The sequence below is a fragment of the Hibiscus syriacus genome, unplaced genomic scaffold, assembly GCF_006381635.1.
Source record: "Hibiscus syriacus cultivar Baekdansim isolate YM2019G1 unplaced genomic scaffold, ASM638163v2 tig00111330_pilon, whole genome shotgun sequence".
NCBI lineage: Eukaryota > Viridiplantae > Streptophyta > Magnoliopsida > Malvales > Malvaceae > Hibiscus > Hibiscus syriacus.
Window position 1 is genome coordinate 10,782,508 of NW_024063059.1, and position 72,089 is coordinate 10,854,596.

Below are 72,089 nucleotides of genomic sequence, written 5' to 3' on the forward strand. Positions count from 1 at the left end.
CAACTTACTTAATCATGCATTCCACACATAAACTTATCAAGGTAATAATTATGAATTCATATTAATTATTTCATTATCCCATGATACAATACTGAGAACTTAAGGTATGTGAGTGGATTAAGGTTGTACACAAATGTTGTCACCACAGCTCGTATAAATGCACCGAAGTGCCACTTATAATTGCACCGAAGTGCCGTGTAGCAATGCACCGAAGTGCCATATAAAATGTCCATAAGGATCACATATAAATCTCCTTAAGAACCATATACATATTCCAAGGACCAAATATATGTCTCAAAGGACCCCATAAATATTCCAAAGGATACATATATTTCCCGAAGGACCACGTAGACCCTCGACTCTTGGCATGCCAATTATACCTATAGATCTCATCTACATAACATGGGTTTTTACATCTCACATAGTTTATATCTCATAGATATATAATTTCTTACCTTTTATCACATCACTTATGTAAACTTCTCATACATATTCACATAGATCATTGTCATATAATGCATATCATAGGAGTTCATGTAATGTATCATATCATGTAATGCAATCATGTATTACTTATGTTGGAACTAGACTTATCACAAGTCTAATTTCCATATCATAATATAATCATTCTACAAATATGCACTCACCTATAGTTCTTTGTCTTTCCCTCGTTCAATCTTACTCGTCATTTGTTCCAGAACTCGTTTAGGCTCGGTATCTACATAATTATGATTTCCAAAACAATCGTCAGAATCCTAAACATTATAGCTCGATCTTAATAACTTAACTATTTAATGAACATAATTCACATTTTCCCTATTAAGTAGTATCGGTACCCAATGTATAGTACTGATACTTTCTTTATAATGGTATCGATACCATACTTGGGTATCGGTACCCAAATTAGATTCGATGTTTTCATTCCAAAAATGGTATCAATACCTGCTTTTTGGTATCGATATCTATGGTATCGATACTACCCCTTTCAGTATCGATATCTTATGAAGATGTTGTCTAAAATGGTCTTATGGTATCGATATTGTTCATGCAATATCGATACCTACACAATAATATAACCTATAATAGTTGGGTAGTATCGGTACCCATTCATCTGATACCGATACCCCTTACCCAGAACATACTTCTTTTACTCGAAAATCATCAACTCTTTACTTAATTTCCACCCTTAAAGTTCCTTTATACCACCAAACTCAACCACAACCATTTTAACTATATTCTATCATATTAACACCGTATAAACTTCAACATCTTATTATAATTCTTGAAACTAAGAATTTTACTAAGTTTTCTATATAATCCAAACTTAGTTCTAACACTTATTACTTCTTATTCACACCTATGACAAGTCAAATCCAGCTTCTAAATTCGTTTAAGTCTTCTTATTCAAATTTTCACTTAAAACTTCATACCTTCAATCATCCATAACGCATCATTCTTTGAATTTCTATATCTATTTTTGTCTCTCTAATATTTCCTAAGGTTTCATCAATCAAAACCATACCTAATTCTCAAGAATTAACCAAATAAAAGACAACTCACCTTAGCTTATAGTGCTTCACGGCTGGAGAAGAAGAGTGAAGAAGAGTTCTCTGGAAGACTTTCTTTTATCCTCCACTTCCCACGTGTGTATATATATATGTCCTTACCATGTTAGATTTTAATTCATCGTTAGGTTAAATAACCATTTTGACCTTGTATTCATTCTTTTTTACAATTTGATCCTACATAAAATTTTCATATAAGTCCTTGAACTATTTTATTTATCTACTTTAGCTGATTAATTCTGAAGTTTTTCAATTTAGTCACTAACTCAATGTTTGGGATGTTACATGGGTTTTCAAAAATGCCCAAACACTTGTCATTTATGGCTCCAACTTTATTGTATCCATAAAGCCGGGGCATTTAACTAATTGCTCTATAGGGATAGCTCAAGCTTTATTGTATGCATATATAATTATATTATGGGTATACGGATTCAATTTCTTAAGCTTTTCAATAAGAACATGTTATAGTCTAGGTGCTGTTAAAAGTCATAAAATCTCATCCTTAGAGTTCAATTTCCAAGCAACTGACCTAAACTTGATTCATCTACTTGACTATTTCATCTGTGAAGATCGTGATCATCATTGAACGTCATCAACGGAAGTAGAAACCAATCAACTTTGCAATCTCATGTGCAAGATGCTCCATTTTGTTCATATCCTTACATACCTGAATGCCAAGCCCTTAACTGTCTCTTCATGCAAGGAGAAGGCTAGCTTAGTCCCTGCAAGAGAAGGGTATGTATTCTAGTATACCTTCTGGATTAAGGGTTCATGTTTTACAAAGATTAAATCTTGTCACTTTCCCAAAGGCCATAACCTTAATTCTCAAGAGAACTTTTAATTCAAATGATATTAAAAGAACTACAAGATTAAAACTTGCTCAATTGTTCACAGCCTTAGAAAGTACAAAAAGTTCAATTATCAAAAGATTTAAAAAATATTTAAGCAAATATTAAATAAAGAACAAAAACGAGTTCAAACAAAGCAATGCTCTTAATAAAAGTGGTTGATGCAATGACTTATTGATTAACATCAAAATGCTCCATCATTCTTTGAATGTCCATGCCCATGAATCAATCAGATTCTCAACCTTGCTTCAATGCCTCACAGTTCTCAATTGAATGTCCGGAACTTCATACGTGATAACTACATACGGCATCAATATCATAAACCTCAAGATATGGGGACTCTTTTGGATTGGATTGAATGAGAGTCACAAGATTCTTCTCAATCAGCGTTGGAAGTAATTCCTCATAGGTCATTGGAATTGGATCAAATTGACTATTTTATCGGATCATCCTATGAGGCTCAACCCTACGACCAGCTGAATAGGTTCCCACTATACTGATTTTAACTTCTTTATTTAATTGTTCGAATCTTGATTCTATTCTTAATCACATGATTAGGACCACTGACATCGAATTCTCCTTGAATTAATCCCCATGTTTCATGAATGATACATGTGAAAATGTTCAAATAAATGAAATGTAGGTGTGAAATGTAAAGATGCAGATGCAAAAAAAGTATTGATCCCAACGATGAATATCATAGAATAATTTTCATCAGAGATAAAAGTATTCACGTTACAAGATAGTCTATTTTACAGATATGTTTTCGCTTAGACATTGGCGTTGAACTATATTTTGATATAACAAATTAAGGAAAAATGTTTTTGGACTTGAATTGAATTTATTCAAAGTTTTCAAAAATAATTCAAAGTCCTTAAAACTTGGAATTGAGCACAAAACAATTTTATGGACAAGTAGTACCAATATTGTTCATACAGTATCGATACCAATTGAACAGGTATCAATATTGTTCATATAGTACCGATACCAAAGGTGAGGGAAGTATCGATACTCACTAGGTAGTACCGAAACTACCAGTTTTGCTCAAATTCCAGAATACAAAAATGGTACTGATACCAAAAGGGGTACCGATAATACTTTGTATAGTAGTATCGATACCATAGGCATAGTATCGATACCATAGGCATAGTATCGATACCATCAGGCCCCAATAGCTAGTAACGACTAGTTGATTTAAATATAACAAAGGTAGTATTGATACTCCCTTTATGTGTACTGATACCCTCTGTTCTGGGCATCTTTATTTTACACGAAAATTGATCCCCAACGGCTCCAAACATCCTCCAACAACTAGAAACAGCCACAACAACATTCCAACACATAAATAAAAGTTTAATACACCTAAATAAGGGTTAGAACACCTATCCAAGCAATCAAACACAAGAGAAGAGCTTTTCACTCTTTATTTCAATTCTCTTGTAAATATTTTGTTATTGTGAGCTTTTAATATGTAAACACCTTCCTTTTTAGAGGTTTTTTTATTTACATTATTTTTCCTTGTAAAAGGATTTTTGGTTTTATCTTAGTCAATTGAAAAGATAGGGAGTTGTAAAGGTTATCTCTTGATCCTTTAAAAAGAAAGAACAAATTAGTGAATTTGTTATAAAATCCTTGGTGAGGAGCTAAGGTAGTAGAGGTAGACTTGGTTGAGAAGTCGAACCACTATAAATCATTGTGTTCATTATCTTATCTTTTTGTTCTCCTTACTCCCTAAATTCAATTCTATCAATTAAAACCCTTAGCACTTTTTCGATTGTCAATTTAAGCATCTTCAATAATCCTAACAATTGATATTATAGCCTAACTTATTTAGAAGATTTAACCACCTTGAGACGTTCCTAGAAGAAGCTCTACCAATTCCTGACACAATCGAGAAGAAATGGCTTCAACCTCTAGTGCATACTACATTGAAGATTCACAACCGGTCAACAAGTCACCCTACTTTAATAGAGCAAATTATGCCTATTGGAAGAATAATATGATGCTCTTCATTCAAGCCAACAATCTAGGAGCTTGGAATTCAATCCTTAAAGGATACACTATTCCAACCGGTAAGATGGATGATTAGAGTGATGGAGAGAAAAAGAAGTTCCAACTCAATGCCAAGGCTATGCTCATCATCTTTTGTGCATTAGGCCCGGATGAATACGGAAGAGTCTCCTCTTGTTTCAATGCACATGAGATATAGAATAAGCTCCAAGCCACTCATGAGGGAACCGATGAAGTAAGGGAAACCAAGATAAGTCTTCTCAACCATAGCTACGAGAATTTCAAGATGAAACCCGATGAAGACATCAAAACTATGACGGATAAATTTTCCGTGATTGTCAACGGTCTCAAAGGATTTGGAGAAGTTATCTCCAATGAGAAGTTAGTGAGGAAGATGATCTACTCTCTTCCAAAGTCTTGACAATCGAAGAAGACGACGATTATCGAAGCTAGAGACCTAAAGTCTCTCACTCTCGACGAGCTAATTGGTTCTGTACTTACCCATGAGTTGATGGTGAATGAAGAGGAAGAATATGAAGATAAGCAAAACAAGAAGAAGAAAGACGCAGACATTGCCTTCAAGTCCACCAATGGGAGCTATCAAGAGTCAAGTGAAGAGGTGGATGAAGACGATGATGAAGAAGAAGAGATGACCAAGCTCTTCAAAAAGTTCAAAAGATTCATGTATTCCAAGGAAGTGAAGCATGAATCAACCAAAAAGAAGGGTCCCCCGGTGTGCTTCAATGTCAAAGAAAGGGGCATGTCAAGTATGAATGCCCTCTCCTAAATAAAAATGGATCATCAAAGAAAAAGGCATTTGTGGCAGCTTGGAGTGATGAAGATAACTCCAATGATGAAGATGAAGTAGATAACCTATGCCTCATGGCCATCGAAGAAGATTTTGAGGTATCTTCTAACTCAAATGATTTAAATTCACATTATTTTAATGAATTACAAGATGCTTATAATGAGTTGTATTTGGAATTTAAGACCATGAAATATAAATATAAGAAATTAATTTCAAAATTTAAAGTTGAAAATGATTTGATTTTGAAAGTCAAAGTTGATTTTGAAAATCAAAATGAAATTTTGAAAATTGATTTAGAGTTTTTAAAAGTCAAAATCAATGATTTAGAAAAAGAAAATTTTGATTTGAAAGTTAAGCTTGAGAGCTTAACAAAAGAAAAAGAATTAATTTCTCAAAATAACTCATTATGTTTAAAAATGGCAAAATGCTCGCATTGCCATTTCCATGGTCATATGGAACATACTTGTCACATAAAGAAAAGAAAATCTTTTAAAATTAGACAAGTATGTGTTCCTAAGGGAACAAGGGGCAATGAAACTAACGTCCAAGGATCCAAAGCAATTTGGATACCAAAATCCAAATAAATGTCTCTTGTAGGTGTGTGGGAGCAATGATGATGAAAATGAAGAAATTGAGATGCTCTAGCCACACTTGAAAAAGGATTGGGTAACCTCTAAGCTTAATGTTTTTTATTTTGATTATTTGGTTGCTCATTTTGATTTAAGCATGCATGAGTTTTGATTTTAAATGATTTGATGTTTTCATCTCATGTATGTTAAAAAGATGTTATGATGAACATTTTAAAGTTTTAATGATTTTTTTCATAATTTTTTGTTCATCATAATGAATTTTGGCCAAAATTTATTTTAATGCAAATGATATCTCTCTAACAATTGATATCAATTTTTCAAATGCTTTGATTTTACAAATTTTAAAATTTTTGATCTAAAATTAAATGTTTATGCATGTGTTTTAAAATATTACAAATATCTCTCTAACAATTGATATCAAATTCTTCAAATGCATAACATTTTTGAAAAGCTTTATGCATATGTACTTAATTTCAACTATTGGTATTGCATAAAGTATTTTAGACTTGGATATATTTAAATTCATGAGCTACTAACATTTTTGTTACAATTTGTTGAAATTCAATTTTGTTTAAGTGTCAAGATTTTAAAGCTAAATTTTGTTTGGAATGCACTTTTTGAGGGGGAGCTTTGATTTTTCAAATGGTTTTTAATGTAAAAATTACCACTTACTCTCCAAAGTTATTTTTGAACTTTAAAGTTGGATTCTTTTTTATTTAACAAAAAGGGGGAGAAGTAAGGATTTGAAAAATTCAATTTCTTAATGAAAAGGGGGAGCTGAACATTTTCACATATTTTCCAACAATTAGTACCTTTTTCATTAAACATTTTATTAAGGGGAAGTTTTGCCAAAAACAAATTTTCAAATGTTTTGTTATATCAAAAAGGGGGAGATTGTTGAACTATATTTTGATATAACAAATTAAGGCAAAAATGTTTTTGGACTCGAATTGAATTTATTCAAAGTTTTTCAAAGTTTTCAAAAATAATTCAAAGTCCTTAAAACTTGGAATTGAGCACAAAATAATTTTCTGGACAAGTAGTAATATTGTTCTTACAGTATCGATACCAATTGAACAAGTATTGATAATGTTCATATGGTACCGATACCAAAGGTAAGGGAATTATCGATACTCACTAGGTAGTACCGATACTACTAACTTTGCTCAAATTCCAAAATGTAAAAATGGTACCGATACCCAAAGGGATACTGATACTACTTTGTATAATAGTATCGATACCATAGGCATAGTTTCGATACCAACAAGCCCCGATGGCTAGTTGATTTAAATATAACAAAGGTAGTACCGATACTCCCTTTAGGAGTACCGATACCCTCTGTTTTGGGCATCTTTATTTTGCACGAAAATTGATCCCCAACAGCTCCAAACCTCCTCTAATGGCTAGAAACGGCCACAACAACATTCCAAAACATAAATACAACTTGACGACACTTGAAGAATAGTTAGAACACCTATCCAAGCAATCAAAAACAAGAGAAGAGCTTTTCACTCTTTATTTCAATTCTCTTGTAAATATTTTGTTCTTGTGAGCTTTTAATTTGTAAACACCTTGATTTTTAGAGGTTTTCTTGTTTGCATTCTTTTTCCTTGTAAAAGGGTTTTGGTTCTATCTTAGTCAATTGAAAAGATATGGAGTTGTAAAGGTTATATCTTGATCCTTTAAAAAGAAAGAACAAATTAGTGAATCTGTTAGAAAATCCTTGGTAAGGAGCTAAGGTAGTGGAGGTAGATTGGTTGAGAAGTCGAACCACTATAAATCATTTTGTTCATTGTCTTATCTTTTTGTTCTCCTTACTTTCTAAATTCAATTATATCAATTAAACCCCTTTGCACTTTTTTGGTTGTCAATTTGAGCCTCTTCAATAATCCTAACAATTGGGTCTAAAATGGGTCGATGCTTCATATCGTAGCTTCATCCTTGAAAATTATGCCCTCAAGCTCTCTATAACCTATCTCGGTTAATGCCCATGTAGTACTAGAATCGCGCGTCACTCCTTGGTTATTAACGATGGAAAAATCATAGATAAGACTCTACTATTGGATTACTTCTCGAACATATAGATCATCTTTCCAGTCTCGAATGTTGCACGATCTTTGAGCAAGTTTCCTTCTTGTACTCTCTGAACTTCTTTTATCCTTATGTGCATGTCTGTGTACGTGACTACTTGATTGAAAACTTTTAGGTCTTCTTGTGAAAATTTTCACTTAAATATCCCCTTGCGGATCAACACTTTCGCATTATGTCATGTCGATAAAATGAAATGGAAAAATGTGAAAATGACACAAAAAGAGAAGAAATGAGTTAGTACAGGCAAGATAATCAATAGAATTAAAAGATGCTATTTAAATATAATACCTACCCAATTATGGTATCTACCCGAGCATGCTTTCATTAAATAGAAATCCTACCCGGACATGTTTTCTGCCTAAAATGATTTATTTCAAGAAATTAATCCTATCCACATGGTATCTAAATCGAAACTTTCATTCAAAAAGAAATTTATTCTATGAATTAAAGCAAAATGTAAAGGTTTAGAGTTGTTCCTCCTTCGTGTACACCTATTTTTGGCACCTACTGACGGACAAAGGTTCGGTATGGCTATACCTAGGGTACCAGTTCTACGGTTCACTACATGCATGGTTTTGGCTCTATGGGAAAGGGTCCTCAAATTGTCCTTGATGTTGGTGCCCCCTTAGGTTGTCAAACCCTCGATCCCCAGCCATTACATGTTTCAAACGGAACGAGTTCAATTTGAGGGGATTCACTTCCCTATACCCATACGATGAATAAATCTCTACGAAGGTATAAGGCATGTGTACCCCAGAGGTTATTTGCTAAGGCTCATATGAAGAATAAATTCTTAAGAGAGCAAAGCATTCACCCCTACTTAATTGGGACGAAGCTCAGGTATAGATCCCATGTCATGTGAATGCATGTGATGTGTGTGAGGAGGAACTTACAAACCTTTGACCCAAAAAAGAAGAAAAAACTCTTGACAAAACTGAAAACATATATTAAAATGTTAGTATGATAAAAATAAAGAATTTAGAAAAAAATCAATAAATGGATCATAAGCTAACTATAGACTCGAACTTATAATCTCCACTAATACAACAATGTATAAGTGACTACCAGCCTAACTCTCTAAAGTGTCCCTAGTTGAGTCGCCAAGCTGTCATAACCATTTTTTAAACAAAAGTATTTAAAAACAATTATGACTTTATTTGAAAAAAAAGGGATTTTGAATTAATTTGAAAACTTTGAATTGGAGTCGCCATCGACCTTTAGGTTAGGTAGAATACCTAAAAACATCTTTTAAACAATTCAGAAAAATCATTTAAAAGACAAAAGTTGGTCTATGTTTACCAAAAATCCGATTTAACCGGTCTTGGAGTCGATTACGCTTGGAGAAGGATTAGCACCCCCACAGCGCCTAAATTGGTACTTAGTAGCTTATATATTGTCGTAAATGGTGGAAATTATAAATTTGAATATAAAAATTAAATTACGATCCATTTGTTAAAGTTTAATTAATTTGCTTTGAACTACTTATTAGGGAAAATTCTTTAATTCGAAAAGAAATATCTAGATTTGCTCATCTTTCGATGGGAAGGCTATGTCTTCTATTTCTTATCTAAGACAAATATTCCCTCCTCGATTTATAAAAAAATGCAAATTGAATATAAATTGAATATCAACGTTTGCACAAAATAAATTATTATTTAAAGAAAAAAGCATTGCATCATTTGAATTAAAATAAAAATAAATTAATTAGAACTTAAAAAAATAAACTTGATTTATTTCAAGTTCACATTTCGTTCGAATGTCGTATTGGATCGCACTACTTCGACCAAGCAGTGCTTTCCACTCTCATTCTACGCCGAGTGTTCTCGAAAATCTTCGGATAAAATATAAAAATATATGGTTTAGTGGATATTTCATAAATTAATTAAATGAGATAAGATAAAATATAGTACTATCACCTATATACAAGGGTTGAGAAAATTAGATGAATATATACATATATCTACATACATAAATAATACTAACAAGTATACAATGCCCATACATGATAAAAAATGTGAGGAAACAAAATCTAACTATACAAGAATTAAATTAATAGGGACTAAAAAAATAAACAGAAACACAATAATTAAAGGAACAAAATTAAAGTGCTGAAAAATAAAAAGACAAAAATAAAATATTAGAACATTAAAGCAAGTAAATTGAAAGGACTGAAATTAAATAAATAAAGTAAAAGAGATAAATTTAAAGGAGCATAAAATTAAATAATCTGAAATAAAAAGTGCAATAAAAATAAAAATTAGTATTAATTTTAGTTTTTAACCCAGACCGTAAATAATGCGAGTCGTATCCCTTGGCGGATCGTCGTAAGGTCATACGATATTTCAAACATAAAATAAATAAATAAATAAGTAAATAAATAAATAAAAATTAGCGGTTAGTGTTAGCAATTAGTGGTTAGAAGTTAGAAAAGTTAGTTGTTAATAATTAACAGAATTCGGACCATAATAATGTGGATCGTACCCCGGATCGGGTTACCACAAGATCGAAAAGTAATTCAAACAAATTAATAAAAATAATAAAAAATTGTTAAGGGTTAGTAGAGTCGGGACCATAATAATATGGATCGTACCCTGGATCGGGTCACCACAAGGTTGAAAAATAATTCAAACAAATTAATAAAAATAATAAAAAACATTTAAGAGTTAGTAGAGTCCGGACCATAATAATGTGGATCGTACCTCGGATCAGGTTACACAAGGTTGTATAAATATTCGAGTATTAATAACAAGCAATAATTATTAAAGAATCGGTGACCAAAATAAAATAAAATAAAATCAGCATATATATTCGAAATAGTAAAAAAAGTGACCAAAATAAAATAAAGCAAAGTAGGAGGTCAGAATCACAATAAACAGCACAAAAAAGATGCATGGTGACCATAATGCAAAATATGGCAGAAACAGAGGGACATATGAATGATTAACCCTTAAAACAAGTTACCAGAGTGTAAAACAAGTGGAAATGGGGAGGGCTTACACTCAATTTACCTAAAACTTTTAAAAGCAACGCCCTCTAAACCAGAAAACACGTGCCTCCTCTATTCTTCTTCAGTGTGCAGCACTCCTCCAAGCACCCAACACAAACGTTGCCGGTCCCGCTCAACCGCCGCTTAACCACCGTATTTCGGTGTAACTCGGCTCTCTGACCGCCGGGTAAGGAACTAAACCAAACCAAACCAAGTTCTTAACTTTCTCCTATCTTCAACAAAACTTCAACCCAAAGACACCCCGAACGCACCGACGCCGTAAATCGGCGGGGACCAACCCCCGACCACCACTATTGGTGGTCGGACCTTATACCTAAGCCATAATAAGGAACCCCTTTTTCTATTCACTAGACCGAGAGCTCCAAAAGGGCACGGTAACCGTCCGAACCAACCTAAACCGGCGACCAACAACCACTCACGCTCCTCCCCGACACACGGCGACCGACCACCGACCACCGACCAAGGTCATCATCCTCCCACATTATGCACATTAATGTTAAAATAGGGGGGGGAAAAGCAAGTACGAAAAAAAAACGTGAAGGAGAGAGAGAGAGCCCCCCCATTATTCTCTCTGACTTTTTTTATTACCTTCCAATTTTCATACAGAAAACCCAGGGTTCTGCTTTCTGATTGGTTTTAAAGCCCAAAATTACAAATGGTAAAAATAAAAGCTTGGTCCCTACATTTTGTTCTCTCTTTAATATTTGGACAAAATTAGGGTATTACTCAGATGTTATCTTCATTATGAGCAAGATGGAAGAAAGAAAAAGGAAAAGCAGATGAGTTACCATGATCAGTTAGCACAAGTAAGAGGTGGCAAATTGCATTGAGAAAGGACCGAGAGGCAATACTGAGAGTGCTGCAGAAGCAGTCAAGTTGAACAGATTGGCGTGCAGGACAGCAGTCGGGGCTAGGTTTGGTCTGGCCTTGCACCAGGGACCACAAACGGTGAGCACACGTTCAAGTTAGTCAGCTCAGTGGTGCAGCTTTGTGCCTGAGCCGTCTGGGTGTGCACCGCTGTTATAGTCAGCAACACAAGTATTGCTGTTGCTGCTGCTGCTGCTGCTTGGGACTTGAGAGATGAAACTGAATTGATAACTTCCATGGCTGGTTTTAGCTTTGTGAATCTTGTGTTAATTTTGTTTCTAGGTTTCTTGATCTGTTCGTTGGGATTTTAAGAGTATTTATAGTGGGAGTTTGGGTGCTCAGAGTATCACTGCATGAGTTACCTGTCTTGATTTTTTAACACATCTATGTTTAATGTTTTGTTGTGCTCAAAACAGTTGAAGGATTGCATTTCTCGTAGGACAAGAGTTTCAAGAGATAGTTTAAGGTAGGTGGGAGTAGAACTCAATCTTATTCGAAAATATTGAATTTTTTTATATGATTTGAATTTTTTTAAATAAAGTTTGAGTTAAAAAATAAGACTTCTCAACTTAATTAATTTGAAAATTTTCTATTCGAATTGATAGAATATTCACTACTAGGAGTTACATAATGATACAATAGATAGTTACATAGTGACACAAGAGATAGTTTACATAGTAGTACAATAGATAGTTTGTTGTTCTGACATAGTTAAAAATAAATACAACTCAGATAGCCAGTAATTTGAGCCATGTACTGATGGTTGGGAGTAAGGGTTATACGTGTGTGTATATATATATTACATTAATAATTTATTTTCATCTCTAGAATTTTATAAATGTATTTTTTTATTTTTTTTAAATTCTAGAATTTTATAAATGTAATTTTTTATTTTTTTTAAATTATCTTTAATATAAAATCTTGTTCCGTCTATTACGTGGTTAAGTGTATTGCGCCGCAAGCTCTTGATATTTGGAAATGAATCAGCAGCTAAAGGAGACGTGAGTGTGTCAATATGCAATAGTAAGAAGGATGAACCAAATGATGGAGGGCTCAATGGTTGAAAGTCATTCTTCAAATATTATTTTATAAATAATATATTTAACATGGTTAAATCAGAAATTCTTTTACCAGAATTTCAGGTTCAGATAAAATTATTTTATTAAAGAAATTGATATATAGTCATGTGGAGTCAGCTTTAGTTGACATGCAAGTACGTCACGTTAGTTGCTATTAATGGTTTAAAGTATAATAACCCAAAGGTGTCTAATTTCTGCCAATTTTCCAGTTTAGTACCTAACATTTATTTCGTTCCAGTTTGATTCCTAACGTTTCATTCTGTTACTCAAAATGGGTTAAGTCGAGACAGACCGTTAAGTTTAACTGTTAACCAATTAAAAATGTCACATGACATATTTTTAATATTAAAAAATGATTTCTAAAAATAAGAAATTATTGTTCCAGTTTTGTGCCTAATATTTATTTCGTTTCAGTTTGATGCCTAACGTTTCTTTCCCTCTCTTCACCTTCTTCACCATTGGTCTAGAATCAACGATGGCAGTTTGGAGTTCTCCTAGTGAGCTTTTCGATGGATTTTCGACTGCTCCGTCATTTGAACTCCCAATTACTACTGATATAAGTTAATATGTTGCGCTAATTAGTGACATTTTTATAATTGGAAAGGAAAAGATTCGCGACTTATTTTGATGGTTGTTTGGTTTTTATGTTGCAGTTTGATGAGTTTCAAAAGGAAGCTATTCAAATGGTGAAACTTGCTAAAGGAACCACCACACTTGCCTTCGTCTTCAAGGAATATGTCATGGTTGCCGTTGATTCTAGAGCTAGCATGGGTGGATATATATGTATGTGCAAGATTGATTTAGGGTTCTTGAATTTAATTTTAGACAAAAGGGTGGAGAAGGGGAGAAGAAGAAAATAAACGTTTGGCACCAAACTTGAACAAAATAATTTCTTATTTCAGAAATCATTTTTAAATATTAAAAAATGTGTCATGTGACATTTTTAATGGGTTAACGACCAAACTTAACAGTCCGTCACGACTTGATCCATTTTGAGTAATGAAATGAAACATTAAGCACCAAACTGGAACAAAATAAATGTTAGGTACTAAACTTGAAAAATAGGCATAGATTGGACACTTTTTGTATACTTAAGCCTAATCGAAATAACTTTTTTAGCAATAGTGATTTCAATAAAAAAAATAGATTAAATAACCGAAATGGAAGCATACTAAAAGTTCATTGATCAAGAGTGTAATTTACCCAAATATTAATTACCTTTTATTTCTAAAAACAAACCAGTAAAGAAAAACTTGTACCCAAATTAGATTTGTCTGAAGGAAACAAGAAAAAGGAAGACTATGATATTACCACCGACTAAAACCTTGCTTTTGAATCCGTTAATTCAGTTGAAAACCCCTGCCCCTCTTAAATTTAGCCCCAAGTTCGCATCAATCTCTGCTCGTCTGAACAACTCCGACCAACAACTGAATTTCAGTTTAAGCTTTTCTCGGGTATCAATTTTTTTTTCATTGATGTTTTTGGTGTAGAGAACGGAGGCTTTAGGTATATCGTTGGCTGCATTTTCCATTACACTTCCTTACCTTGGTAAATTTCTCAAGGTAATAAATTGTTTTTTTCAAATCTGTTGTTCAATTTGAAATCGAGTTTAGATCTAATGTTTGTAGTACATGATGCAGGGTGCAACTCCAATGGATCAAACGACTCTGCCTGAAGGTGCTGAGCAAATCTTTGTCATGTCACAAAATGTGTCGGCTGCTCAGAAGGAGGGTTTGGCCTGGGCGACATATGTTTTATTGCGAAATACCAGCACCACCTCCGTGGTAAAAATCCCCAAAAGTGAAAAAGAAGAGAGAACTTAATTTTGGAATTTATAGCTGCTTTTCTTTTGAGTTACTGACAATTTTGTTTGTTGTGTTTTATCATTTCAAATTTTTTAGTTAATATTAGCGCAAGGTGCATTATGTATACGTGGATATTGGAATTTGCCTGATGGTGTATCTAAAGATAATGTACTTGATTGGGTTAAAAGTAATATAGAAGAAACTGGTCTCTCTGAGTTGACAGATACCCTTTACTTCCCTCAAAGTGCAGGTATATATATATTTTTTAGCTTGTGCGTTAAAGGGTTATGATCTTGTTCAATGTGTGATATTTCAAATGATGAATAATTTAGCTTCTAAGAACATCTTAAGACTATGAAATAAATTGCTGATATCTATGCCTATGCCTGGTTTCTTGTTTCATTGGACCCATCAAGACTAGAAGCATCTTGATGACAGTAATCCTTGCTGATAAATTCTTTATGGTTATGCTATTTAATTGTGCAACATCCATGGGCTAACCTTGATCCTGTAACTCTCATTCATGATTTGGCTCTTTCTCCTAAATAATCTTTGGGTGTTTGCCTAATAAAATGAAAAAGGTAACTTACAGTGATCCTGGTAACTATAATGTTTTTGACAGCGAACATATGTTAAGTGAAGAAGGAAATAATGTAAGAGCTTTTAACTATACGTAGTATGCTTGGGTTTTGAAATTTGAATTAGTGAGCACATGAGTGCAATGTTTTCCTTTTCAGCTATGTTCTTTAAATTGCTCGGAGGTCTTCCACGGAAGCTGCTCTCAACCTGGCGTTGGGGGACAGCCTACTATCCTACCTCCCCCTTACCCCATTGCATATGGGAATAGGGTTTTGTTGTTGTTGTTGTTGTTGTTGTTGTCTTTAAATTGCTCACTCTTGTGTCTAATGCCTATATTTAATCATTATTTCAGATGCTGAATTCCAGAATATACTTCCTCAGGGGACCCGTTCTGTCTTGGTACAACCAATATTAGACCCAAATCTAAGCACCAATGACATGGAGAACATTGAAGGTTTTGTCCTGTTGGCTTCAAGCATGAGATATGCATATAGCGAAAAGGATAGAGCCTGGATAAGAGCAGTTTCAAACAAACTTAGAAGTAAGAACTGAAAATGTGGGTATACCTTGCCTTCATTCTGTTAATTTGCTTTATACTGTCTTTCTGAAGTCTGTTTTAATCTTCTCTCTGCATTTTTTTTTGCCATTTTCTGTTCTTGGGGGCCATTCTTTTTCATTTTGAAAACTGTGTCAGTATTTCTTTTTCACTTTTGACTTCATGATAAGTTTGATGCCTTCACGGAGACAACAACTATTGTTGCTTCTGGTCACCAATAGATTGCTGGCTCTTAAATGTAGAAGTCTATTCTCTGTTGAGTAGTTGTAGGATCAAAATTTTTCATAATACAAAGACTTTTTGTTTGTGCATTCTGATTGAATGGATCCTATTCTATACCAAATGCCAGTTGAATGAAGAACATTGCACTTCTATGACATTATTTTTCATAATACAAAGACTTTTTGTTTGTGCATTCTGATTGAATGGATCCTATTCTATACCAAATGCCAGGTGAATGAAGAACATTGCACTTCTATGACATTCTTTAAGCTGTATTCTTAAATTATGGAAGCCCTTGCATATTGAATCCAGATGCTGCAGAAATTTGGGTATAGCTTACCAAATTGTCTGAACATGTAGTGGCACCTTTCCTTTGACCCTTTGCATGTATTTAGAAAATATGAGGTCTATTCTGAATGATCTCTCTGAGATGAATAATCTAAACTTCATTTGCGAGAAACTGAAATGCCAGTTCTATCATTATTCTTTAAGGAGCAATTTGTATTAACATTGTAGTCCAACAGAAAATCTAGACTGTAAATAAATATTATCTTTTTCAGTTGAATCCTAAAATCCTTCGTTTTACTCACACAATTAATTATTTTATATCCTTTTTTTTCCTCATAATTGATGGTTCCATTGATTGAAGTTCACTTTCTATATGCAATCCCAAACTTAGGAATGAGCTAAGGTGTACGATGGTGAAATAATAGTCTATTCCTGAGCAGAGAGAAACAGACTATTCATGAATTTAAGATGTTTGGAAAAAAGTAAAGTTTAAGAGGGAATCAGCTCTATATCTCTTGGAGTTTTGTTCCATGATATCAGTAGTGTTCCAGGAAATGTGGCGGGGGAACAGACGATGCAAGACTGATAACGAGACAATATATTGAAGTATTTTACAGACAGTTCTATTCTAGAACATTCCTTTCTCCGAATTATGTTGTTTTCAGATGAAACAAAAATATGGTATTAAATTGGGTGTTTAGTTACTAAAATGACTTGGTCCAACTCAAGTTGAGATGTTATTCTTTTCCTTAATCCTCAAGTCAGAAACCTGAGCATATGAGAAAATTGGTGTGTCATCTATATATAGTACTTTGCTTAACTGCTTTTATGCCTCAATTTTGAAGTGAACATCCCAAATTCTTGAAGTTTTGATCCAATTACAATAATTTTGTGTAATGTAAATACATAACATTTTCTCCCTCCTCTTTTTACGTATTTTAGATGTAACTTTCAGAAGGAAATGCATTCCTTTCATAAATTATTTGTTTGCTGGATTAAAATGATTCTCTCTGGATTTGCCAAAAATCTAACTCATACAACAAGGAACTTGAAAAAAATGGAATTCTACAGAACTTTCTCCTGGTCATACACCACTCCTTTTGTAAAATGTCTGTATGTTGGATGGAAATGATTCTTCGCTGGATTTGCCATGCGTCTTGTTATACACCAAGGAACTCTACAGAAATTTCTCCAGGCCATACACTAGATGCTGCCATAATGGTAGAGACTACATAAGTTTACTTTCATGATGTGCTGAACAGAATGCTTGAAGGAAGATATAATATGTTTTCTACAATGCACTCTGTTACCTTTAGTCGGACAACACATCTGTGATATCATGTTTGATGGTGTAGACCTGTGTCCAGCAGAGAAGCTCTTTTGAATTGGAGAGGTAACAAATAAATTATCATAGCCACTGCTTTTTAATAAAATCAACAGGGGTGGCGGGGGGGGGGGGGCGCAATTCTAGAGAGCATACCTCTCCTGGCCCAGAGAAGTAAACTGTTGTGCTAGATGGAAGCCCGGGAAGGACCATGCTATGAACACGCACCCCGTCTTCACCTAGGACTTGACCCCTTGCCTTACAAAAGGGAAAAAGCAAAAGTGAGCTACCTTATCAGGTACCAAAAACTTAAGTGTAAGGTTTCTTTTTCTTCATTTGTTTAACTTTCACTCCGTTTTATGTCTTTCCCTACTCTCGACTTGCCACCAACTAGATAGAAGAAAGATGATAATAGAACTCCAATTCAATTTTTTTACATTCTAATTCTACCATCATTTACTGTATCTATGCTTTACCAAAACATCGGTTGAAAGGTCTTCTCTGTTGTAGATCTGACCGAGATTTGAGAGGTTGTTGGCGATCTGGACGGCATCTGGTGAAGGAAGATCCTGTGGTCAATGACAAGTTTAGCATCTCATCAGATCATCTACAAGGTACATGTATCTTGGAGTTATGTAGACTTAGTTGTCATTTGTCAAAGCATACATGCAAAATTACATTCACACATACTTTCATTGTACCACACATTCACATACTGACATGTGAACTGCATCTCAAACATTTTATAATATAAAAACCCAAATATAACTTGTAGCTTACTGTTGCATGTGCTCTTGATTCGACAATTTCTACATTATTGTAGTGGAAGGAAGCTGAAATGGCAGCTTGCTGGAGGAGAATGGATCCTATGGATAGAGTTGGTGCAACTAGGCAACCTTAAAATATTTCAATAGAATTTAGTAAGTTACTTGGTGGAGATACAACGATCATTCAATAACAGGTATAACTCTGCAAATTAAAGCAGTATAAAGGCATTTTGGGAATAAGTCCACACTGAAATATATCTCACCCTGCCCTCACCATGCTGGCTTTCTCGCAAAATGCAGATAATGCCGATATTGTGTCAGCCTTTATTCGAGGCACATAAACCACACTTTTCAGACCAAATGCTGTTGTCTATGGGAAGTGGAAAAGAAAAGCTGTTATTAGTTATTCAAGTTTAACATTTAGAATGGTCAACTTTCAGTTATTCAAGTATAATTTTCAGTGTAGAAACTAAACCTGTTTTACATTGTCGTAAAATGCTGAAGGTTGGGTAAAATCAATGACGACTCCAGTTTCTTTTGACTGATAGAATTCATTGATATCAAAATGGTATGGCATCAATGGTGAATGTTCTGTTAATGTCAACTTAGAAAGATATTGGAACTGAAATGTTACATGAGATATCGAACCTAAAACCATAGTGAGATCATTCATGATTGGAATCTCTAAAGGCTCTTTCATATCACACACCTAGTGTAGAAAACGAAACCCTTTCAAGTCTAATTTTATGGGCAAGTGATCATTGAGGGGGTTAGAAGTGCATGGAAAACAGGAATGAATATAAACTTTAAACCTTTCTTGTATCTTCTCCCACAAAATAGGAATCCACTGCACCAGCCACCTCCATTCCTCTAGCTTTGGTCACTGCAATTACTTCAGCCCTTCCTATTTCCTTTGCTGCTCCATTTATAACAACCTGTTTCCCGGAAATCGGGAATAAAATGCTTCTTTCTGTTCTTTGTTTATGTTTAGCTGCTGACCCTTATTAGCTGATAACGGCAAAACCTTCTTTTGGTTCCAGGGATAAGGTTTGTGTGGATTTTGATAGGCCTTGTTTGGCGGTATTGCATAATAGCGACATATGGTTGTCTCAGCAGTCTGGTAAGTAATGTTTTTTCTTTACTCTTTAGGAATCGTATGATGTGGTGACATAAAACTTCACTGGTTATTTGTAATTTTATCAAGAAATGAATATTTGATTAATCCAACCTCCAAACCCATGTCGTAAAAAATAATGACAGAAAATACATCTAGTGACCTTAGTAGTTAAAGAAAATGTTGTTCTCTCTAAAGGTTCTGAGTTTAAGCAGTCTACAGTTTTGGGTGCGTTGTCAATACATAATAAAAATTATGAACATATATTATATTGTAATCATTCTAGACTATTCAAAACCGAGAGAGTATCTCATTAAATTTTAGCATAATGTAAAAATTTAATTTAATGTGGGATAAAATAATCATTTTAAGTAAATTTTTTAATTTTTTTTAATTATTAACATTATTTTTTTTGTTAAAATAACCTTTTTCGGATTGAAATTCTTAAATTTCTGTGTTTAATTTATTATGTAATGAAAAAAAATCATTTTTTATTTAAAATGAAGAAATTATAAGTTACAATTGGGAGGACTCAAACTAGTCATCTCCGAATCACTAGGCCCAAATAAGACATTGCTACATTATTGAGAAAACTCGTGATGAAATTATATGTTAATACATTAATTATAATAAATTATAAAAATATATTTATAATATCAATTATAAGATAAATTAGAAAAGTATTATAAAAATATATTTATAACATCAATTATAGCCTAAATTAATTTTTTAATTATATTTATAATTATAAAAATATATTAATCATTAGATAAATTATAAAATATTTTAAAAACATATTCTTATAATTGTATTAATTATTATATTATACTTTTTTCCCCACAGCTACTCTCTTTCTTTCTTTTTTTTCTTTAAACTTTGTGTTGTTTTTTATATATTAGATGAATTTTTTCTTTGATTTTATTTAACAGGCGGTGGCATCATTTTTGATGTTGGTTGTCGATTGTCGGTTTTCTTTTTTCTTTGTTAGTTTTTAATAAGAATAATTTTGCATTTATTGCACATTTTCTATGCTTTTGTGGCAGGTTTTTCTATGCTTTGTGGCGCATATTTCATCTTTCTTTCCCAGTCGTTAGATCATTCTTTTTATTTTTATATTTTTTTCAGGGTTAGATTTAACGACATCATGACTGATCAAGATGATATTTATTTGAAATCTTGTTGATCTTCCATGACAGACTCTTAGATTGAATTTAGATACACAATTTTGCATTCGTGAATAGTTTCTCATGATGCTTGGTTATGTTTTGGTTCAATAGCTTAATTTCCTTTGGTGGTTCGTTTTATGATGGACTTAGATTTATTCGTGTATCTATTTTTCGTCTGAGTCTTTTGGTTGAGTTTTTAACTTTTTTTCTTATATGTCCTTGTATGATCTAAAGGGGCTAGTTTCAATGTTACAAAAAAATGTCCAAATCATGTATTTAGTTTACGATAATATCCAAATAATAGTTGAGATATCTTTTACAATTGAAAATCATTATTTTAATTAAATTATGTTATGATATGTTAATTAATATATTTATAATTTATATTATAATAAAAATTTAAATATATGTGTAATTAATTTTAATTTAACTTAAATATGATTTGTACCAACAATAAAATAAAATTTTAGTTTGATGTAGAGGTTAAACATTAAAACTTTCATCTTAGAGGCCTTAACGTAGTCACACTTGCAATTTAAAAATATATTTTTACTGACACATGCCATATGAAATTATATATATATATATTACCTCATCAATTAAATATATATAAAATATAAATTTAATAATTAAATATATATGAATATTAACAATGAGTTTAATCCTTAACTAACTGTTTATAAAAAAATATTTTGATTAAAATAAAATGTTTAGTATAAAATAACTTTTTAGAAAAAATAATAATAATTAAAGTAATTATTTTATCAAGCAATTAGAGTTCAAAAGTAAAATTTTGGGTTTGGAGGGAACTTGTAACCTTTTAAGGATAAATTTATAAAATTTTAGTGAACGAAAATGAATTATTAATAAAAAGAATAAAAAAATATATATAAATTGAAATTTTAAGGAGGCAATTATTCCATTATTATTTTCTGTGCATCACTAACTATAATCAATGACGATGTAAGATTTTACACTAAATTTTATGAGTGAAAATAGATTTTAATATAAGATAAAAAAATTGAAAATTTCCAAGAGGAGGCATTTACCCGTAATCCATCCCGATGATTGACGACGAATGGCGTGTCTTAGTTGGGCAGTAGAGGCCAAATGAGAATGTGGCTTTAATCGTAGAAGACAGGTAGCTAACAAAGCAAGAGCAAAGATTAACGAAGAAGACATGAAAAAGGAAATCAACGGAACACTTAATCCCTTTGTTAGAGAAACAAAATTGATCGACAGCTAAGTGTCGGAACCTTGTTTCTTCAATGAGTCTGAAAATCTATCTTCAAAGTTATAATTCTAGAAAACATCCCAATTTAATCTTCATTGTCCTTGAATTTGGATCCAAATGTTATCTTTTTAGCACTTTCCTTATGCTTATCGTCGCCTCTCATGTTATTAACTCACTTTTGTTTTGTTTTGGTCCATAGTTTAGCCTTTCAAGTGGTATTTTAGATTAGGACAAATAAAGGATAAGACTGAGATCAGGTAATTTAGTTAATTAAGCGGTTGAAACAAGAGCTTTTACTTTGCTATAGCTGTGAATTTACAACACTTTTATTTGACTTCTGCTTTGTTTTCCATACTTCTTGAGAATCTTTAATTTTATCGGTGATATTCAAGTTAGGTCCGAAAATATTAATTATGTGTAAATTAATCAACAGAATTTATATTTTATTCAGGGTAAACTACACAAACGGTTCATAATGTTTTAAAAGTAATGATTTGATCACTAACATTGTTATTTATTATAAACCGGTTACTCATTTGCTGTAAATTGTTGATATTGGGGGTAATAGAATATTGATGTGACGCTTTAAATCGACTGATGTAACATTGTTTAGTCGTTGTCTGGTTGTTTTAACTCCAATACTCTTTGATTTGTTCTAATCATCTTTTCTTTAGTTTCCGACAAAAGTTGCAACGAAAATTACGGTGCATGAGCTCCAATCTGGTCATCGATCAGCGCCCTTCTTTCTCTTCCTTCTCCTCCAACAATCCGACATTTTCTTTGGCGTTTGGTTCTATCTCATCAATGCACAGATCACTTTCTTATTCAGCACTTGGCTTTACTATACATTGAACTCGGTCCCTCTCTTTCGAGACAAATTTCCTCATGGGGGCCTAGGCTTGGCTTTAGTTCAAGTGGATGATTCAAATTGAAAACCCTTTGATTGTTTTGGCTTTGCTTACCGCTTATACGGTCTTTAGTTGGGCTACCATCTCTAATGTTGGTATCAACAATGCTGTTTACTATCTCATGCCTTTCAGTTACGTTTTCTATTGCTTTAAAATAGCCATACAAATCTCAAATAGGGGGGGCAAGTGATCTCTATGATAAATGAATTGTTGTTATTCTTTGAGGACATAGATCCAAGAACTATAGATTTCGAAGGGTTGAGTGTTCAATGTCAGTTTACTTCCACGTAAAAATCTCAAATCGGATATATAGCATCAAAGATTTAAATAACTGTTCATTATTTGAATAGCAATTATTACAATTGTGATAAAGGCAAAATAAAAAAATACTACCACAACCACGATTTAAATACATGATGGTAACTTTAACTTGAAATTCAAGAAGAAAACATTCTTTAAATATTTGGTAATTGGTAGGAAATAGATATGAGGCTAATCGAGACAGATGAAGAAATAGTGGTTTTAAACAAGTGACGCAATCGATAAGCGCAGCTGACAATTTAAGGGAGACAGACAGCAAAACCTTTACATTCCTCTTGCAGACAATACGAATGTTGTACATTGCAAACAGCGTTATCTATTAAACTCCAAATCTCCTCTTTTGTCTTCTTAATTATGTACCACCATAACCTTAGATTTAACCCTTTACAGGTTTATGTATATTCCCTAACTGGATAGAAATATTTAGTTGAACAACTTTACTAAACAAAAACACAGCCATTAGTCTCTTCACACGGTAAAATCCTTTTTCTGTCTGGCTGCTGCTTCAGTGTGCACCTAATGGCCGGTCGAATACGACATTTACGACCTTACAAAATAGTCCCGAAACCCACTATAAAACACCCTTTACTCCCCACTCTAAAACTCCCCCTCCCCTCAAAACCCTCTTTCTCTCTCTATCTGAGCATTTGAGTTATACAAAAAAGCATGTGTCAGCTTACATCCTCTCGTTGTCATAACTCCTGCAACTGTAATTCAAACGTTGTCTACCTTCGGGAAGGGTCAGACATTTACGAACCCTTGATCCTCAAAACCCCAACACTAGAACCTGTAGAAAGATGCAACTTTACGATCCCTCTCGTTGTGAAGGAAGCCATCTCCATTGGGAAGATAGCTCTTCCCATGATACTCACAGGCCTTATGTTATACTCCCGCTCATTGATTTCCATGCTCTTTCTCGGCCGCCTCGGCGAGCTCGCCCTGGCAGGTGGTTCACTCGCCATCGGCTTCGCTAACATCACCGGTTACTCTGTTCTTTCAGGCCTTGCCATGGGAATGGAATCCATTTGTGGACAAGCCTTTGGCGCTCGGAAGTTCACCCTTCTCGGAACCATGTTGCAGAGAACGGTGCTTCTGCTACTAGTTTCTTCGTTGCCCATTTCCCTTCTGTGGATAAACATGAGAAGAATACTCATACTTTGTGGCCAGGACGAAGCTATAGCCAAAGAAGCACAATTGTTTCTCATTCACTCCCTTCCCGATCTCTTCGCTCAGTCTCTTTTGCACCCATTAAGAATTTATCTCAGAACACAATCCATAACTTTGCCTTTAACATGTTGCGTCATTTTATCCATTCTTCTTCACGTACCGATCAATTACCTGCTTGTATCACACCTTAGGTTTGGGATCAAGGGTGTTGCTCTCAGCGGGGTATGGACCAACTTCAACCTCGTAGCCTCATTGATAATCTATATTCTCTACTTTGGAGTTCATAAAAAGACATGGGGAGGGTTTTCAATGGAGTGTTTTAAGGAATGGAAATCTCTGTTAGATTTGGCCATTCCGAGCTGCATTTCGGTCTGCCTCGAATGGTGGTGGTACGAGATCATGATTCTTCTTTGCGGATTGCTGTTGAACCCCAGAGCTACGGTGGCTTCCATGGGTATTCTTATTCAAACGACAGCGTTGATCTACATATTCCCGTCTTCTTTAAGCTTCAGTGTATCGACTAGAGTGGGGAACGAACTGGGTGCAAACCAGCCCAAGAAGGCGAAGCTGGCGGCCTTCGTAGGCCTTTATTGCGGCATCATGATGGGGTTTGCGGCACTTTTTTTCGCTGTGATGGTTGGGAACGTATGGGCTACCATGTTTACGGATGATAAAGATATCATAGCGTTAACGTCTGTTGTTTTGCCTATAATCGGATTATGTGAGCTTGGGAACTGCCCACAAACTACAGGGTGCGGTGTGCTGAGGGGTACGGCCAGGCCGAAGCAGGGGGCAAACATCAACCTCGGCTGCTTTTACCTAGTTGGTATGCCGGTGGCTGTGTGGTTGGGTTTTTTCGCAGGATTTGATTTCAAGGGGTTGTGGCTGGGAATGCTGGCGGCCCAAGGGTCGTGTATGGTGACCATGATGGTGGTTTTGATTACAACAGATTGGGATTTTGAGGCTCAAAGAGCCAAGGAGTTGACCGGACTACTTGTTGATGACAGCAAACAGGCTGAGCATGAGATCAAGCCACGTAAAGCACAAAACAAGGAGGATTCCTTTTCTTTATTAGGCGATTTAGATCATTATTGCCTCGTTTAATTAATCTTTTCTTCTTCTTCTTTTCTCTAGTTTTATCTAACCAGTTACTTGTATAGCTTAAGGCGGAGGGAGGGAGGAAGAGGGAAGTGAATCATTTTTTTTTCATTAAGAAAAGGTTTTAGACTTGCATTTAAATTCAAAATCCTCAATAAAAATAAAAATTTTATTATAAAATAATATATATTTATAATTTTCTTAAACTAAGATAATATATACCCTATTTTTTTAGGTATAATATTTTGAACTTAATTTTTTAAAAAAAATAATAATATTCACTCGTGAAATTGTTGAATGAATTTAATACCAAAAAGTTAAGGGGATGTAGCAAAAGTATCACTTAAAATCTATTGTGGCTCATTGTACCCTGCACACCAAACTAGTACCCAATTTAAATCAAAGTGTAATTTAGTTTTATTTGATTCTATGACTATGGACCCATTGTATGTTTTACAATATTTCATTAATTTTAAACAAAGTATAGACATTGACAATTGATGTATCACACTACCCATCAACATATTATGTATATAAATTGCCTAACCTAGGGAAGGAAAACAGCAAAACATTAATGAGATTTGTTGTTATGCATATATATTAATTCTCATTGTATTGTAGAAAGTCAAAGAAGTGCCCTTCTTGGACGGCTGACATGCATGAATCATGGGAGAAGCAGGACATATCAGTTAAATTAAATTATGGATTTAGCATCTAAATCATGTTGAATTTGATGTTTAGTCTTTCTCACATTTTAAATTTCATATATATATCATTAAATCATAATTTAACTATTGATATTTAAATAAACAAATACGGATACAGAGAACTCGACTAATAATAGATTTAAAAATGCATTTTAGATTAGACGTATATATATTCAAAGATGAAGTTATGTTTCGTCTTATGACAATTGTATAAAAATATATGAGGTAAATTTTAAATTAGATTTCTTAATTTTAGTTTATTTTGAATTTTTTTCTCTATTTTATATGATTAATTATATTTTGTCCCTTGTTTTTTTATATTTAATTACACTTTACTCTCTTTGAATTAAAATCTTAATTTTATCCTTACATATATTAATTATACAAAATTTTAGTTTTAAGATTAACACGTACCTATTGTAAATGCAGCAAGCATCCTCCATTGGACTCAACTTACATAATGGAATTGAGAGTGATGGTGAAGACTCTAAAGGCCGAAAGGAAAGTAACATCCCATTTATCTTAAATAATTTGAAAGTTTTTATGCCATTATTCCTTACGTCACGACAAGGGTTGACTACCGTTGATTTGTTTTTCCCTCATAAAACGAAGTCAACCACAAGGAGAACAAAACAAAGTTTGGATTCCATTTTCATCCACTTTGAGAATCGATTCTACTTTTCGTTTCTCTACCAACTTCCATCGTCAAAACCTCTACAAATTTATTCCCCTTACTAGTCATAAATATTCAGATTCAGGCTACTCAATTAACATTCATTTTTATTTAGAATTCATCGAATGATCTCAGGAGAAAGTTAATCTCTTCAAAGTTCATAGATTCGAGCAACAACATTTACAAGATATATGTACCTTGTTAATAGATTAACTTTTTTTAAACAAACATTACCTCATATTATCAGAGAAATTTAATTTTACTTATAAATCATGTTATAAATATACTAGAATTGAATTCAATTGAAAAGTTATATTATCTTTTAAATTTAAAATCCAACTCTAAAATCATTTACATCTAGAACTAGAATAACCTCACCACCAAGACATATTCCCATTGACCAGGTGGAATTATAACATGTTTTAGTCAAAGCTGTATCTCATGACGTAGATCAAAAACATCAAATCGAATTTTGAGTTAAAAATGTTAATAATTATATAATCCCATGAGATATAGTCGGCATTGTGGAAAGTAGACCTATATATTTTTTTTTCTGTAGATAATTCGGCCATTATTATATCATAAGTTCATAACTTTAACTGCTTCACTTGTCATCAAAAGTTAAATAATTACTTCTCTCAAAACAATAACTTAAATAATGAGGAACAAAGAAGACTTTTTTTTTATTTGTTAATAACTCTCAAACCACTTAATTAATTACAAATATTGTTACGCAATTGACTTTTTCCCTCCAATTTTACTATTATAATATATGATTCACGGGTAATACATATCTCAAGAAAGTTATTTTTTTCCGAGATGATTATTATTATTTAATTTCAAAACGAATCAATCTATGTTACCAAAAAAAAAAAACAAATCAATCTAAAAATACTATAATTATCAGCACCAACGACAAGGAGTACAAATTTAGAAGTTATATATACATATTTTTTTGTAATACCCCAAACATCGAGTCAGTGACTAATGTCTAAGGAATTAAAAGTTAGTGGTTTAATTTTGATAAATTGAAAAATTTAATTATTGGTTTGAATTTTTTTTGTTTAGGACCTATTATCAAAAATTGAAGGTTGGAAGGGCAAAGTAGTCTTTTGTCATGAAATGAATTAAAAATTCATTTTAAAAATCATTTTAAGCATGTGAGAAATGAGGAAAAAGGAAAGGAGAATTCTGGATACTCTCCATCTTCTCTTCTCCCTACCATATACACTATGGTTAAGGTAAGTAAATTGAAGTTGGTTAATTCTTTCATTTTTGGGTTAATTTTGAAGCCTTGAGTGGTATAGAAGCTTAACGATGAATAGAACTAAGAGTTTGTTGAATTAAGGATGAATTAGTAAAATGAGTTTTTAAGGAAAATGTTGAAAATGATTAATATTTGGATTCTAAAGGAATATTTGACTTGTCAAGGGTTTGAATAAGATGTTAGAAGTGGTAGAAAGGATTGAGAACATGTTTGAAGAATTGATATGATTTTTAGTTTCAAGAGTTCTATGGAAGATTTTAGATGTTAAAGGGGTTTTAATGGATATAAGTTAGTGGGAATAAGTGTAAATGAGTTTGAAGGCGATAATAGAGTTAAGGGTAAGAGATTTAAGTGAAATTTGGGTAAAATTCGAAATAAAATAAGTGAAATTTGGGTAAAATTCGAAATAAAATAAGTGAAATCTAGGTAAGGGTGTAGGTATTGGAAGAACAATATCGATACTATAAGATTAAATTGAAAGATAGTATATGAATTAGACGAAAAATATCGATACTGATTGAAGTAGTATCGATTCTGATGTCGAGGTATCGATACCAAGAGTAAGGTATCGATACTATAATTGAAATTTGATTTCCAGAATGCCAAAATGGTATCGGTGCCATAGAAGAGAAGTATCGGTACTGTGGGTATAGAACCGATACTATTCAGTCGAAAATTTTAAATTCGTTTTTCATTTCGTTTAAGTAAAGGTTAATTGGGTAGATGTTAATTGAGCTCTGATATTCATATTGATCATGTTAATGTGTAGATTCGATCGAAAACAAGTGCTGAACGAAGTGACGTATAAACATAGATTGAAAGAGAGAAGGAGAGTTGTTTAAGGCTTAAGTGAGGCAAAAGTGAGTGCATTTTATTTATGCATTTAAAATATGGAATGAGGAAGATTTGCGATGATTCAACCACGGATGATTTGAAAAGAAATTGTTTTCAAATTGTTCTATATTATATATATTTTACATTGTTTTGCTAAATCAATCTTTGAATAATTTTGGGTATGAATTACCCAATCTATTTTATATGATAAGTTCGTTTTAGTACATGTGAAATATTTTAATTATATTGATTATATGTATGATTTCTATAGAGAACAATAAATGATGTTGAATTAAGCCAATGTATGATTATATGTTATATGTGAATATATGTTATGTGAAATGAAATATTATGATGATAAGTTCTATGTGAATAAATGATAAATTTTGGATAATGCTATGTGAAAATGTTCTATGTGAATATGTGCTAAGTGACCTTAGTCTATGTGAATAAAATATACTTGAATAATAAATGTAAAATAATTATATGGAATAAGCCCAAAGTATATTTTATGAGAAGGGTATAGTTGGCATATTAAGAGTCGAGGGTTCTACGTAGTATTCCGTGATAATTCTATGTGGTCATTTGGGACAAATTCTATGCGGTCATTCGGGATAAACCTATATGACACTTCGGTGCATATTCTATATAGCACTTCGGTGATTACCTAGAAGCTTTTACTATTTACATTGGGATGTCGTGGGTCAATATGTTATTGAGTTATATTTACAACTCCTTCGGGGTACTCTGGACATGGCTACAGTAAATAAAACTATCTTGGTCTTGATTCCAAAAGTTGAGGAAATGGAACATATGAAGCAAATTAGACCCATTAGTCCATGTAATGTGCTTTATAAAGTTGTCTCTAAAGTCTTTGTTAACCGCCTCAAAGCGTTCATGTTCTTATGTATAAGTGATAATCAAACCACTTTTCTTCCTGGGCGTCAAATTACGGTCAATATTCTTCTCACTCATGAATTATTACACTACTTGAATTAATTCAATAATGGGATAAATAAGGGTGCAACACTTGAGTTAGATATAGAGAAAGCTTATGATGAGATTGAATGGAATTTTCTTTGGGCAGTTATGGTGAAACTTGGATTTGAAAATGACTTTGTGAATACGATCATGCGATGTGTGACATCAATAATGTTTTCAGCTCGTGTTAATGGATCACTTATTAGAGAATTTACATTGTCTTAGGGAATTCAGAAAAGGGACAATTTGTCGCCTTTTCTCTTTCTCTTTGTGATACAAGGATTAACGACCTTATTCCATAAAGCACAAAGGGAGGGCATGATTAAAGGAGTTCGTGCAAGTTGATTTGGCCCATGTGTTTTGCTTATTCTCTTTGCATATGATAGTCTTGTATTCATGAAAAACTCGTTGTATGAAGCTATTGAAATAAAGCGTATATTGAATTTCTATACTAATTCTTTTGGACAATGCGTGAATCTGGAAAAATCTACCATCTATTTTTGTCTGAAAACGATTACTGCTCATCGACAACAACTGACTAATGTGCTTGCTATTCAAGAGATTGATTCTATGTGACACTATTTGGTCCTTTCTTTATATATTGGTAAGAATAAAACACAAACTTTTGGATATTTGAGAGACATGTTCGCAACCAGAGTCACAGGATAGACTAAAAGGCTTCTATCTTATGGTGGACGAAAAGTGTTCCTTGAGTCGGTTGCTCAGGCTTTACCTTGGTATGCATTGTCTTACTATCTTCTCCCTGATCAGTTGCTTAATAAGATGACTTCAGTTGTGTGACGTTTTTGGTTGACTGGCAAGATCTTAGAATGTGGTTGGCCCTTTATATCTTGGTCGACTATTTGTAAACCAAAGAGACAAGGGGGTTAGGTTTATAGGACCTTCACTCTTTCAACTTGGCTATGCTCAGAAAGCAGGTCTAACAACTCATTATGAACCTTGATTGTTTATTATCAATAGTGCTACGTGCGAAATATTATCTTTCTGGCGATCTTGTCACTGCGCCTATCAGAAATAACATCTCATATGTATGGAAAGGTATCCATAAGACGATTTAAGCTTTAAACGGTGCATTCTAATGGTGGATAGGTATGGACAACAAGCTCAACTTACTAAATGACAAATGAGGAGGCCCTCAAATCGCAAATTTAACAGGTGCCTATGACTCTCGCCCCATTCAGCAATTCAAGGCATCTTTGTTTCAGCTTCCAAATCGTCTGAGTTGGGACGAATCAAAAGTCCATGCCACCTTTCAAAGTAATGATGTAAACACAATTCTTGCCACCTCTATTGTACCTAGTCAAGTGGCTTCGAATTCTGTTGTCCATCTTCTATAGTTTAGAAAATTATATCTAAATTGTAAGTTCTTCCGAAGATTCGTGTCTTCGTGTGGAGGTTGGCGCAAGAGAGGGTCTAACTGTTGAACCTTGCGTTAGGAAAGCTGGCATAGGTGACGGTATTTGCCTCAAGTGCCAATTAGAGAAGGAGATTGTTATCCACACGTTGTGAGACTATTATTTTTGCTCAGGAAGCCTTTGTTTTGATAGGTTTTCAGGGCACTTTCCTTTCTAATCATTTCGACAGTCCACTAAATTGGTTAGAGAATGTTATCTACTCACTTGATAGAGAAAGTCTTGCAGGTTTCATAGTGTTGCTATGGAATATTTGGAACGAACGTAATGTGGAGGTCCATGATGATAGGAAGAAATGTATTTTCAACGGTTTTTTAGTGGAATAGTCCAAACCAAACATAGAAGAGATGAGGGTTTAGTCGGTTTACCTGTTTCGTTCGAGTTCATCGTTGAGAACCATAGGTTGTCGATTACCGTGGAAGCAATGGGTCGAAGGTCTCGGCCTTTTGGGGAATTATTTGATCTCTTGAAGATTGGTTTTGGGTTTTGGATAAGGAAATAGAGGCACTAAGGTTCGTTGGGAGTTTCGATTGGGCTTCTTCGACCGTGGCTGCGGTGGTCGGAGCTAGGAGCAGCGGCGCCGACTGTGGAGAGTAGAGGGGAGAGATAAGAGAGAATATGATTTTTTTTGTTTAACAGAAGAAACAAATGAAATTTTTAGGTTTTTGAACCCTAAGGAGGGTTATATACCCTCGGAAAAATGTCGTCGTTTGGCCCTAGGGAGTTGTGTGTTTTAGCGTTTGGGTTATTCACATTTAGGCCATTTTACTTTAGCCATAGTTTTCTATTTGGTCCATTTTGGTGCTATTTTGAATTTACTTCAAATTTTATTGTCCCTATGTTGCTATTTTTCCTTTTCTTTTTTATTAAGGTTTAAACAAAGTGAAAAATATAATTTTGGGTCCTTAAAATTTCCCTTGTATTTATATTTCAGTCAATAGTGTCTCATTTGTTTCAATTTGGCTTTATTTTTTTATTTATTATAATTTGATCATCGTTTGCCATGTTTGTTTATTTATGATTTGGTCCTTGTTATTTTTTATTTCAGTTCATTTAGTCACTGAATTAAAATAATTATTTAATAAATAATAAAATATATTAATCATTATTGCATGAATTTTTTAATTCAGCTAATTTTTCAATTGTAAATTATTAGTTATTAGTTTTTAATTAATACTTGGTTGGTTCACATTTATCCCTTTAAATATTTTAATTATTTAAGTTTGTACTCTTAATTGGTTGCTCTTTATAATTTTATTTTTAACATTTTACGTTTTATTTTATTTAAATTTCAGAATGTATGAATAATTTTAATTTCGTGTTGATATGAATTTATCGCGTTTTAATTTATAATGTTAAGATTATTTTTTATCTAGCCTCTATTTAGTATTCAAGCTTTAGTTTTAAACTTTAGTTATTAGATTTTTGAATATAATTTTAAATTTTAAATCTAGCCCTTAGATTTAGATTTCTTAAGCTTTAGTCTTTGAACTTTTTAATTTAGGGAATAATTCAATTTGACCCTCGCATTAAAATGCCCGAGAGTCATAAATGATTGTTTGATTGCATTCTAATTTTAAAAGATGAGACAATTTTCATTTATTAGGGAGACCACATAAATGCTCAGGAGTGACTATTGGAAATTCCTGAAGTAAATCATCATCCTTTTCAAAACCTCATATCATGATTTCTTAAACTTCAAGGCAATGTTTGTTTACTAGGATCAATAACGAAACCTTCACATTAAATACCCAAGGGTGGTCGTTATTGGTTTTGATAAACCAACAACCTTTTCCAAAATTTGCATGCATAATGTGTAATACCCCAAAATTTTGGCTAGTGACCAAAATATAATTTTTGAGAGTTTAGTGACCAAAGTATAAACATAGGAAATGTTCATGGACTAAATTGTAATTTTAAAAATTTATATATTTTAGTCCAGTAAATGAGTATTTTACCTTGAAAATGACATTTTCATGTTGTTCAGATTTTTCGTACGGAGTTTGTATAAAAGACTATAAAACGAAAAAAGTTTGAGAAAAATTCGGCTAATTGGATCGAATCAGATTTTTGAGAAATGTTGAGGATGATTTGATAAGGTTAATACTTTCATTTCCATTTTTTAAAATGGTTGAATTTAACATGAACCATTGGATTTGAGATTGAGTTTCTATATTAAATCGGGATCGTTGGATGAAAATGGTAAGGTTGTAATTTTGGGAAAACTTCAAGGGAAAAGTTGGAAGTCATGAATTTTTTAATTCATTTTAATTAGTTAAAATCCAAGTGTATTAAGATATTTGTTTAGAAGTTTCATGATAATTTCTCTTATCTTCAAGCTTAAGTCGTAACCTCCATAAGCAAGGTAAGAATTGTTTTCTTCATTTTAAGCCAAATTACTTGGATTTTAGATGAAAACATGAAATAGAAAATTAATCTAAATGAAATTCTATATCATTTGCTACCATTTATTCATACTTTCCTTGATTGGAATCTTAGTTTCATAAATAGGGTGGATGAAATTGAGGTTTGATTTTCATGTTTTATGGATAGATTTTGATGTTGTTGATGTTGTAGAATCATTTCCATGCTTGTATGATGATTGAAAACACTTGAAAATGAGTATATAAGGTTCAATTAAAGCTAGGGTTTTTGTATAAAATTGAATTTGAATTGATTTTAATATGGGCATGATTGTAGAAGCTTGGAAATGACGTTTAAAGGTTGAATTCATGCTTGAATCAAGTTAAAAATCATGGAATTGAATACCTATGGTATTCTTTCATAGCAGAGAAATTAGGGAAAATTACGGAAAAATTTCCCTAAGGCTAGAAAATGATGTATGAATGATTCTACAAGCTTTAGAATGTTGCTTGGCCCAATTTGGAAGTTTGTACAACTTTAGGGGACCTATTCACATATTATGGAAATTTTAAGTTGAAACGGAAATTGTTCAAAAGTTGATGTACTAAGCTTGAATGCATTGTTGGAATTCTTGAATATGATGATAGATGCTTGAATTTAAAGTTAAATGGAAAGGGGGCCATTTTGAATAATTTGGAAATATTAAGATGAATTCTAAAAGAATTCATTTTAATGGTTGAAATGTGAGAATAAAAAATGTCATGTGAATTATTGATGGATACGAATAGTAAGGGATTTGAAGTGTCATTTTGAAGTATTAAGGTCAATATTGATGTCGTGAAATGGAGTTAGTATTGAATTGGTATTGAAAGAATTTTTAGGAATTTTATCCTACTATTCGCTTATGTTATAATGATACTAACATATGCTTTGAATTGTATGTGTTGGTAAATGATGCTTGTGTAGATAGTGATTGAGATCGAGATACAAGCAAACTTAAAGCAAAGGAAAAAAGTCCGAGAGTAAAGCTTATATTGATGGTAAGGTTTGTTAATGAGGTTTCGGGTCAGTGCGGTTATATATATATATATATATATATATATATATATATATATATCTTGTGATAAGTCAACCTCGAATGATTTGAAACGAAAAATATTTGAATCGCAATTTGATATATTTTTACAATGATTTTGAAATGGTTTATGAATGATATCGGGTATAAACTATGTAATGCACTTGCATATGGTATTTTAATATACTAGTATTTACCGATACTTTTGATAAATGATTTGATAAGAAAAGTGTTGAAAACATTTTTACGTTTCAATATAACAAAGGGGTTATTGAATTTTAAGATTTCACAATCATTTTTAAAGTATATTCGATTCAATTATTCAAATATCAAAATACTACTCCAAGTTTTTCAAAGATCAATTTCAAACCTTACTAAAGTGTAAAATTGTGTTTTAAACTTAAAATATTTTTGAAACAATTTTTACAAAGTATTTCGAACCTTAATCGAGCCAAAACTAATTTTTTAGATATAAGGGCTTCAAGAAAAGCAGATTGCCCAGAGGGTACCGATTCCCCTCCTAGGGTGCCGATACCCCTCCTTGGGTACCGATACCCCTAGGCTTTTAACAGTCGAAATATTTGAATTTTACACTGCATATACCGATACCCATGGAAGAGGTACTAATACCCCACGCTCCCAACAGACTTTTTCAAGAGTGTTTTCACACTACAATGGCTCTAACATCACTCAAATGATTCAAAATGGCTAGAATCAATCCAAAGTGTATTTAAACAAGTTCTGAAGCCATTGATCAACAATAATTCATTAAGAAACAAGAGAGAAAACATTAAACATCAAGTTTGTGCATTTTAAGCCAATTTTCCGTCAATATTCATTTTTCTTTCAACATTTTGTGCTCATTTGTAATCATCTTTGAGTGTTCTTTTCTTGTTCTAGAATTGTGCAAACATATTACCTTGTGAGGTTTTCTCTGTAAGTTTGCGAAATTTTTATTGTTCTATTTGGGATAGAGTGTTCTCAAGAATTTGGGGTATAATTCTTGAGGAATTTGTAAGGTTACTCTTTGTCCTCAAAAGAAAGAAAAATTAGTGAATTTGTGGGAAATCCTTAGTGTGGATAGCTAAGGTAGTGGACGTAGACTTTGGTTGAGAAAGTCGAACCACTCTAAATCGTTGTGCAAATATTTTAAATTTTCTGCAAAAGGTTCCACCAAAATTTTTATTGCCAATTCACCCCCTCTTGGCTATTTCGTCGATTGATTAACTCAACAATTGGTATCAGAGCTTCACTCATTTGAAGGTTTAATCACCTCTTGAGTCGATTCGGGAAGAGTTATATCGATATTCAAGTTATCAATGGCCTCCACTTCAAACTTCGACTTCGGTCTTGATTCTATGCCCGTCAACAAGCCTCCTTTCTTCAATAGAGCCAATTATGCTTATTGGAAGAATAAAATGAGGTACTTCATTCAAGCAAGTGATATGGGAGCATGGAATATCATAGAAGATGGATACTTCATTCCTTCAACTCATTTAAGATTGTGGAGTGAAGCAGAGACAAGAATGTTCCAGCTCAACTCAAAGGCTATCCATATTATTTTTTGTGCTCTTGGACCAGATGAATACGAGATAGTTTTATTTTGTACAACCACCAAGGATATATGGGATAAACTTCAAGTTACTCATAAAGGCACATATGAGGTAAAAGAATCTAAAATTAGTCTTCTAATTCATAACTATGAAAATTTCATGATGAAACAGAATGAAGATATCAAAACTGTGATGGATAGATTTTCCACGATTGTCAATGGTCTCAAATCATATGGAGAGATCATTCCAAACGAAAATCTTGTGAGGAAGTTAGTTTACTCTCTTCCAAAATCTTGGCAATCAAAGAAGACGACAATCATCGAGGCTAAAAACTTAAAGTCTTTAACTCTCGAAGAGTTAATTGGTTCTCTCCTCACTCATGAAATAATGCTTCAAGATGAGGTAGACCTCGAGAAGATTGACGAGACAAAGAATGATAAGGAGAAAAAGAAGAACGTGGGAGTTGCTCTCAAATCCACAAAAGATGAGAGTGATTTAGATGAAGATGACGATGACGAGGAAATGACATTATTTTCCAAATGATTCAGAAAATTAATGAAATCCAACCGAGGAAGAAAATTCAAACGAAATGAAGGCTTCAAAACTGAATCGAAGGAGAAAGACCCAATTATTTCCTACGAATGCAGAAAGTCGGGTTATGTCAAATACGATTGCCCACAATTGAAGAAGAAGGGTCAATCAAAGAAAAAACACAAGGCTCATGTGGCTACATGGATCGATGATGAAGGTCCCGATGAAGAGGAACAAGAAGTAGCAAACTTGTGCTTGATGGACATCAGGGAAAGCTCTCAGGGAAAGGAGCATTGCTACAAGGCACGAGAAACAAGTTTAAACTTATGGTACCTTGATAGTGGTTGCTTAAGACATATGACCGGAGACAAGAGCCGATTTATCGAGCTTAACGACAAAAATAGAGGAGAGTGACTTTTGGTGATAATTCAAAAGTTCACATTGAAGGTATAGGTACTATAGGTAATATCTCTTCCATACAAATTAAAGATGTTTTATATGTGAATGGGTTAAAGCATAATCTATTGAGTATTAGTCAATTTTGTGATAAAGGATACAATGTCTTATTTGAAACAAATGGTTGTAAAGTCATTAACATTCCATATAATCAGATTATGCTTGTTGGTCATAGAATAGGAAACATTTACATGGTACATTTAGATTCTATTAATATGCCTAATTTATGCCTAGTTGCTAAGGATGAGCATGATAGTTGGTTATGGCATAGGAGACTAGGACATACTAGCATGAGTGTTTTACAAAGACTTATTCAAGGAGATTTAGTAATAGGGTTGACAAAACTAAAATTTGATAAAGATAAAATCTGTGATGCTTGTGCTAAAGGAAAACGTCAAAGAGCTTTCTTTAAGTCCATTAATGATGTATCAACTAGTAGAGTATTACAATTGATCCATATAGATCTTTTTGGACCAATTAGGACTGTTAGTTTGGGTGGAAAACAATATTGCTTTGTATTGGTAGATGACTATTCTAGATATACTTGGGTTCTATTTTTAAGTACTAAAGATGAAGCATTAGAAAAATTCATCACGTTTTCAAAAGTAATCCAAAATGAAAAAGGTTACTCCATAACTAGTGTTAGGAGTGATCATGGTACTGAATTTGAAAATCTTGGATTTAATGATTTTTGTAATTCTAATGGTATTAGCCATAATTTTTCAGTTCAGAGAACCCCTCAACAAAATGGAGTTGTTGAGAGGAAAAATCAAACTTTAGAAGAAATGGTTAGAACCATGCTTTGTGAAAACAATTTGCCAAAATATTTTTGGGCAGAAGCCACAAATACTGCTTGTTATGTTATAAACCGAGTGCTGATTAGGCCAATTTTAAAGAAAACTCCATATGAACTTTTCAAAAATAAAAAGCCTAACATTAGTTATTTTCATCCTTTTGGATGTAAATGTTTTGTTTTAAACAACGGTAAAGAAAATCTTGGCAAATTTGGTGCTAAAATTGATGAAGGAATTTTTCTGGGTTATTCCTTAAATTGTAAAGCTTATCGAGTATTTAATAAAATAACTTTTGTATTAGAAGAGTTTATACATGTTTTCGATGATAATCCCTTTCCGAGGAAGGATTCTTGTGTAAATAATGATGTAGGTATTATAAACACAAATGACGTTAGACATGATGCTGGAGAACCATCATCAAAAGAAGAAACGAAAGATGAAGAAACTCATGATGTTCTCGAGAATCCAACCATTGAAGAAAGGGAAGTCTCTTACCTAGGAGAATACAACTCGATATTCTCTTAGAAATATATGTAATTATGTTGCATTTATCTCATGCATAGAGCCTAAGAATATTAAAGAAGCATTAAATGATGAACATTGGATTATGGCTATGCTAGAAGAGTTAAATCAATTTGAGAGAAGTAAAGTATGAACATTAGTTGAAAGTCCTAATAATAAATCTATTGTAGGTACTCGATGAGTATTTATGAATAAGCTTGATGAAAGTGGTAATATAGTGAGAAACAAGGCTAGACTTTTTGCTCAAGGCTATACTTGTTGCTCAAGGCTATACTCAAGAAGAGGGCATAGACTATGATGAAACATACGTTCCCATAACTAGGATGGAAGCAATTAGAATGTTATTAGCATTTACATGTTTCAATGAATTTAAATTATATCAAATGGATGTTAAAAGTGCATTTTTAAATGGTTTTATAAAAGAAGAAGTGTATGTGGAACAACCTCTTGGTTTTGAAGATTTAAAATTTCCAGATCATGTTTTTAAATTGAAAAAAGCGCTTTATGGTTTAAAACAAACTCCTAGAGCTTGGTATGAAAGATTGTCAAACTTTTTAATTGAAAAAGTTTTTCAAAAGGGAATGTTAACACTACATTGTTTTTAAAGCATAAAGGTAAAGATTTATTAGTAGTTCAAATTTATGTTGATGATATAATATTTGGTTCTACTAATGATGTTCTTTGCCAAGAATTTTCTAAGCTAATGCAGAGTGAATTCGAGATGAGCATGATGGGGGAGCTCTCATATTTCTTGGGACTCCAAATCAAGCAAAGAAAAGGTGGCATCTTCATCAATCAAGCTAAGTACGTCAAGGATATGGTCAAGAAGTTTGGACTGGAAAATGGGAAACCTTATGCCACTCCAATGAGTTCTTCTACAAAGCTTGACAAAGATGAAGGAGGTGAATGTGTGGATGTTAAATTGTATAGGTCAATGATTGGCTCCTTGCTTTATCTAACCACAAGTAGACCGGACATTATGTTTAGTGTTTTCTTATGTGCTAGATTTCAATCATGCCCTAAGGAATCACATTAATTAGCTCTTAAGAGAATCTTTAGATACCTTAAGGACACTCCTATTTTTAGGACTTTGGTATCCTACAGACTCTAGATTTAGTTTGCATGCCTTCTCTGATGCGGATTATGGAGGATACAAAATAGATAGGAAAAGCGCCTTCGGTACTTGCTAATTCCTAGGAAATATGATGATTTCATGGTTTTCAAAGAAACAAAATTGTGTTGCATTATCTACCACTGAAGCGAAATACATTTCAGCCGGTAGTTGTTGTGTACAAGTTTTATGGATGAAACAACAACTTTTAGATTATGGAATTGAAGTAGGTACCATACCTATCAAGTGTGACAATACTAGTGCTATTTGTCTCACTAAAAATCCCATCCAACACTCTAGAACTAAGCACATTGAAATTAGACATCATTTCATTAGAGATCATGTCGCTAAAGAAGATGTAGTTCTAGAATTTATTGATACTTTGCATCAATTAGCGGATATTTTTACTAAACCTTTAGATAAAGAAAGATTTTGGACACTTAGGAGAGAATTAGGTTTAACTGACCTATCTTCACTTAGTGCTTAAAATAAGTTTAGCATTTTTAATTATAAATGAAAAATGCTTATAAAAATAATATTTTTGATTGCATTATTTGTTATTAGTTGGGGGGGAGTTTATGATTCTTAGTGAAAATTAATTATATGTTCAAATTATGTTTAAGGATAGATTTGATTGATTGAACATAGTTAATTTTCGTAATATGAGTTTCCAATACCACAAGACCAAATTAATTTAGCATTTTGAGTGTTTAAATACATATTTTTATCTTTTCTGTGCTCTAGGTATCGACACCTCCTTTGAATGGGTACTGATACCCCTATGAGAGTACCGATACCCCCTTAGGGTTTTGATTTTTAATTCATCAAAACCCCCATTTCTGCAAAAACTCTCCTCTCTCTAAACACTCACCGTGCACCCCTCTCTCAAACCCCTAATCTCTACTTTGCTCAAAATCAACGTTTCAAGTCGGAATCTCTTCAGTTTTCAACTCCTAATCCTACTAGCATCATTAATTTTGTGCAAACAACATCAAAATCCACTCAATCTTCATCTTTCAAGGTATCTATTCTATTCCGATTTCTTGAACCATGTCTCATAAACATCATAGGTCATCATCTAGTCGTTCAAACCAACCACCAAACCCACCTCCAATTCCACCTCCTACCCAACGAAATCCTAATCCCGATGAACCCGAAATGACAATTCGGAACTCGTGCTTTAATGAACCTGGCCGTAGGGATAATCTTTACCATAGGTTTGGCTATCTCTTCGAGTCTTACAAAATTCGGAAAAAATGTATTCCTTTTCTTCGAGCTATGGAAGCAATGAACTTTAGATATCTTTCTACTCTTCAAGATTGGAAATTTGATAAACTTTTTCATCTCGAACCAGTAGTTTACCAACAACTTGTTCGAATTTTCTATTCAAATGCCGTTTGTATTCAAAACTGAGCTAGAACCGAAATAATAGGAATTCGATCATATCTTCTAGGTCAATTCATTTATATTGACTCAGCCTACATTGCAAACACATTTGGATTAGATAATGTCAGCTTAGATAATGAAAAGGAAACATTAAGTTGTCCTTACAAGGTCAAGTCTAGCGCGAGTGTGTTAGATCAACAAGATCTTTTTCTTCATCTGATGATCTTTTGGTGGTTTAGACTATCCGGAGGAAAATACTCCACTTATAGAGCCTTAGACCTTTGGTGGATACATTGTATCCAAAATAATAAGAAAGTAAACCTACATCAAATTATCTTTGCCGAACTCGTTGATACCGTAAACCTTGTCCCTAATAAGAAAGTTTGTAAAACTCTAGTTTAATGTTATCTTCTGAGTAATTTGTTTATCAAAGCCGAGCTTAGAGTAATACTTGATGTAGCCACCCCTCTCAAAAACTAAATCAACTTGACATCCTTAAAGAAATTGGGATGGTAGAAGGAAGGTGATCAATGGGTTCGAACCACCGAGCAAACTCCGGGAGCTAGTTCTTCACGAGCTCCACCTCCTCCGGCACCGACAGTGGACGATGATCCAGAACTTCAACAACTTATTCAAGATATTGACGATGAAGTTCCTGACGATGAGCCGACACAGCAAGAGGATCAAGTGCCTCCATACTTTCGTTCATTTATGGAGACATTTGATCTAAGGTTTGCATCCATAGAGTCTCATCTAACTGCTATGGGGGCTCATCACTTGTGTTAAAACATTTTGATGTTTATGGATTGATATGTTTGGATGTTTGAATGTTTAACTTTGTTTTGAATGTTTGAACTTAAATGCTTATATATATTTGGGTTGATTTGAATTTTTAATGTTTATTACATTTTTACATCATTTACATATTAGTTGCAATATGACCAATTTACCATTTCACATTGTTTATGAATATTGAATTATGGAACTAATGGTTAACATTTCTCTTGCTTGTGATCTTAGCAGCTTACGCTATATCAATTGGCTTAAATTTTAAATTCTTGTTTAAAATCGTTTTCTAGAGTCTTTTTGATTTAACAAAAAAGGGGATAAGTGTTATAGTAAGGGGGGTATTTTTTCAAAATTTCAAAATTGATTTCAAAAATAATTTTTGAAAGAAAATCTTAAAATTACTAAAATGTTTTGTTATATCAAAAAGAGGGAGATTGTTGAAAACATTTTGATGTTTCGATATAACAAATTAAGGGGTTATTGAATTTTAAGATTTCACAATCATTTTTAAAGCATATTCAATTCAATTATCCGAATATCAAAATATTACTCCAAGTTTTTCAAAGATCAATTTCAAACCTTTATAAAGTGTAAAATTGTGTTTTAAACTGAAAATATTTTTGAAACAATTTTTACAAATTATTTTGAACCTTAATCGAGCCAAAAATAATTTTATAGATATAAGGGCTTCAAGAAAAACAGATTGTCCCGAGGGTACCGATACCCCTCCTAGGGTACCGATACCCCCTTATGGGTACCGATACCCCTAACCTTTTAACGGTCGAAATATTTGAATTTTACACTGCAGGTATCGATACTCATGGAAGAGGTACCGATACCCCACGCTCCCAACATCCTTTTTCAAGAGCGTTTTCACACTACAACGACTCTAACATCACCGAAATGATTTATAACGACTAGAATCAATCCAAGGTGTATTTAAACAAGTTTTGAAGCCATTGATCAACAAGAATTCATTAAGAAACAAGAGAGAAAACATTAAACATCAAGTTTGTACATTTCAAGCCATTTTTCCTTCAATATTCATTTTTTTTCAAGAACACATTTTGTGCTCATTTGTAATCTTCTTTGAGTGTTATTTTCTTGTTCTAGAATTGTGCAAACACATTGCCTTGTGAATTTTTTTCTGTAAGTTTGTGAAATTTTTATTATTCTCTTTGGGAGAGAGTTTTCTCAAGAATTTGGGGTATAAATCTAGAGGGATTTGTAAGGTTACTCTTTGTCCTCAAAAGAAAGACAAATTAGTGAATTTGTGGAAAATCCTTAGTGTGGATAGCTAAGGTATTGGACGTAGACTTTGGTTGAGAAAGTCGAACCACTCTAAATCGTTGTGCAAATATTTTCAATATTCTGCAAAAGCTTCCACCAAAATATTTATTGCCAATTCACCCCCTCTTGGCTATTTCGTCAATCGATTAACTCAACAAAAAGCCACTTGTATGCATATTGAGATTCTTGATATAATTGGCATGCCATAAGGTGGAGTATTAGTATGTAGCATGAAATAGTATATGGTGCATAACATACTTTTAGGATACATTATATGGAATGAAATAGTACATGGTGCCTGCACAAGATAGTATATGATGCGATGTATTCCCTATTTTTGATACTGTGTTGTTGTCTTTAAAGTAATTGTATATTCTATATGGCATTATATGTGCAAATTAGTTATATGGCAATAAATATACATGTGTATATTCATTATCGACTCACATACCATGCATTCTCATTTATAATACATTGGTTATGATTTGAATATGTAAAAAGTACAAATTATATGATTTGAATGAAAATACATATTTTAATGAGGACTTGATTTGGCATAATATGTCTAATATATGTAACGTCGATTTTATAAGTTATATGATAAAAGAATGACTTTAATATCAATTTTATATGTTCATAACTTGAATATGATATTTTCTATACTTTGGTTAATTATGATATTTTTGTGTTGAAAAGCCTTACTTTAATTTATATATGCCTCACTAAGTGATACTTAACGTGTGATTGTTTCACGCATAGGTAAAGGAAAGATTACAAAGTAAGGAGTTAGACTCAACATCATCTTTTGAGGATCATATCATCTCTCCAACATCAATATGACATATTTCGATGTTTTTGTCATTTCTAGCTGGCATGCATATTTTATATGTTATGTTTGCTCTAGTATAAATAGGTTTTAAACTGGTTTGTATAATTAAATATGTTAACTTATAACGGATATCTCTAGGTATAAATAATATTTGCATGATTAGTATTTTATTAAATTATGATTTAATTATTATATGAATGAATTTTAAAAGTAGGCATTTTTATGCAATTTCCCTATGTATATGAAATAGTATTGAACTGCTAGGTTGCTGCCTGAATTCGAATGTAAAAAATATTTTTAAATATTATTGTTTAATTTTACGTGATTAAGGAATCTTGGTGTAAAAGGATAAATTGAATACTTTTTTAAAGAAACAAACTTTTGATGACTTTCGAATAGGAATTGTTTTAAATGTGTGATGCAGCATCTCTGACTCATATTCGGAAACATATACGTGAAATGAGTGTTACATAATGATTTTTAAATTAAATAAAACCTCGAAATCAAAATTTATAATTTTTAAAATATAGGGTAATTGACTAGGGACCAATTTCTGGGCACTATGGGGTGCTAATCATAAGGGTGTTCAAAATTCGATTTTAACCGAATTAACCGACCGAACCGAATTAGTTTCGTTAATTTGGTCGGCCATTGAATTTTTTCGGTCGGGGAACGGTTAAGGATTTTTTTGAAATCCGGTTAATGGTTAATTCGATTCAAAATCACTTAATTAACCGAATTAACCAAATTAACCTTTAAATATAATTATATTAAGAGACTTAGCCGACCCAATCCATTTAAAACTCATTTAAAACCCAAATCAATATTAATTAATTAAAATAATCTCAAAACTAAATGCAAAATGTTTGAATCAAATTAATTAGATATTATTTATAATTAGATATTATTTAAATTAATTGTAAATTGTTTTTTAATTAAAAATATTAAATTCTAAAATTCTAAAAAAATCCGATTAATTTGAAAATTAACCGAAATTTAATCGGTTCGGTTAATACTTTCAAAAAATAAGTTCGGTTCGGTTAACAGTTAAAGAAAAAAAGTTTGGTAAATTCGGTTAAGGGTATTTCAGTTCGGTTGGCCACCGTTTTAACCGAATGAACACCCCTAGCTAATCCTTCCCCACACGTAACCAACTCCTAAACCTAATTTCTGATTTTCACTTACCAAAAATTGATATTTTTGATAAAATAAAATATTTTATTAAAAATTACCTAATTTTATGTGTTCTAATCGCACCTTAAAAATTATTGGTGGCAACTCTCAACATTTCATTAAAATCTTTTCAAAAAACTCCATCACCGTAACTAGTTAACTTTTACCATGAAATGCTAATTCCGATAACTTGACGAGTCCGCTGGGGACTTTTGTTTTTCCAAACAAATAGAGTGTCGAGCCACAAGTCGAGTACCCTCTATTTGGAATGAAAATAGAGTTTCTCTCTGGTTAATGCTTTCACTTGATTGAATATATTTAGAACTGTTGCATATCATAGTTCTGTACCCGAGTTTTGTCCCGTTTCACCTAAGTATGGCAAAACATCACTCTTCCGAGGAACACTGGTTTTTATCGTATAGGTTTGACAAAGTATCTCTAGAAATAATTCTAAGTGTATGTCCAGATACTGTATTATGTGAAATACATTTAGTGATGTGATCCCTAAACTGAATTAGATTCGCAAAGTTTATAATGAGCCAGAATTGAAGTCTTTATTAACCTTAGAAGGTTGTGAGGACATTTTGGGAACCTTTTTAGAACCAAACTTAATATAGAGAATTTAGTAAGCCTACCCCACTAGAGTAATGAGGATAACCTAGGAGAATTAGAACACATGTTGTTAGGAACTTTAATTTCCTTTGCGTGTTTTATTTATAGTCTCATCTATGAGTTATATTCAATTTTTCTCTTATTTTTACTAACTCACATTCCTTCAATTATTATTTTTACTAACTTGATTTCTTTTTGTCATGTTACATGCTTTGTTGTGTTTTCATTTCTGCATAAACATGACATCTCATCAAAGGTATTGATCTTTGAAATAGATGGCCATTTAGAAGGTTCTTGAAAAGACTATGCCTTTCATTGGGTTAGATAGAATTCAAAGATTTCTCCTTGGATAGAGTAGAAGCAACATGACAGCCTACCTACTGAGGAGTTAAGCTGGATTCTAGAATCTTATGAAAGACGATGCATCATCTAGCTACTCGCAAGAGTTGATCAACTAGAAGTTAGAGCCATATTTTATCTATAATATTTGATTTTTCACTTTCCCATAGTAATGAGACATTATCGGTTCTTCAAGAATTATTCTAGGAACAATTATTTTGGGATCAATATCTTTTGCATACTTGCATTTTGCATTGCATTTATATTGATTAGCGTATTTTAAAATCATGTACTAAATCATTCATTCATTTAAACACATAATAATAAGATAAGGTTTTCGACCGTAGTGATCATTGTCCTATTAGAAGCAATAACACCCTACAACTATATGGTACAAGAAAAGTGACCAAGGAAATAGAAATCATATTGGAGAAAGTTGAGAATGAGTACAGAGAGATGCATGAAGAAATAAAAAATAGGCTGACAAAAATAGAGTCTGATATTTCTAATGCTCATGATGATTTGCTAAAAAATATGGAGGTTATGATTAGAAAGTATCTAACATCTGCTAAGAGTGTTGTTGAAGACCTTTTATATCCTCCGGGTTCACGCCTATCCATATCCTACTGCACACCCCTATGCACCAAGAAATGTGTCTGTCGATTTTCTTTGATACTGAGAACCCATCACATCATCAAGCTGGAACTTTTTTCCATATTAACCATCCCACTGCCTCTGGGGTGAAGGCAATGGACTTTCATGCTGATAACAAAGTCCCCGATCTGAACGATATCTTTGAGAAAGAAAAAACGAATAAAGAGCTCATTTAGCAGGTGAAGAGTTTGGAGGAGATGATAAAGTTTAGGGAGATGGCTTAGTCATTTTATGGGTTCGATGTCAAAGAGCTAAGTATAGTCCCTGATTTTGTCCTTTCATCGAAGTTCCAAGCTATTGAGTTCAAGAAGTATGATGAGACCACCTGTCCTTCGTCTCATATTGTTAGGTTATGTAGGAGAATGGTTGGCCACTTGGAGAATAAGAAGCTACTGATATACTATTTTCAAGATAGTCTAATTAAACCCACTTCAAAATTGTATAATTAGCTAAGTCATACTCAAATTTATTCTTGGTAGGATTTAGCTCAGGCTTTCTTAAGTCAATACAATCACATGATTGATATGGTCCCTAATCGAACAACATTGTAAAGTATAAAGATGAAGTGTAATGAGAGCTTCCTATAGTACGTACAACGATGGAGGGACATTACATCCCAAGTACGTCTACCTATAACTGAAAAGGAGTTCACCTTTTTATTCATCGACACATTAAAATCTCCCTATACATATCACATGATAGGAGTTGTTGCTATGGGTTTCTCTGACATCATTATGTTTTGAGAAATGATCGAAAGAGCTATCAAGAACAATAAGAAAAGGGGTACTAACAGTAATGAGGTCAAGAATAGAGTTGAGGTCAATAGAATGAAGTCTTAATCAGCTAGTAGTGGGATGAGACCTCATAAGGTAATTAGAAAAAAATACCCATATTATTCTAATTCCAATCACGTATGACGAATTGCTCCCAACACTAGTTGAAAGAACATGCTGACTCTAATGTAGTCCAAGCCAAAGGAACTCCTATTTCCTAAAGCCTATGATGTTAACGCAGTGTGTAGTTACCACATAGGAAGCTCGAGGCACACTACTGAGAGTTGTAGGGCATTAAAGCCTAAGGTTCAGAATTTGATCGATTTAGGGGCATGTACCTTCGATGAGTAATGGGTATTATAATGCGAATAAAAAAGAAGTCATTGCATCCACTAGAAATCTTCATTGCACTTGCAAGTTTATTTTCTTGTTTTTCTTTGTTTTTTCTTTATTTTTCTTTTAAAAAGTGTAAGTTGCTTGAGTTTTGAACATACTAAATAAAGTGTTATCTTCTAAGGTTATGAGCAATGAGTAAATTTCAATCATGAAATTCTTTGGATATCAACTGAATTAAAAACTCTTTAAATGATCGAGGTTGTAAATCTTTGACATAGTGACAAGAATGAAACATTGTAAAACAAGAACACTTGATTCTACTCCAGAAGATACACAAGAACACTATACCTTTCTCTTGTAGGGATCAATATAGCCTTCTCTTCTCACAAAGAGATAATCAAAGGGCTTAGTGTTAAGGCATGCATAGGAGCGAACGAAATAGGGAATCAATTGTGTGTGACATTGCAAGACCGATTAGATTGCATTTCTATTGGCGACATTCAATGATGATTGTAATCTTCATAGATGGAATGGTGGAGTAGATAAATTTAGTATTGGCCAATTGCTTGGGAATTGAACTTTAAAGATGAGATTTTATGACCTGTAAAGACACCTAGACTATAACATGTTCTTCTTGATGAGCTTAAGAAATATCGAAGCTGAGCACTCAAAAAGACAATAATAGTTGAGTGTAATAAAACGGGGCCACTCAGTTGAAATAAATAAGATGATAAATTGAAGAAAATTTTAAAATGCTATTGAGGTAAGTCTGAGCTTCATGATGTAGTTATATTCAAACTGTGACATTAATTGTGATGTAATGAATTCCCCGAAGGAGGGAAAGAAATGAGGTAAATGTTAGGATGATGAGTTTAATAAAGACGATAACGCCTAAGGTTGGGGTAATCCAATAAAGGTGATAATGCCTAAGGTTGAGGTAAAATGAGTGTATGTAGCCCAATAAAGGCAATTATACCTGAGGCTTATGATAAGTCTAGGTGGATGATGGATCAAGGGAGCTTGAAGTAAGGGGCACCATTTTATATAATTCTTTCATTCTTATAAACTCTAAAAATATAAAGGAGAATTTTTTTTTTCAAACATGACATTTTCTCGAGAATAAAGGAGGACCTTTGAAGTTGGTGACACTTATTTCATCCTAATTGAAGAAATGAGACATCAAATAAAAGCCGAAGTAAGAAAAATAAGACATGCATGAGTAATGTAGACATTCTCCAATTTTCAAGCAATAAAATCTGAAAGATTAAAAGACTTAAGAATAAATTTCTTCGTGACATCATGAACATCAATAATCAATTAAGAAGAAGAAGGTCGCTTAAGAAGATGAGCCATGATATATTTCTAATTTTTTTAGTATCTCAGCTTGTAAGAAATATAAAGGCATTTGTACCAGAAGCATTGATCATTTTTTTGAGTGTCCATATGGTTTTGAGACCTCACTGAAAGAAGCCATCAAGCTATTATATTAGAATAGCAATGAAGGAAGACATTTGAGAGACATTCCTGTTGACGCAATTTGAGGGTATGGATTGCTAATAAATGACACGAAAATGAAACCAGTCGAAGTCAAATTTTTGGCACTAAGGATGAGCCATGAAATATTCACATTAGGGCATTTCCAACAGCCCCAATCATGTTGAGATAAAAAGATTCAGATCAAGAATACACTTAGAGTTAGCCTCACTATTTGGAGTGTCGGGGAAAAAGATGAAGGAAAGAAAAGCTGACCTTGAGAAATAAACCATTCCTGCTTCAATTGGAAAAATGGTCTTAAGGAAACAATTCTAATTTAGCAATTTAGTAATTTAGTTAGGGACAAAAAGGGCATTAAGACTATATACGTAACCATAACAAGAACTCAAGTGAGAAAACACTTCTTCAAGACATGAGATAGACAAGACATGATTGCACAAGACGATCAAACTATTCTCTAAAAGGTGCAAACATGAACTATCGAGTTTTCACACTGGTATTGAGGCAAGATATATTCAAGAGTGATCAAATGGAGAAAGACCAATTTCTCCACTTTAGAGTCAGAAAAAATTAATAATCAACATTTTTACATATAAGAACCTTATGCGTTACATTTAGATGCATTTAATTGCATTAATTTATTTTCATAAATATATTCATAGTTCTTAGAGATCTTCTAATAATGGAAGAGAGAGATGGAAAAACAAAATTCAAGTCTTAAATGGAGGAAATTGCATTCAGAGTGACATAATGTAACACTCATAACCCGTATCCGACCCGGATACGGATATGAGGTGTCACATTGACTTTTAAAATATTTGGTTCTAAAAAAATAAGATTTAAATTTGATAATGAAAACAAAACTTAATAAACCATAGTTAAAATACATATCAGAGTATCTAAATTTTACATTTATAGTACACGCCAACAAAATTTCCATATACAATCACATGCAATTTAAATCTCTCTGATTTGATAATCTTCAAAGGTATGGTGTTCTGCCCCTCGCTTACATGTATTACTCCTTGCAGAACTTTGAACCTATGTGTGAAAACACTCACACGCTAAGTCGATGACTTAGTGAGGCATTACGAGTACTATGAAACAATAAAACATTTATATACTTATAAAAAGAAGGGTTGTGCACTAATGTTGTCACCATAGCTCGTAATTTGCACCGAAGTGCCACATAATTGTCCCGAATGACCACATAGGTTTGCACCGAAGTGCCACATAATTGTCCTTAAGGACCACATAAAACCCTCGACTTTTGGCATGCCAACTATACCTCTAATCCTCATACATATACTTTGGCTATTAATCACATAATTATTTTCAATCATTATTCGAAGTGTTTTTTATTCACATAGTTCCTCTCACATAGAGTCTTTTCACATTCACTTGTTCAAATTTCACATTTTCACTTATCATTTATGTTCCGTAGAACATATCCACTACTCACATATTCATAAAATCTTTCATGTGCATCTTTATCACCTTGCGTTATCAAATATTATTATTTATTCACATTCAAACATTTATTCATGGTATCTTGCTTTACGAAGCATTACTCATTATTTCCATTTAATCACATATATTATATTTTCATAGTGATTTACATAATTATTTCATATTGCATATCATTATTCAACATATTTCTTTACTAATATAAAACATAATCATATCCTTTCATTTTATTCAAAACATTTTAGGTTGGGTCATCACAATCATTCCTTCAACATCAATAATTTACGTAAATAACACTCACCTTTGCCTCACTGAAGTCCTAAGCGAATTCCTTAACACTTTTGGATCGAAACTTATAATATCGAGCTGACCAGAAGTTCCTTACGTTCAACCACTACACAAAACAAATCGAAAATCAATATCGCTCTTCAACTCAATTATATCGAATCAGAATAACTTTGGATGTAAGAAACCCTACATTTCCCTTTCATGTTTAGAAGTATCGGTACTACCATAACAATACCCATTCTTCCCTTCAAGGGTATCGATGCCTCCTCATGGTATCGCTATCGATATAACATTCGATGTTTGCATCTTAAAAAGAGTGTCGATACCATTCTTCGGGTATCAATACTACCCTTACAGTATCGATACCTCTTCAACTGGTATCGATACTACCCTTAATAATTTCCCAGATTTTTCCCTTGAAGTATCGATATTGTTCTAACGGTACCGATACTCGAAGCCCATAATTACCATTTTTACTTCAAAAATCTCCCTAAAACCTTCCTAACTCTCATATATCTTCCCTCATTAAGCCTTTAAACTCACCCTTATATATCCAAACCAGCTTGTCCTCATTTATTACTCTTAATTATCCAAAAATCTTGTTTAAACACTTGAATCTCAAAATCATACCAAGATTTCAAACATGTTATTGATCACTTCTAATCCTCCTAACTCTTTAGTTTGTTTATTGACAAGTCAAATTCATCACAAAAACTATAGAAACTACACCATATCAACATTTTATTTCAAAACCTATTTTACAAATCCATTTATAATTCACTCCTCTTGTTGTTTTAATCATACCCAATCTTTCTTTAAGCTTATATAACACCTAAACTTTCAATACCAAACCAAAAATTGAAGGAACCAAATAAAATCATATAACTTACCTTTACAATGGCTTCTACGGGCAAGGATAAAGAAGAGAGAAATGTTTCCAGCCTTTTCCCCTTCTATTCCATGTGTTAAATCCTGAAAAAGATGAGATAAAAATCTTTCAGGTGAAAAGACCATATTGTCCTTCTACTAATCCAAATTTAATATCAAGTCCTAACCAAATATTTCCAATATTAATCCTTGAATTATCAAATTATTCTAATTAAACCACTAATTTTGAGTTCTTACATTTTGATCACTGACCTGATGATTAGGATGTTACAAATCTCCCGCTTAAGAAATTTTGTCCTCGAATTTTCCTTACACAAAGAGGTGGGGATATTGCTTCCTCAAATCTTTTTCACATTCCCTAGCTGCTTCTTCCACTTTATGGTTTTTCCAAAGAACCTTAACTAACAAAAATGTCTTGTTCCTTAAATGTTTGTTCTCATACATTAGAATCTGCACCAGTTCTTCTTCATATGTTAGGTCAGATTGAAATTCTATCACAAATGAAGTTATGATGCGTACATGATCTGATCGATATCGTCGAAGCATAAACACAAGGAAGAAATTATGAATCTTGTCCGTCTCTGGTGGCAACACTAACTGATATGCCACTGTCCAATTCTCTTCAGAACTTCATAAAGTCCAATGGACCTAAGATTGATTTTTTCTTTACGTCCAAAACAAAGTACTTTCTTCCAAGTTGATACTTTTAAAGAACATTCTGTCACCTACTTAAAATTCAATTTCATTTCTCTTCAAATCCATATAAGATTTTTGTCGATCATCATCTATCTTAAAAAATCTTCACTTTTTTTCATCTACTTTGATCAAGTCTGGCCGCACTAAATCTCAATTTTCTTACTTATTCCATATTTGACCAACAGTAAAATTCATCTTTATTTTAAAGATGATTACATATTCAACACTTTCCAAAATAAATATTACCTTAGCTTTGTCCTACCAATTATCACATTCACCTCTCATTTTATAGTGATAAACACTTCCTCATTCTTCACAGAACTTAATCTATTACCCTTCTTTTCACTCATTCGATTTCGCAAATACTCTTGACTTTAAAATCAATATAATATAATGTCATTCATCATGTAATTATGGGTGTTATCACAATCTATATTTACAAGTAATACTAACTCAAGATCGAAATTCAGTTGTTTCTTACTTAATTCTCTCATTACTTTGCAGTAACTAGAACCTTTTTCCTATTGTACGAAAACATATTCCTTTCCAGATTATAATCATAACAACCTTGAAACTTATTTCAATATTCTTTGCAACACCTTAATATTTTCTTGACACTTAACAATCCAAAGAAGTATTATGTCTATCCTCAACAACTTGGTCTCATAAATATAATTATTGATTATATTCTTATCCTATTAGCTGAGTCTACAGGGCAAAAGAATACAACTTTAGCAAATCCAAACTTATGCTTGGCAATATAGCATACAAATTTTCTTCTAATCCTTTAAACTCAATCACACATGCCTTAACATAACTTTTAAAATCTGAATAACATGATCGGACCAACCCTTTAACTATAGATGAAAAATAGTGTTAAATATAAATCGAGTTACAAAGGCCTTACTCAAATAATTCCAAACCTTGAAGTAAACTTTAGATCCCATCAGATACAATTAAAACTGACATTCCAAAAGTCTAACTATCTCTTTAATGTATATTTCCACATACTTATCCACTGAAAAATCATTTGGAATAGGGATGAAAAGCACAATCTTGGTTAAATACTACACAATTCTATATTCAAAGGTAACCCAGTTACGGAATACATCATAACTTTTTCTCAATTCTACTGAGAACTGAAAATTGTATACTTCCATAACAAACCTATAATCTACACCTCAGTATAACCCTTATCATACTTGATTCTTTAGACTCATTCACTTAAATTCCTTAGTTCTTTATTCCTTCATAAATCGAATCCTCCTTGCAACATATGTCATCTCTTTTCTTCAAGCTCCATAACTCCTCTCATATCGGTACAAGAAGTCTCATCATACCTTCATAACTTTAATATTCAACAATACTTTCATAGAACATTATTCTTTATCATTTCTTATTCGAACTTTTTCTCATTTTGTTTCATCAAGGACTAGATTCACATACTGACTTAACCATTTAAAATACTTCTTCCACTTCAACTTGTATAATTTCTAACTAATTTTCAAATCCAAGTTACCACATTTATACTTAGATCAAATTTGTCATTCTAAATCTTGATTTCATATAAACTAAAAATTCTAAATTCCTCATTCAAATTTTAAAATAAATTTCTTTTACTTTCAACGAAGCCCACTTGTTTATTTTCTTTACTACTTGAGAATCATTTCCAAATATATTTTACTACACTGCACTTATTTGTCCAACTCATTTTTCTCAACTATCAATTTCCAATTGATAAAATATACCTTACATTTCCTTGTTTCTTACTAATATAAATAACTATTGTCTCGTTACTAATAACTTTCTTAGTAAGGAGAGGTCTTAGAAAGTTTCTTGATGTATCTTTTTAATAATCAGCTAAGTCCAATAGATTTTGAATTCAAAATAAAATTTTCAACTTTCACTCAATCATATCTCTTACATCAATTATACTTTCAACCATTCACCATTAACTTATTTCAGAAAGTTTAAACCTGTAATAAAATTCTACTTCATGTCCTTACTTGATCTCAAGAAATCTATTCGAGCTTAACAACGATAGTATCTAATATGCAATCAAACTTAATTTAAAACCTTGATAATGACTTATATGGTATTTATCATCGCCCTTGTGGCTCTTAACATTTAACCATTACTCTACTTTGCTATTCTTGTTTTTCCAATTGATTGAACTATAGAATCGTTTCAATTTACTCTTTATCCAATAGCAGAACATTTTTTTCCAACATAAAGAAATTTAGCACATCATGAACTCTTTCTTTTCACAATAACCCTATTGCTTTCCAGGTAACATACTTATTCCTATAAATCTATGATCTTATCAATCCTATATCAATATCTTGATAATAGCTACTTCCAAAAATCCCTGATGGGAACATGTTTACCCTTTATATCACACTTAATCCATTATACACATACTGAACCTCTTAACTGTGGAATTATTCCCTCCAACTTTTCCATTTCAAAACAATAGAGATCATCCAACAAAATTTTCTCGTCATTTAATAGAAATCCACAGATACATGCCATTCATTAACTCAATCTTTAAACTCGGGTACTTCTAAACCTTTTTAAATGTATAACAACATTTATTCTAATAATATGTGGAAGTAGATGATTGAAAACATTTCAGAATAACGTCCCATGTCCGAAAAATACTCCCTGAGGCTTCTGCTATTCACTTTGTCGAGTTACTACCTCTCTTATCAACTCTATTTCCCATTTCACTTTGGAGAACTTCTTAGTCTTACATCTATTAAACTATAATCATTTAACTATATTAGCAAGGACACCATACTCCATCCACAATCAAATCAGATATTTTTGTTATATCGTTGGCATGTACAAACCAAACAAATTTGACAGTCGACCGACCGTTCTATTTCAAAAACTTGACTCAACCTAAGCTCTGATAACATTAAATGTAACACCCCTAACTCATATATGATCCGGATACGGATCCGAGGTGTCACATTGACTTTTAAAACACTTTGGTTATAAAAAAAATACGATTTAAATTTGATAATGAACACAAAACTTTATAAACCATAGTTAAAATACATATCAGAGTATCTAAACTTTACATTTATAGTACATGCCAACAACATTTCCATATACAATCACATACAATTTAAATCTCTATGATCTGACGATATTCAAAGGTATGTTGTCCTGCCCCTCGCTTACATGTATTACTCCTTGCTTAACTTTGAACCTACGTGTGAAAACACTCACACGCTAAGTCGATGACTTAGCAAGGCATTATGAGTACTATGAAACAGTAAAACATTTATATACTTATATAAAAGAAGGGTTAAATTTTCAAAATCACCAATATTATAACTTATAACCTCTCATATTAATCACTGAAAAATTTATACTTATTTATTCTTGATTACAACTTCAAGTTATTACTCACATAAAATTTAAGTTTCACATACACTACATATGATTGATACAGTTTTCATTTTATAACCATTTTTCTAATTGGCCCAAACATATAATACTGAGAACTCTAGGTATTTGAGTACATTGAGGTTGTGCACTAATGTTGTCACCACAACTTGTAATTTGAGCTGAAGTGCCACATAATTGTCCCGAATGACCACATAGGTTTACACCGAAATGCCACATAGGTTTGCACCGAAGTGCCACATAATTGTCCCGAAAGACCACATAATTATCCCGGAGGACCACATAATTATCCCGAAGGACCAGATAAAATCCTCGACTCTTGGCATCCCAATATACCTCTAATCCTCATACATATACTTTGGCTATTACTCACATAATTATTTTCAATCATTATTCGAAGTATTTCTTATTCACATAGTTCCTCTCACATAGAGTCTTTTCACATTCACTTGTTCAAAGTTCACATTTTCACTTATCATTTATGTTCCGTAGAACATATCCACTTAATACATATTCAGAAAATCTTTCACGTACATCTTTATCACCTAGCGTTATCAAATATTATTATTTATTCACATTCAAACATTTATTCATGGTATCTTGCTTCACGAAGCATTACTCATTATTTCCATTTAATCACATATATCTTATTTTCATAGTGATTTACGTAATTATTTCATATTGCATATCATTATTCAATATATTCCTTTACCAATATAAAACATAATCATATCCTTTCATTTTATTCAAAACATTTTAGGTTGACTCATCACAAGCCTTCCTTCAACATCAATAATTTACGTAAATAACACTCATATTTGCCTCACTGAAGTCCTAAGTGAATTCCTTAACACTTTTGGATCAGAACTTATAATATCGAGCTGACCGAAAGTTGCTTACGTTCAACCACTACACAAAACCAATCGAAAATAAATATCGTTCTTCAACTCAATTATATCAAATCAGAATAACTTGGGATGCAAGAAACCTACATTTCCCTTTCTTGTTTAGAAGTATCAGTACTACCATAACAATACTGATACTTCGCTTCAAGGGTATCGATACCTCCTCATGGTACTGATACCGATACCGATATAGCATTCGATGTTTGCATGTTAAAAAGGGTATCAATACCATTCTTCGGGTATCGATACCATTCTTCGAGTATCGATACTACCCTTACAGTATTGATACCTCTTCAATAGGTATCGATACTACCCTTAATAATTTCCCAAATTTTCCATTGAAGTATTGGTATCGTTTTAACGGTACCGATACTCAAAGCCCATAATTGCCATTTTTACTTCGAAAATCTCCCAAAAACCTTTATAACTCTCATATATCGTCTCTCATTAAGCCTTTAAACTCACCCTTATATATCCAAACCAACTTGTCCTCATTTACTACTCTTAATTATGCAAAAATTTTGTCTAAACACTTGAATTGCAAAATCATACCAAGATTTCAATCATGTTATTGATCACTTCTAATACTCCTAACTCTTTAGTTTGCTTATTGACAAGTCAAATTCATCGCAAAAACTCCAGAAACTACACCATATCAACATTTCATTTCAAAACCCATTTTTCAAATCCATTTATAATTCACTCCTCTTATTGTTTTAATCCTATCCAAGCTTTCCTTAAGCTTATATAACATCCAAACTTTTAATACCAAACCAAAAATTGAAGGAACCAAAGAAAATCATAGAACTTACCTTTGCAATGGCTTCCACAGGCAAGGGGAAAGAAGAGAGAAATGTTTCCAGCCTTTTCCCTTCTATTCCACATGTTAAATCCTTAAAAGAGAGGAGATAAATATATTTCAGGTGAAAAGACCATATTACCCTTCTACTATTCCAAATTTAATATCAAGTCATGACCAAAAATTTCCAACATTAACCCTTGAATTCTCAAATTATTCTAATTAAACCACTAATTTTGAGTTCATACATTTTGATCACTGACCCGATGATTGGGATGTTACACATAACCTTAAAAATCGAAGAGCCCAATCTATAGAAGAATTATTACTTTGAAGTGGGACATGTTACCCGACCGATATAATGTTTTCAAATGAAAAGGATAAAATATATTTTCAAAGATTTCCTGATTGAGTAAGTCGTTTGAGCCATCAAAAATTCGTTCGAGAATGATAATTAAATATTTTGGGTCGTCTTTATGTTTTTTCGAGCAAGATGATAAGTCCTTCGAGCCATTTATAAGATCTTTGAGCATGTTGTTTTCATGTGATATTTTTGTGAAATGAGAAAGTGATTTTCAAAGTTTCTCATTTAATCTTTCTCGAAAATGAAGTTTATGAAAAGTAAGAAAGTGATTTCCAAAGTTTCTTACCTAGTGATATATTTCCAAAAAAGTGTAAGTACTTCGTGCCATCAGTAATTATTTCAAGAATTATGATTAAATCATTCGGGTCATTTGTAATTCTTTCGAGCAGGATGATAAGTCCTTTGGGCCATCTATAAGTCCTTTGGGCAAGATGTTTTCATATGATTTTTTTTTGAAAACAAAATGAGAAAACGATTTTCAAACTTTCTCATTTAATATGAAAACGATTTTTTATCTCACTCAAAAATGTTTTTCTTAAAATAGATTTTATCTCACTTGATATTGTTTTTAAAAAAGATATTTTACCTCACTTGAGATTGTTTTTCTTAAAACAAATTTTATCTCACTTGAGATTATTTTTCTTTTTTTATTTTCTTTTTATTAAGGTTTAAACAAAGTGAAAAACACACTTTTAGGACCTCGAACATTGCGCTTGTATTTACATTTCAGTCGTTGGCGTCTCATTTGTTTCAATTTGGCTTTTATTTTTATTATAATTTGAACACTATTTGCCATGTTTGTTTATTTATGATTTGTCCCTTGTTATTTCTTATTTTAATTTATTTAGTCACTAAATTAATATAATTATTTAATAAATACTAAATTATATGAATCATTATTGTATTAATTTGTTAATTTAGCTAATTTTTCACTTGTAAATTATTAGTTTTTAGTTTGTAATTAATACTTGGTTGGTTCACATTTATCCCTTTTAATATTTTAATTCTTTAAATTTGTACTCTTAATTTGTTGCTCTTTTTAATTTTTTTACATTTTACGTTGTATTTTATTTAAATTTTACAATGTATGAATAATTAAACTTGTGTTGATTTTAATTTATCGCGTTTTAATTTATTTAGTATTCAAGCTTTAGATTTAAATTTTAGTTTTTAGAATTTTAATAGAATTTAAATTTTAAATCTAGTCCTTAGATTTATATTTCTTAAACTTTAGTCTTTGAACTTTTTAATTTAGGGAATAGTTCGATTTGACCCTCACATTAAAATGTCTGAGGGTCCATTTCGATTATTCAGTTTAATAATTGGTTAAAATTGATTAGGGTTAATATTAAAGCCTATGATTTCAAGTTTATCCCTCTAAGTTCATTAAATTACATAATTTGTCACTTTAAGATAGAGGGAAGCCTTAATTAACCCAGGGTCATAAATGGTTGTTTGATTGGAGTCTGATTTGAAAAGATGAGATAATGTTCATTTAATAGAGATCTAATTGTATATCCTCTGCATAAATGTCAGTGGCTCACTACGTGTAATTCTCGTAGTAAATCAATACCCTTTTCAAAACCTTATATCATTGTTTTTTAAACTTAACGAAGCTTTCACATTAAATACCCGAGGGTGGTCATTATTGGTATTGGTAAACCAATATCCTTTTCCAAAATTTGCATACATATTTATTTATTAAGTAAATAAAACCTCAAACTTAAAATTTCTAATTTTTAAAATATAGGGTAATTGACTAGGTATTGTTCACGATGTGTGAGTGCTATAAATTATGCGAAAATATGTGCAAGTATACACAATCAAACAAGTAATATAAAGTGAGTGAGTATCATCTCCACAGGGATTGGAGGAATTCACAAGTTTAGTTGAAGCACTAAACTATATATCCTAATGTATGACTATATGATTATATAAACATTTGAGAATGTTGTGGCAAAATGAAATGTATGAAGATGGATTTGCAATAACAATGTGGCAAGGTAACAATTGGTAATGATATGGCAAACTGAAATGTAACAACATAAAAATGCTAAAGCAACTTAAATTGAGAATCTGAGAATGAATAGAATAACTTGACAACCTCGCACAAACAATCTATAGTGGGGATAATTGGCAAGGTCACTAAGGAATCCTAAGCTTTGTCTTCTAGAATGGTTCAAACCTCTTATGCTTATTTTCTCAACATAGTTTACTGAAAGTGCTCCTAGGCTATCTCTAGTAAGGAACCTGATAGAGAAAAATGCTACGGCAATACCTCTTAACGTGAATTACATAAAAAAACCTATCATTAAAATACTACTCCTTTTAGTCGCTGAAATCCTATCCTTTTCTGAAGGTGGATTAGATCTTAGTTAGAAGATAAGTCTCATTGCTCACGTTGATCTCACCTAACTTTCTCCAACACTGGGCATAAAACTTAGGAAATGGCTACTCTCATGAGCTCTTATAATCCTAAGTAAATAACTATAATGAGCAAAGCAAATATTTAACATAAAAACATAAATCATTCATGGTGAGGTACAAATCATCCATAATAACAATTTGTTCCATTACAAACCCATAAATAAAATGAAATGAAAGCACAAAAATAAGAGAAAACTCCCAACAAAGTAAGCTACCATGAGCTTCCTTGAGTCACTATGAACCACCTTAGTGAGCTAACTTCTCTCAAAGGCCTAGTTTGCTACCCCCTTGAAGCTTGGCTATGGAGGACACCATGAAGAATATGATGAGGAGAAAAATGAAAACTTTGTAGCCACCTTCACTCTTGCTTATCTCGCCATTTTCAAAAAGATTTTCCTATAATTTTAGGGCATACTTATCTATTTATACCAAGGGAATGTCCTAGGGTTTTGTGCCAAAAATCTCTTTGCACCCTAGGTATCCTTACCTTCACATGAAGGGGTGTACAAAGCTGGCAGTGGTTCTCACACGGGCAGCTGGTAGGAGGGAATACGTGTGGGTTGCACAAATGGCTCATTTGTAAAAATATCTTAAGTTGTTTTGTCATTTTTTGAACCTAGAAATGTCATCCAAGTTGTTGCAATATTCTTCTGATGCTTCCTCACTCCAAATTTCTATAGAAAATCCCCTCACTCTCATTTGGCTTCAAGTATATGCACAACACCAATCAAACACAACCTTTCCCATTAAGCAACACTAGTTTACAAAATAAGATGCTGCAACAAAACTACTCTACCACATGCAATTATATGATCCTAAATACATCTATATGAACCTAAATCTTCCTTAAGATAACTAATAACTTAAGTGAAAAGACCCTAAATACCCCACCCCAAACTTAATTTATTGCTTGTCCTCAAGCAATGGATAATGATTAACATAAAAAATATGCTATGGAAAAGTTTAAATCAAGATAGTCATATTGGATAAAATTTCAGCCCTAAAAAAGAATTGGCTTCAACATGTTAGACAAATTGAGAAATCAAGTACTTTTCCCTAGGGCAAGGTTCTTTGCATGTGTGTGTACGTGATTGTATCTATTCTATGCTTAAGAAAGTTAGAAAATTTCTAGGCAAGCTCTCTTATTTTTTTGTAGCATTTATGTACCCTTTAAGAACACAACTACTCCCATTTCCTTAAGATAATTTTTTTATTGCTACTAGGGGAGTCAACCTATCACAATTACTATCCCACACTCTAGATGAACTGGAGCAAACATTCCATCCCCGAGTTAGTAGGTAGAGTTATCTCATGACTACTTTCATTCACTCGTATGTTATAGTTGCCATTTATTAAAGAATGCACCCATGAAATGCCATAGAAAAGAAGAGTGCCCCTCTACAGTTATGTCGAAACATTTATTCACAATTCACCATAATTTTCAAGCACAATGGAGTTTAATTTAACCTTTAAAGATTCACATAGCATTTAAGTTCATTAACATCTATTTATGATAAGGCATACAAGAGTTCTTTCATAAAAAATTTCTAAGTTCCTTAAGCATATAAAACATAAAATCTTGTATCAATGAATCACAAACAATAAAGTCCTAGAGTTGGTTCTATCATTCTCAATAGTCACATACATTCAATTCTAGCCATAGAAAAAATTCATCATCATTGGGCATCATCAACTTATTAAAAAAACTAGCTTAATCATCACTAATGCCATAGCAAAAATTTTTGCTAACATTATTGATGCAAATGTCTAACCATGAACCATACCTCCCCTAAACTTGAAGGATGCAGTGTCCTCAATGCATAAAAAAACAAAGTTAAAACTAAACAATATGCAATGAAATGCAATGCAAGGTACCTTGGCTAACTATGGTAGTGGTGCGGTAGTGGGCGCCTTACGTCTGGGGCATTTTTTCAGAGGGGTGGGGCTCGACTGTTTTGATTCAGATTCTGGCTCAGTAGGTAGGGTGATAACATCCTCATAATCATCAGTGGATAGAATCCCTACATGACCAGCAAACCTTTCCAAGCGATGTCTGGTCATTCGCGGAGGAGTGTGTTGTGGCATCTCAGATTGTGGGGTTTACTTTATTGGTGGGTTCTTTAATAATAGTTTGGGTATTTTTTGGTTGTTTTGTCTGGGTCCGAGGTTGGTGGTCATGCTCTTGCCCTTGCTTACTTCCCTTGTCCATCATTGCGGATGTCTTACCATCTTGTGACTTGGTTGGGGTTGGTGCAGTGTCCTCAGCTTTGTCAGTTGCATCATGATTAGTTCCCTCAATGAATGTCATAGCATTCTTAGTTGTTACCATAATAGAATTGGGGAAGATGAGGAAGTCATTGGTTATTTGGGGAACATGTCCTTAAAGTAAGACTTGACCACTGCATCTCGTTGTTTCTCGTAAGTGAAGAACATCCTTAGATTACCCATTAAGGCCTTGACCTGCACCCTAGTATGCCTGGTAGACTCAACCACAACAAAAAGTCTTGTTGCAATAAACATTTTTGCACTGACCTCCAAGGTCTTATTTGGTTTGTCTTTATCAAATCCAAATAGCTCGGGGATCTTGTCTTTTATGATGCCTTGCTTTCCAAATAGAATTTCATCAAAATCATCTTCAAAAATAAATTTCTTTTGGAAAAGGGCAATAATTAGATTGGGAAATACCAAAGGGCTAGTTTGTCTTTTCAAGCATATATATATTTCTTCGACAAAGACGCGCCCTATGTCGATGGGGTGTCCCATAATAATAGAGTGAAGAAACATTGTTCGGTGTAGTGAAATTATCGTGTAGTGGAGCGTGGGCATCAACTTTGTCTTCAAAAAGTGATTCCAAAGCTTGGCCATTGATTTAAGGTTTTGCCTTTCAATTATGTATCTACTTACTTGTTTTCCTCTTCATTTAGTGTTTTCAAAGCACAAGTTTTTCGAAATCCTTAAGTAAGTTTCATTATCGGTTTTTATAAAAATGATACATACCATTCGACAATGTTTTTGAGCTTGAAGAAACAGTTGACGGGGGAAGGAGTGAATTGGATGGTCTTCCCTCATACAAAAACAAAGTGTTGCGATGAGTCAACAATGTTTACATAAAACTCCTTCACGAGAGAGGCATTCGTGTCACTAGGATGTTATGCAAATCTCTTTCATTTATGCCATGTGACAACATCCATGATGTTGGAACCAAAATAGTTTTGCTCATTAACAGGAAAAATGAAACCTTGCTCAAAAAACACTCGCCTGCTTTTAACAAGTTGGAAATGCTCATTGGCTTTGTCATATTGGAATTGTTGCATTAGCTGGATTGATGCAGATCTCCTAGGTGCAAGTCTTCTTCCCATTCTAGAATCAATGACAAAAGAAAGAAAGAAAAATTGAAGCTTCTTGGTGGTTTGCGACTGCAAGATAGAATGGGTTGAAGAAGAAGAAAAAAACTGATAAATGGTAGGGGTTAAACGTGTGAGGTGGGGTTGGAAAAATAAAAAGTAAAGGGTAATTAACGTGTACTGAAAAGGTGGAAAAAGAATAAAAAATTAAAGTGGTGGGCGTTTGAAAATAAAAAATAAAAAGCTTCCCCCTTTTTGTCTTCTTGCAACATAAAACCCATAAATGTAGGGTTTCTTTCAATTCTTTTTTTCCAAACATGCCACATGTCCCTGAGTTAATTAAAATAATACCAAAAAAGAAAAAGTGAAAAATATAAAAAATAAAAAACTAAAAAATTAAACGACACACTAAAGTAATAAAATAAAATAAAATAAAATGCACGTTTTATTTATGAAAACAAAAACAATTGAAAATGTTGTAGCAAATTTAAATGGATAGAAGGGCAATCTGAGGCATCCTGAAGGAGAAGTGCAGACTTGTCCCACAAGATGGGAGCTCATGTATAAGCTTTCAGTTGTTGGCCATTGACCTTGAAGATGGTTCCATCGTTGATATTTTTGATGTCCACTGCTCCATGAGGGTCTATGGTTTACTTGGAATGGCCATACCATCTTGATTTGAGCTTACTAGGTAAAAGCTTGAGCCTTGGATTATACAAGAGCACTTTTTGACCTTCATGAAAATGTCATAGCAAAAGATTTTTGTAATCCCACTTTTTGGTTTTTTTCTTTGTATAGTATTGTATTTTCGTAAGATTGGGCTCAAAACTCCTCCACTTCGTTCAACTCTAGCAATCTTTTTTCATCGTATAATTGGGCATATATGTTAAGATTCTTGATAGCCCAATAAACCTTGTGTTTCAACAGGGAGGTGACAAGTCTTGCCATACACCAGCTTTAATGGGACATTCCAAGTGGTGTCTTGAATGTTGTTCGATATATCTATACGGCCTTATCAATCTTTGGGGATTAGTCCTTTTTTTTGGGGTTGACCACATTCTAAAGTATTTGCTTAATCTCAAAATTGGAGACTTTAGCTTAACCATTGGTTTATGGGTGGTATGATGTAGCAATTTTGTGTCGCACTCCATATCTATGTAATGCTTTAGCAATTAACTTGCTGTCAAAATGGGTACCTTCATTACTGATGATAGCTCTAGGAACTCCAAATCTTGTGAAAATGTTATTGTGAAGGAATTCGATGATAGTCTTTAAGTCGTTCCTTGGTGTTGCTATTACCTCAACCCACTTAGATACATAGTCTACTGTTAGAAAAAGGTAGAGATCTCCAAATTAATATGGGAAGGGTTCTAAAAAGTCTATGCCCCATACATAAAAAAACTCTATCTTCAGAATATTTTACAATGTCATTTCATGTCACCTGGAGATGTACCCCGTGCGTTGGCATTTTTCACAAGATTTATAAAATTCATGGACATCCTTGAAGAGGGTGGGCCAATAGAAGCTTGATTGAAGGACCTTTGCAGCAGTCCTCGTGCCTCTAAAATGACATCCACTGGAAGCCATGTGAAAATGGTATAAAATTTCTTTTTTCCCCTCTTTCAGGACATATCATCTGATCATCATATTGTTTAAACACATATGGCTCATCCCAATAATAAAATCTTGCGTCATGCCTGAATTTTCTTTTGCCTTGGATGTTCAATTCAGGAGGAAAAATACCACTAACAAAAAAGTTAACCTTGTCAATGTACCACAATATTGCCGTGACAAATAAAATTTTCTCATTAGTGAAGTCCTCCCTAATCTCTAAATTATCATGGCATTTTTCATTATTTTCTAGCTAGAGAGATAATCATTAACTTGGGTCTCAATACCTTTCCTATCCTTAACCTCTAAGTCAAATTCTTGTAATAACACTATATACCTAATAAGTATAGGTTTGGCATCATTCTTATTCACTAAGTATTTGATAGTAGAGTTATCAATATGAACAATAACTTTGGTACCTATAAAGTATGCCTTAAACTTATTAAATGCAAATACTACAACAAGTAATTCCTTCTCAATGGTTGTGTAATTTACTTGTGCTCCATTCAAGGTGCAACAAACATAATAAATGACGTGAAAAATCTTACCTCACCTTTGCTACAACATAATTTCTTGCGTCACACATTAGTGTGAATAGGGCAATCTAATCCTGTTGGACAACTATGAGTGCCGAGATCAGCTTCTCCTTTGTCTCCTTAAATGTGATGTACCAATTTTTGTCAAACACGAAAGACTAATTTTGCTATAGAAAAAGGCAGAGAGACTTTGAGATTTATGAGAAGTGTACCCAGAAGATCCAACGAGAAAGCAATAATAATCCTTGTTTGCCAATCGATCTAGCATTTGATCGATGAAGGGGATAGGGAAGTGATCCTTCTTGGTGGTTTTTTTAGCTTGTGGTAATCAATGCATATCCTATACCGGTCATAGTTCGTGTGGGTAGAAGCTCATTGTCTTATTACTCACTGCGATCATGCCTACTTTTTTAGGGACACATTACACTGGGCTAACCCACAAGATGTTTGATATGGGGTAGATAACTCTATTGTCAAGCCACTTCATTATTTCTTTCATTACCACATTCTTCATAACAAGGTAGAGTCATCTTTTTGGTTCAATATAATTGTTGTGGTATTCATCCAGTAGGATCTTTTGCATACATATCATTGGATTATACCCTTCAGGTCGGCCATAGTCCAACCTAAAGCTTTCTTACCATCGAGTCCATATCTATAATGCACTCGCACTCCTCACAATCGTCCATATACTTAAGGATGTTTAACACATTGATGGTTACACTTTGATCAACCACTCTCATGGTGAATTCACTTTTTTCACAATCGATCAAAATTATTCATGTAACTAAAAATGGACGCCCCAAATTAATGGATGCATAGTCATCGGCCTCACAATCAATGGTGAGGAAATAATATGGGAGCACAAACTTGTCAACTTTTACCACAACATCCTCAATTCTCCCTTCAGGTCAGACATGAGATCGGTCAGCTAGTTAAAGCATAACGTTCGTTGAGCGTGCATTTCTCATCCCCAAGCATTAGGAAAACTGACTTGGGCATTAAGTTAACAATCGATCGAAGATCACACAGGTCTTTACCCATATAGTTATCACCAATAGAATAAGGGATATTAAATCTTCTTGGATCGTTTTTCTTTGGCGAAAGCTTGCTCAACACACAAAAAATTATTTTGTTGTGGTAATTTTTTCAACCCATCTCGATATTTCTCTTATTTGTAACTATATCCTTGAGATTGCATACGTAGGTATCTGATCAATGGCTTTCAAGAGTGAGACATTGATATATAGTTGGTTAAGGACACCAACAAACTTCTTGAATTGAAGGTCTTTATTATGCTTCTACAGTCTTTGAGGGAAAGGCAATGAAGGTCTAACTTCTTCTACTGTTGGTGTGGGAACAACTTTTTCTGTAGCATTTTTATGTGCTCCCTCAATAGTTTATCTTTTTGAACCCTCGTCCTTGTCATTCTCTACAAGTATCTTTTTTTATAACTATAATTATATTTGCATGGTCTTGAGTTTGGAATCATCCGTCTTCCTTCCCCCAAACTTAGCATGTTCGTTGATTCGGGAGCCACTCCTTAGAGTGAGTGCACTATATTATGCATTTCCATGAGCTTTAGTGACTTTAGTGTCAAAAGGTAGAGGACATGGTTGGTGTACTTGTAATGTTGCGACAGTTTGTCCAACCTGACCCTCTAAAGCTTTTAGAGATGAGTTATGGCATTGCAACAATGCTTCTTGACTTTCAGTAAAACTCCTTGGTTTTTTATAGATGTGGAATGGTCTTGTAACATAGCCCTTATAGTTGTTATAAAATCTTGTATGGTAGTCTGCAACGGATTGTTATTTGATGAAGATGTTGCCCCATTGTTAGAATTTTACTACGACATATTTTTTTGAAAACTTAGGGGTTCATTTATATTTTGCTGCTGAGTAGAGCATCTAGCATTGGTGGATCCTTAATTTTACCTATTAAAATTAGGACGTTGACGCCATCCTGGGTTATAGGTGTTGGAGTAGGGGTGGTTGTTGCTTCAGTTGAAATTTCCCACATAGTTGATGGATTCTTGATGTTTCGGGCATTTACTCTCATGGTGATTGCCATAACATAAAACACATGCCGAGCTAGCCACCTTTACTTCTTTAAAATCACTAGAATGTTGTAAAATTTTCAACATATTTGTGATAGCATAAAGTTGCAGACACTGAATCCTTAGCATCTAATTCCAATGTCCATGGTACCTTCCTCCCTATTCTAAGCCTTGAAGAGGGAAATTGATCATCATTTTTCGCTATCCTGTCAAGGATGTCAAAAGCCTTTTCAGGTGATTTTTCCAGCAAAATGCCATTTGCTGAAGCACCCAACACCATCCTCATGGGAGCATTAACTCCATTGTAAAACATTACGACTTATGTCCAATCGTGGAATCCATAGTTGGTATACTTACGTAGAAATCATTTGTCTCTGTCCTAATACTCATACATTGATTTTTCATCAGCTTGACGGAAAGATGCTATGTCAATTTTGAGTTGAGTGTCCAAGTTGGGTGGATTATACTGCAATAAAAAAACTTTTACATAGATCCGTCCATGACTCCCTTGAGTCGGATGAAACTCCACTCAACCAAGCCCTTGCTACGTCACACAATGAAAAAGGAAATAACTTTAGCTTTAGCACATCTTCATGCACTTCTTATTGCTTGAAAGAATTCCAAACATCCAAGAAAGAATGAATATGTTACATTGCATGTTCATGAGGCATGCCTCCAAACTGTCATATTGAATTCAACATATTGAACATGCCTGGTTTGAGCTCAAGATGGGATGTCTAGATTTCATGAGCTATAATATCAGGGTTGAGATCATCCAAGATAGGAGCTAGTAATCTCGAATAGCATGAGGTCAAGCATCATTTCTCGCATTCAGAATTGCTTCAGCATTTGGATCTTCAGGATCCTCTACTTGGTCACCTCCTTGGTTTCACAGGGTATACATGTTTCGTTGATCACGTCTCCTTTGACGAAAAAATTACTCAATTTTAGGTTCAATTGGTAATATTGGTCCTTTTTGTCTCACTCAGATCATGTAATAACAAAACCTATCAAAGACAAAAATAAAGAAAGAAAGAAAATAACAGGTAAAATTATTAAAAAATAAAGAAGTAAAATAATGCTATAACAAAACTTTTAAATTTCCAGCTGCAAATCCCCGACAATAGTGTCAAAAGCTTGTTTGCGTTGTACGAGTGCTATAAATTACACGAAAGTATGAGCAAGTATAAACAATTGAACAAGTAATATAGAGTGAGTAAGTATCATCTCCATAGGGACTTGAGGAATTCACAAGTTAAGTTGAAGCACTAAACTATATATCCTAATGTATGACTATGTGACGGTATAAACAATTGAGAATGCTGTGGCAAAATAAAATGTATGAAGATGGATTTGCAATGACAATGTGCAAGATAATAATGCAAAATTCTATTTCAAAATGAAATGTAACAACTTATAAATGCTATATCAACTTAAATTGAGAATTTGGTAATTAATAGAATAATTTGACAACCTCGCACAAACAAGTTACAATGAGGATAATTGGCAGGGTCACTAAGGAATCTAAGCTTTGTCTTCTAGAATGGTTCAAACCTCTTATACCTATTTGCCCGATAGAGTTTACTGAAAGTACTCCTAGGCTATCTCTAGTAAGAAACCTGAAAGAGAAAAATGCTACGACAATATCTCTCAGCGGAAACTATAACAAAAATCTTATCGTTAAAGTACTACCCCTTTTTGTCGTTGAAATCCTATTATTATCTCTAAGGCGGATTAGTCTTAGCTAGCAGCTAAGTCCCATTGCTCACGTTGATCTCACCTAGCTTTCTCGAATACTAGGCATCAAACTTAGCGTTGAGTGTTGTGAGTACTATCAAAGTATATGCAAATAATCTGCAAGTATACACAATCGCTGAAGTAATAAAGTGATGAGTGAGTATCGTCTCCACAGGGATTGGTGGAAATTACAAAGTTTAACAAAAGCAAAGCACTACTCTATCTAAGTATAGTTAGTGTTGATAAGTACTAATAGAGAATGTCATGGCAATGGAAAATGTATATTGGTGGATATGGATTGATAGTATTATGGGGTAGCAAATGGAAATGTAGTGGCAAGAGCAGATTATAATGTTGAAAATGAAAAACAGAAGAAAAAAAATTATAGTTTTATAATCCCCACACAACAAGCTTCCATGAGAATGAATGGTAAGGATTGATCTAAGGAAGATAAAACTTATCTCTCAAGCATATTTAATCATCTAAACTTCACTTGCTCGACATGTTTTGGTGAAAATGCTACCGCTATCTCTAGTTAAAGGAACCTAATAGCATAGAATGCCACGACATCTCCTCTCAGTCTCAACTATGGCAGCCTACACTATTGATAAAAACTTCCCCTTTTAGTCGTTGAAATCTATCTTAGTCTCTCTCAAGCACAAAGGGATTAGAATACAATATTACTAGGCCGGTTCAAAGCTTAAGAAAATACTACACCCCTTTGCGTATGTGGATCTTACTTGTATTTCTCTCGAATATTACAAGTATTAATAGCTAAGTTTCATGCCTTCTACAAACTTAGACGATTAAGCATTCACAAGAAAAACAAGTAAATACAAAAGATAAATATAAATCTACCATTAAAATAATGTTAAACATCCATAAAATCAACCTCACCAAATAAGGTTAGTTCATGGTGGGGTTTGAATCATCCATGAAACAAAACATTAAATTTATCCATTCCAACTACCCAATATCAAATGGAAAATAGTAGCAAAAGGGAAGGGAGAAGAAACCTTCAATGCGCGTAGCCGGAGCTCTCATCTACTACCACGACTCGCCTAAGCTCGCTAGCTCCTCTCGAACACCTAGCTCACCACTCCTTGGAGCTCGTAAATAGAGGAACACCACTATAGAATTAAAAGAAGGATACAGAGAAGAAGGTAAGAAAATCTAGCTGAAGGTGATCGATTATCCTCCATTTTCTCTCTCATACATGGTGTATATAATAATGTAATATCTAAGAGTAATAATGGGTTTTAACTTTCCCATTACCCATCATACCCCTAGAATCACTCCTTAGGCGTGAATCTTATCCTCCAAGGCGACAGTGGTCGTGCCTTGCCAGTTATCCTTTCAAAAAAACATCTTTTTGTCATTTTTTGTGCCAGAAATGTCAAGGCATTTCCATATGTTTGAGGAACGTGTGATGTCATGTCATTCCTTCCTAGTGAAACCTTTTGCTCGCTATTTCCTGCACAACATAAACAACTGCACCTTTCTCTCACACAACACCTTTACAAGAATAAATAGCAATACCACCACTAATGCAACTATATGATCCTAAAATGACTAAAATGAGCTTTTAAACAAACAATAACTTAAGTGAAAAAGGCCTTAAAAGTAGCATTTTTAGGTAGTTATCACACCCCCAAACTTAAGCTATTGCTTATCCTCAAGCAATGGATAGCAATTAACATAAACAAAATGTCATGGCAATTTTCAATAATAGGACAGCAAGACAAAAATTGAATTTCAACCCTCAGAAAAATTGGCTTCAACATGCTAGACATATCAAGAATTGAAGTAATTTTCCCTAGGTCAAGATTCTTTATGGTTTTGTGTATGCTTGATTAAATCCAATCTATACTTAACAAATTTAAACAATTTTCTAATCAAGTCCCCTAGTTTTGCCTCAAAATTTACTCTTTCATTAAGCACATTTATACTCCCTTTTTAATTATTACATTTTTTTACAATGCTACAATGAAGGGAGTCAGCTCATCACATCTACCTTCCCACACTCTAGGTGAAAGGGAGCATACCTTTCACCCCCAAGCTAGTTAAGTAGAGTCAACCTATGACTAGTTTTATTCACTCATATGCGAGTGGCTGCCATTTATTAAAGAGAGTTCCAGCCAATGCCACGGCAAAGAGGAGTGTC

The 72,089-nt window shown here is 33.1% G+C and overlaps 2 protein-coding genes and 1 pseudogene across 2 annotated transcripts; 2 read left to right on the plus strand and 1 right to left on the minus strand.

The window, feature by feature from the left end:
* Nucleotides 1-14,129: 14,129 nt before the first annotated feature.
* On the plus strand, nt 14,130-18,836 carry LOC120158543 (annotated as a pseudogene).
* On the minus strand, nt 18,587-19,646 carry LOC120158802 (dihydrodipicolinate reductase-like protein CRR1, chloroplastic). Its single transcript, XM_039169553.1, has 5 exons — nt 19,635-19,646; nt 19,219-19,341; nt 18,882-19,115; nt 18,670-18,776; nt 18,587-18,608 (listed from the first exon to the last, which is right to left on the minus strand). The coding sequence occupies exons 1-5, from the start codon at nt 19,644-19,646 to the stop codon at nt 18,587-18,589; spliced, it is 498 nt and encodes a 165-aa protein (XP_039025484.1).
* Nucleotides 19,647-23,769: 4,123 nt separating this feature from the next.
* Nucleotides 23,770-25,420, plus strand: LOC120158542 (protein DETOXIFICATION 49-like). The gene has a single exon (XM_039169362.1). The coding sequence runs from the start codon at nt 23,816-23,818 to the stop codon at nt 25,418-25,420; it is 1,605 nt and encodes a 534-aa protein (XP_039025293.1). The 5' UTR covers nt 23,770-23,815.
* Nucleotides 25,421-72,089: the final 46,669 nt, after the last annotated feature.

Coding starts and splice junctions, on each gene's coding strand:
- LOC120158802 (XM_039169553.1), bottom strand. Junction 18,777..18,881: donor TTTACGACAATGTAAAACAG/GTTTAGTTTCTA, acceptor CACTTCCCATAG/ACAACAGCATTTGGTCTGAA. Junction 18,609..18,669: donor GCCAGCATGGTGAGGGCAGG/GTGAGATATATT, acceptor TTTAATTTGCAG/AGTTATACCTGTTATTGAAT.
- LOC120158542 (XM_039169362.1), top strand. CDS start 23,816: ATGTGTCAGCTTACATCCTCTCGTTGTCATAACTCCTGCAACTGTAAT.